The following is a 63,974-nucleotide window of genomic DNA, read 5'->3' as shown; positions in this document are numbered from 1 at the left end:
TGGATAATAGCACCTAAAAGCAAGAGGAGCGGTTTGTTGGAGGAGGTCATCGAGAGGACATGACCATTGGTTGGTTCTGGGTATATAGAGGCTTCTCACTCCCTACCCTGTCCTTGGAATGTATACTCTGCCTACCATTTCCAAAGTGGGAACCATTTTGAAAGACACAGCCCTGAGAGAACAATGCATTATTGAGTCTATCTGGATGGTACATGTACCTGAACCTAGTTAAAGCCTCTATATAAACTTAAGATTCTAGTGGGCCAGTGTAAAGATCTACTTTTCTTAAAGCTGCCCAAGTCAAGCCTCTTATTTCCCTCACTTATTAACCCTGCTAAAGCCTGCCTCTTTCTGTCTGCTTTCCATATGGGGGCTGGCTTCAAATTTCATTCTGGGAATACCTGAGGTTGCAAACCAACAACTTGCTAGCCAGCCAAGAGACTGAAAGATGGGTCTTGGGAGTTGTTCATGACCTTTTTGTGGGGAGGGATGAGACATAGGTCAGATGTTTGTGGACCAGTGCATGAGTACAGGGATGTTCCCTAAATGGTGACTGGTCTGGTACTTTTGTTTGAGGAACTGTGCAGAGTGCAGTGCAGCAGAGAAGAGAAATGCACAGCTGTGTAGTTGTCTGGCTTCTACTGTGGGCTGGCCATTAGTACCCAACTAGAGGCTGAAACTTGTGTTATAAAGTTGGAAGAAGAGCTGAGGTTAGAGAAAGATGGGCAGGTTTCCACTACTCTGCTGGCTTTGAGGGCTGGAAGACAGGATGCAAGAGCAGGATAATTAGTTGGAGATCCTAGCATTCTTCTTTACAAACTAGGAGATGACAAGCTGCAATGGAGTAAGGTCCAAGTGTTTATGACAAAGCCTGATTGGGACACAAAGAGGTGGAATACCTGGGAAAGTGAGGAAAATGAGGAGGACGATTTTATGGTGATTAGCAGCGAAATGAATGAAACACCTGGTGCTGTTTGATCCTTAATACACAGGAAAGCAAAAGCAGAACAACAGCAATCCCAGCCAGTGGGGCAGCCCACAGTTCAGGAAACATTCATGATGGGAGAATATACTCCCCCTGAGCTTATTGGTGTAGCTGCTAAGTTTAGGAAAAGACCAGGGAAACTATCCTGGCATGGTTACTGCAACTATGGGATATGGTGGGTGATGGCATTTCTCTGACCAGGTAGGGGACAGAGAAAATGAGCAACAACAACACACACACAGTCTTCCAGCAGTTCTGGCCTGGTGCTCAGGGGTTTAAAGTTACTCATTCCCTTATAGATTGGATTATTCTAGCCTACAGGGAGGCTTGGCCCAATGAAAGGGAATCTCCCTAGGCATGTGGGATCCTGGTGATCTATAGATCTATGGAGGAGTTACAACAAATTTGTAAGGAGTTGGGAATGAGACAGGCTGTTTTTGACCAGTTTTTAAAAGCTCTGATTAGGTGACATTCACTGCAGGAACTAAAAACAGGATAACTCAGTCCACCCTTAGCACCTGGTATGGGATACTGATATCCATGCAGAGTCCAGTCATAAGACAAGACATTTTGATGATGTTGGACAATCTATTGCTGATCTGGAGAAAACTGACAAATCCTGGGAACAGGTACAGTTTATGGGAAAGACCCAAGACAGAGAGGGAACTCAGAAAGCAAAAAGACTATCCCAATATAACCATAGTGAGTCTAACAAAAATAACCCAGAAACAAATGTGGTTTGATCTCACTGCTGCTAGGACCACACCTGAAAAGAGACTGGAAACCTCAGGAAACATCATACTGTGCCTTAAAACCTGGACACCAGTTAAGACCTGTCCCCTACCATCTTTGAAGCCCTGTCCACTCTAGTAGAGGCCTCAAGAATATTGTCATATTCAGGGTTGATGCATCCTTTTCTCCAGGTATAGGAAGCAGGGCAAGACTGCCTCCAGGTCAGAGCCATTGGAGGCAATTGGAGACCTCATGTTGAGCTTACAATCGCTCCCCAGAAATAAACAAAAAGTGATGGCTCTAGTTATAGTGGAGCTAAATGTATTTTGTTACATGGTAACCTTCAGGAGTTTTCTGCCCCACCTCAGCATCCTTGATGGATACAGAGGACAAATCATTATGGTCAAGAAGGTCTCCTGGACAGCAACATGCAGAAGGATGAAATTAGACCACTTTCTTACACCATTCACAAAAACAAATTCAAAATGGATAAAGGACCTGAATGTGAGACAGGAAACCATCAAAACCCTAGAGGAGAAAGCAGGAAAAAAACCTCTCTGGCCTCAGCTGCAGCAATTTCTTACTTGACACATCCCCAAAGGAAAGGGAGTTAAAAGCAAAAATGAACTATTGGGATTTCATAAGATAAAAAGCTCTGCACAACAAAGGAAACAATCAACAAAACTAAAAGGCAACCAACGGAATGAGAAAAGATATTTGCAAATGACATATCGGACAAAGGGCTAGTATCCAAAATCTATAAACAACTCACCAAACTCCCCACCCAAAAAACAAATAACCCAGTGAAGAAATGGGCAGAAAACATGAATAGACACTTCTCTAAAGAAGACATCCAGATGGCCAAAAGGCACATGAAAAGGTGCTCAACGTCACTCCTCATCAGGGAAATACAAATCAAAACCACACTCAGATACCATCTCACGCCAGTCAGAGTGGCTAAAATGAACAAATCGGGAGAATACGATACTGGCGAAGATGTGGACAAATGGGAACTGTTTCCACTCTGGAAAACAGTGTGGAGGTTCCTCAGAAAATTAAACATAGATCTACCCTATGACCCAGCAATAGCACTGCTAGGAATTTACCCAAGGGATACAGGCTTGCTGATGCATAGGGGACACTTGTACCCCAATGTTCATAACAGTACTTTCAACAATAGCCAAATTATGGAAAGAGCCTAAATGTCCATCAACTGATGAATGGATAAAGACATTGTGGTTTATATACACAATGGAATACTGCGTGGCCATGAGAAAGAATGAAATATGGTCTTTTGTAGCAACGTTGATGGAACTGGCGAGTGTTATGCTAAGTGAAACAAGTCATACAGAGAAAGACAGATACCATATGTCTTCACTCTTATGTGGATCCTGAGAAACTTAACCGAAGACCATGGGAGAGGTGAATGAAAAAAAAAAAAAAAGAGAGAGAGGGAAGGAGCCAAACCATAAGAGACTCCTAAAAACTGAGAACAAACTGAGGGTTGATGGGGGTAGGAGGGAGGGGTGGGTGCGTGATGGGTATTGAGGAGGGCACCTGTTGGGATGAGCACTGGGTGTTGTATGGAAACCAATTTGACAATAATTTCATATATTGAAAAAAAAGAAAAGAAAAGAAAAGAAAAAAAAAGAAAAGAATAAAATAAAATAAAGGAAATAAAATAAAATTTAAAAATTTAAAAATTTTTATAAAAATAAAAAAGAATTTGCTCTTTCCATATCCAAGAAAGAAAGAAGAGAAAGAAAAAAGAAAACAATTTAAGCAAAAACAGAAATAAAGAAAATGAATAAATGAACCAGAAAACAGAATTTACAAACCATAAGAGACTCTTAAATACAGAAAACAAACTGAGGGTTGATGGGGGGGTGGGGGAGAGGGAAAGTGGGTGACAGGCATTGAGGAGGTCACTTGTTGGGATGAGCACTGGGTATTGTATGGAAACCAATTTCACAATAAATTTTATTAAAAAAAAAAAACAGAATGAGACCTGAATGAAGTTACATCCAATTTCCCCTAGGACTGAAACTTTGAAGCACACTATAGTTCTTAGACTAAGCAGGTGGGAGGGATTTGTGCTGGTTTTCTGAGGATGTGCTCAGAGGGTGAAGTTGGGAAGGACTTGGTGTAACAGCTCCATCTTCCACTTGGTGGCACTGCTTAGCTACTGTGGTGCATCTGTGTGTGCTAGTACACATGTGGGTGCACATGTGCCCACATGCGCTCAGGGTGAAATTTGATTCACTCAGGCCCCTAGTCTCTGGTACAGGAACTTTGTGCTCTCACTGCTCTGTGATCAAGCACCCCTCGCTTGTCTCAGACCGCCACCCACTCCCCACATCTACCTTCTCCATGTCCAAGCTGTCTCCCTGCCAAGTGGCACCTCCCTCCAGACTTTTATCTCAGATGGGGCTGTGTTTCAAAACCCCACAATTTAGAGCCACCCGCATCTTAGACCCGTGCTGATTCTCTGGGGGAGGGTCTTGTGGAGCAATGGCCAGGTGCCAGCTTGTCCCAGAAAATATTTGCATGATCGTGCAGTGGCAGAGGTTCAGAGTTCATGGCAAATCGCAACACACAGCTGGCACCAAGTTTTGCCACACTCTGACGTCTTTGTCCCAATATCAGCAAACGTGGTCGTTCTCAGGAGTCCGCCAGGATCTTTGCCCAAGGGGAGGATGTATGGCCTCTATCAAATGCACTCTAATCACTTCCCATGTGGCACTTGGACCCCTCAGACTACACTGCCTGCTCCTGGGGATTCAACCTATTTCCTTACCAGAGCACTGCCAGGCACTAAGCTCTGAACCTGAAGACTCTGCACTCCACTGCCTATAGAACAATAATAGATAATAGAACAAAACCTGGTGGTATTGAAACCCTCTCCTATATCCCCATCACTGGATACTTCTTGTCCAGTCCCCTGCAAGTGCTTTCACTCTTACTTTCTCACTTTCTCTCCAGGTACTATTGGGTGGAGTGATGTTCTTGCACGATCCTGATACACTGCATTCCCCCTCTTTCTCTTTCTGTCTCATCCTCTCTCTGAAAAAACAGCTCCCTACCCTCCGCATCTTTGTGGCATTTCTCTCCCCCAACTCACCCTTCACACCACATACCTGTCAAGTTCTGTGACTCAAATTATGCAAGATTGTTGTGTTAATCCTCGGATAAGTTTCCTAAGTGTTCAAAATGGTTTGATGCTGATCCAGCCATGTTTCAGGGACAAGACAAACTCAGAGTCCCCATACAACTCCTCCATCTTCACTCCCTCCTCTGTACACAAACTCTTAAATCATGGCAGGTGGGTGTGGAGATATACTTGTCCTGTGGCTGCCAAAACAATCTCTTGCTTATTAACCCTGCCACCTACCAGTCTGGAGCAGCCTACCTCTTTCTTCAGTCTCTCCTGACCCTCTGTTGTGCACAGGGGCAATTTTGAGAGTTCATCCTGGCGATTCCCAAGTTTGAAAACCCATGCAGTTTCTCCTCTCATCTTTATTATTAGGGAAATAAATCTTTTCCGTAGATCCTCAGATTCCCCCTTAGGTCCTGTGGACCTTGATTCAAGTAAGTTCCATCCCTAGGTTACATGAGTGCTGAGAGAGTAGTCACCTGCCTTTTAGAAGCCTAATAACAGAAGTAATTGTGCTAGCCAGGAAGAAATAGCAGGACTGATGGCTATTGAATAGGCTACCCTGAGCTTTTGGCAAATGTTATGCCTGAAGAATAAGGTAAGGCCAAAATCCCTTTACCAAGGAACAGCTTGGACATTGTATAGTCTCAGAAGTATATGGTGGAATATAAATGACTAAATCATGTGTGGCAGAATAAAGACACCACTTTATACTTGGATTAAATCAATGATGTTGAAAGTCTGAATCAGCCCTAGGCTCTTTGCAGTGCATATATGAGGGAGATGTGCTTGATGGATTTTTGTTTATTGCTGAAAACCCAAGTAACAGAAAATGAGGTTTGGTTGTTTGTTTGCAATTAATGCTCACCCTGTGAGTGGCAGAAAACTGGGTGGGATCGCTGCTGATGGAGCATTTCCCTAAAGAGGTTGGTCTACATATACTTTATTTGTTGCGGATGGTGCAGTTTGTAACAATATACCTTTTAACCTTGATTAAGTGCTGAAGGAGAGAGAGAAAATTTTAAATCTGACAAAATCATGGCCTCTTGGTGTTCATCTTTGCAGTGCTGTATGGAAATATACGTTAGTAGGAGACTCCTTTCACACTAAAGTAATGTTAGGGAGAAATACAGTCCTTTGAATTTTTTTTTTAATGTTTATTTATTTTTGAGACAGAGAGAGACAGAGCATGAATGGGGGAGGGGCAGAGAGAGAGGGAGACACAGAATGTGAAGCAGACTCCAGGCTCTGAGCTGTCAGCACAGAGCCCGACGCGGGGCTCGAACTCACAGACCGTGAGATCATGACCTGAGCTGAAGTCGGACACTCAACCGACGGAGCCACCCAGGCGCCCCCAGTCCCATGAATTTTTATTTTTATTTTAAATTGTGGTAAAGTACACATAAGATGAAATGTGTCATCTTAATCATTTTTACGTGTATAGTTCAGTAGTATCAAGCACATTCCCATTTTTGTGCAACCATTCCTCCCATCCTTCTCCAGAACTCTTTTTGTCTTGCAAAACTGAACCTCTATATCCATCAGACAATGACTCCCTATTCCCATCAACTCCCAGCTCTTAGTAACCACCATCTTACTTTGTGTCGCTATAAATTTGACTATTTTAGGTACCTCACCTAAGTGGAATCAAAGAGTGTTTGTCTTTCTGTACCTGGCTTATTTCACTTAGCATAGCGTCCTCAAGTTTCATCCACATTATAGCATATGTCAGAATTTCTTTCTTTTTCAGGCTGAATAAGCACTATTTCATTAGCATTTTATTTATCCATTGATGGACACTTGGATTGCTTCTATCCTTTGGCTATTGTGAATAATATCTCTATGAACATGAGTGTACAAATATCTCTTCAAGATTCTGCTTTCAGTACCTTCTGGGTACATAGCAGAAGTAGAATTCCTATGTCATATGGCAATTCTATTTTTAATTATTTGAGGAACCACCAAACCGCTTTCCATAGAAGCCACACCACTTTACATTTTCATTAATAGTGCCCATGGGCTGTAACTTTTCCATATCCTTCCCCAAACTTGTTATTTTATATTTTAAAAAAGACAATGTTCATCCTAATGGTTGTGAGGTGGTTTTTCATTGTGGCTTTGATTTGCATTTCCCTAATGATTAGTGATGCTGAACATCTTTTCATGTGTTTGTTAGCCATCTGTATATCTTTGGAATATATATAATATAATATAATATAATATAATATAATATAATATAATATATATATTATAGCCATCTGTATATCTTTGGAATATATATTATATTATATATAAATTATATAATATAATATAAAATTTAATATATTTAAACATATTTAAATTTATTAAATATATAATATATATTTATATATTATAAATACTAAATATATTTAAATATATTTATATTATATATTATATTAAATATATACATTATAAATATATTATATATGTATATTTATTTAATGTCTTTTGCCCATTAAAAAATTGTGGTTATTGCTGTTGAGCTGTAAGAGTTCTTTAGATATTCTGGATATTAACCTCTTATCAGATATATGATTTGCAAATATTTTCTCCTATTCCATCTTTTCACTCTGTTGATGGTGTCCTTCAATGCACAGAATTAATTTTGATGAAGTTCAATTTATCTATTTTTTTTGTTGTGGTTGTTGTCTGTTCTTTTGGTGTCATATCCATGAAATGATTGCCAAATCCAATGTAATGAATTTTTCAGGAATCCAGCTTCTCCTATTTTCAAAGGGTGTTGTAGGTTAACTAACTCACTTAGGTCTTTGAGCCATTTGAGTTATTTTTTGTACATGTTTGAGGCATTTTGAGCTAATTATAAAGGTACACAATAATTGTCTCCTCGGCATTGCATCTGGGCACATGTTTGTTTATTAAATAAAATATTTTTTCTTCTTAAGGCTAGCTAAAGAAATATTCTTGAGTAGGGTTAGTTTGTAAAGCAATAGACAGACAAAATTTGAGTATATAATACAATCCAAGGATGATAGTATGTCAGAAGGGGAAAAGACCTTGCACCATGGTCTTCATTTATTCCAGCCAATCTTTGGCTCTGAGAGCACACTCCCCATCAAGTTCACCCCTTTTAAGGCCACTCAGGCAATGGTAAGGGGCCAGCTTCAAGCTTTCAGATGTGGGTATCCAGTTTTGCCACCTTGTGCCTCTTTTTAATCCTCTCTCTTCCATCCTCAGGCAACCACTGATCTTATTTCTGTTACTATATGTTAGTTTGCATTTTAAAAAGATTTTCTATACATCATATCACATAGAATTTGTTATTTTTCATTAGGCTTCTTTCACTCAAGATAATTACCTTTATTTATTTGTTTATTTATTTATATTCAAGTCAGTTAACGTACAGTGTAGTATTGGTTTTAGGAGTAAAACCCAGTGATTCGTCGCTCATATAACACCTAGTGCTCATCCCAACAACTTCCCTCCTTAATGCTGTCACCCATTTAGCAGATACCCCCCTCCCCGCCTTCTCTCCAGCAACCCTGAGTTTGTTCCCTGTATTTAAGAGTCTCTTATGGTTTGCCTCCTTCTCTGTTTCATCTTATTTTTTCTTCCTTCCCTTAGGTTGATCTGTTTTGTTTCTTAAATTCCACATATGAGTGAAATCACATGGTATTTGTCTTTCTCTGACTGACTTACTTTGCTTAGCACAATACACTCTAGTTCCATCCACGTTGTTGCAAAAGGCAAGATTTTATTTTGAGATTCGTCCATATTGTTGTTGGTATCAATACTTCTTTCCTTTTTATTGCTGAGTAGTATTCCATTGTAATCATATGGGATTTAAAAATTAACGCGGTTTAAAGCATTTTATCAGAGTCAGAAGATAACTTGTAGGTCCAGTTTTAAAATTTCAAGTAGTTTTTTCAAGCTTCCATCTTAGCAATATATTGTTCCACATATTAAAGAGACTAAACCTGTCCCGCTAGGACCAAAGTAGCACAATTTTAAATATTAAGGACAGGCTTTGGGAATTTCTTAAGACCAAATTGTGTTACAAACTTTCCCCCAGACTTTAAGATGTTCTTTACTCATCAAAGAAAGACAAAGAAACAAGTGATGCATTGTTAGACATATTTTAACACACATCCAAATGGTGCAGCACAGCATAGAATCTTTGATCAAATGCAATCCAAGACAGGGCTAGGAGTCCATTTGCTACTATCCTTGAATCTCAGCACCCAAACTTCTCTCTTTGGAATTCTCATTGACTTAAAGCCTAAGAAAATTCTGAAAGTGATCTGAGAGACTTCTCCATAACTTAGGGTTTACATTTTATCTGAAAATATAGAAATATACACAGCTGTCAACACATGCTACTATCCTGTTGACTTATAATTTTCATCAGGAGTTTCTTGTTTAATCAAATAAAAAGTAGGGACCAACCCCCCCCCCCCCCCCCCCACACACACACACATACTCACTAAATGTGGAAATTAAGCTGTGTGGACCTGTGGTCATGATTTCCATTACTGAGGCAGGCAGAAGTCATTCTGGTGAAAGATGGGAAACACATCATCCTTCACACTGATTTGAAAAAATTATTAAATGTGTTGCTTAATTTTTTTTTAAGTGCAGCTATAATGGTTCTGAGCATCCCAATCCCAATGAAGTTTGTGTGTGATGTTTTCCCACAAATGAGCAATTCTTCAACACCAACTGTGTGCCCTACAATTCAACTCAATTTGACACTATCTACCTGGAGATTCCACAGATTAAGGATTCAGTCCTACAAGACTGCCCTCTACTGCCATTTCAGATGCCAACTGTAGGTCCGGTTTGTCATTTGTGCTTCTGACCAACAGACTATAGACTGGAGGTTTCAGCAACCCGCCCCCATTGGGTTAATTTGTTAGAGCAGATCACAAAACTCATAAAAACATTTTACTTTCCAGGTAACCAATTTATTATAAAAGATATAAAGAAGAATAGTGAGACAGGAGAAATACACGTGGTAAGGTTTGGGAAAAGGTGAGAGCTTCTGTGCCACCTCCAACTTCATCACTCTCCCTAAATTTCTGTGTGTTTACCAACCAGAAGCTCTCCAAACCCATCCCTTTGGGTTTTTCTGGAGGCATCGTTACATAGGCATGATCAAATCATTGGCTGTTGGTGATTGGTTTAACCCTAGCCCCTCTTCCTTCCCGGGATGTTGTTATTTCAGGGTGGACCTGAAGGTTCCGAACACATTGTTGTACCTACTGGCAACTAGCCCCTACCCTTAGGTGATTTTCAAAGTCACCTCAGCAATGTAACAGAAGATACCTTTATCACTGCACAGTGAAAGTGTTGTAAAACTGGCCAAACAGCACAAACTTGTCAAACCCCCTGACCGGTAAAATGGGTTCCCTGATCACCATGAAGTTTTAGAGGGGTTCCCCAGGTAGGAATAATCTTTTCTAACAGAATTTTAGCCACGGAAGAGATGCAAGCCTATCCACGAAGGAAAAGATTTGGTCCAGTGAGAAAACATACAAACTACGAGATGGAGAAGTTGTATGAAATCCATCCATATGAACAGCTTTTCCTGGATTATACTTTGGACAAGTGGGACAAGTAAGGTAGGCCCTTCTTATGGTCTTATTAACTGTTCTCCACCAATATGGGTCCACGAATGCTGTCATTTTGTCAGTACACCAATGGCTTAATGCATGTTACAATTACAAGTATTGAGAATTTTAGAATTACTGGAATGACCAGATTGTTATTTGGCCGAAACCAGAGTTCTCTTTCTCTCTTTTTATCAAACCAATAATTAATAAATTTCCAATATTGCTTCTCCTTTTCTGTGGTCATGTTTCCCCAATTTTTTTCTGGTCAATTTTCCCAAAACTTATCATTTGGGAGAACATCCCTTTGGAACATGACAGAGATTTGGCTATTGGTCTCATTATAAGCAGCATTTTTGGTACATATATCAGTGAGGTGGCTTCTGTTGGCATCTATGGAGTTGAGTCTGGAATACCCCAGAACCTTAATAACAGCTAGAGCCACATGCAAAAGTATGACATCTAATAAATGTTGTACATAGGAGCCATTTTAAATCTTATCCCCATTGGGGGTAAGGAAACCTCATTGTTTCTATAATATTTGAAAATCATGAGCTACTCCAGAGGCATACTGACTATCAGTATAAATATTTGTGGTTTTATCCTTGGCTAAAGTATAAGCTTGAGTAAGGGTGTATAATTCAGCTGTAATAGCCAAAGGTAAAAGTGCTGCAATGACTGCAATGACTTCAAAGAGAGTTGCAATAGCATACCCAGGACAATATTTACCATTTTTATCCTTTAAATAAGAACCATCAGGAAACTATGAACAACGTGTATTGGTTAGAGGAGTTATCTGTAAATTTTCATTGGGATTGAAAAGGTAACCTGCCGGTATTAAGCAGTTGTGAGGAGTTTCTTCTGGATCAAATGCAGTCCTTGTTTTGAGATCCAATTCCCTAAGTATCTAACCTGAGACTGAGTAAACTGTAATCTTTCTTTGCAGACTTTGTGTCCTTTAAGGCCAAGAACTTTTCTGTGAAGAGGTTTGAGGAAGGGGAAGGGAGAAGCAAATCATCTGTATACCGTAATAAATTAGAGCCTGTAGAAGACTTTATATCATCTAAATCAGCTTTTAAGATTTGTAAAGGTGGGAAGGACTCTCTGTGAATCCCCAGGGCATTATTGTCCAGGTGTATTTCTGTTCTTTCCTGTAAAAGACAAAAAATATATTGGTTATCTTTATCAACTGGAATACTAAAAATGCACTGCATAAAACAATTATAGTGAAGAGTTTGCTCTCAGTGGGAATGGATGTTAGCACATGGGGGTTATGAACTTTAGGGTACTGGGGGATAACTGTGGTTATTTGTATTTATTGCTCAGAGGTCTTGGAGAAACCTCCATCCGTGGCCATTGGGTTTTCTCACAGGGAAAACAGAGGTGTTGCAGGGACCATTGGAAGGGGTAATTAGACCCTGAGCTTTGTAATCTTTTATAATGGGCTTGATGCCTTGAAGGACTTCTTTATAAGGTATTGATTATTATGGGAGGAGGCTTTAAAGGATCTATTTACATCCTGATGGGAGATGCAGTGTAGATTCTGCCCATATAAGTTGAGGATTTTCTTGCATAAAGAGGATGGTATCAGATCTAATAAGAATAAATAATCAGTGTCCGCAGACTCAGCAATAGTGCTGTCAGAGACAGAACAAACAAAAGATGTCGAATGGTCATTTAATTCCCCTAGTTGGCTACTTTGGTTACAACTGTCAAGTTCTGGAATGATTTCCCCCTTTTGGGAGAGATTTTGCTATGATACTTTTCTAAGAAATCTTGGTCCGATAAATGAATAAGGGCATAAGAACAAAGGAGAAAAAGGATGGGTGTCTCTCAAGGGACCTAGATAAAAGAAAATATGCTCAGAGGCAGGAAACTATTGAAGCTTATTAGACACCCCCAGTATTTGAGCTGTTTTAGTGCTCCAAGACAGGGACTGCTTTATATCAGGGGTGTTAAGCGCTGAGAGTGTAGGTCTGATATCAATAAGGACAGAGAGAGATTAATTACCAATCTGAAAAGTGTTTTTTCTGAGCTGATTAAGAAGAAGGATTGGGAAGAGCCCTTGTAGTTCCCTGGACCATGTCACTGGCAATTCAGAGGGCTTTGGAAAGACTGACCAGAGGGCTGAGGATGCATGGAACATTTAAATTTGTAACAATCTCTCTCTTTTTTTTAAATTCAATAATAGCAGAAAGCCTATTTGGTTTCGTTCAAGGGTCTTCATTTTCTGGAGTTGAACATTGAGAATTTTAGCAATCTTTCTTCTAGTTGACTCATGTAGGGCGTGAGTTGCCTTGCCATATTAAGTATATTTGGAGTGGGTTACTTCCCATTCCATTCTGCTCCTCTTTAACTAAAAGAGAAAAGCTTAACCCTCTGATAAACATAGAGTTAAATGCTACCTAGGTGGATTCAACATCTAAAAGAAGATCAGAATTTTGCTTAAAGACAATTTGGAGTTGATTGTAATAATCATTAACACATTCATCCAGCTTTGGTGTGCAAGCCTGAATTTTGTTCTAATCAACAGGCTTAGGAAAAGTTATTGTTTTTTTTAATATGAAATTTATTGTCAAATTGGTTTCCATACAACACCCAGTGCTCGTCCCAACAGGTGCCCTCGCCAACACCCACTACCCACCCTCCCCAACCTCCCACCCCCCATCAACCCTCAGTTTGTTCCCAGTTTTTAAAAGTCTCTTATGTTTGGATCCTTCCCTCTCCAACCTTTCTTTTTTTGTTGATCCTTCCCCTCCCTCATGGTCTTCTGGTAAGTTTCTCAGGATCCACATGAGAGTGAAAACATATGGTATCTGTCTTTCTCTGTAGGACTTATTTCACTTAGCATAACACTCTCCAGTTCCATCCACGTTGCTACAAAGGGCCCTATTTCATTCTTTCTCATTGCCACGTAGTATTCCATTGTGTATATAAACCATAATTTCTTTATCCATTCATCGGTTGATGGACATTTAGGCTCTTTCCATAATTTGGCTATTGTTGAAAGTGCTGCTATAAACATTGAGGTACAAGTGCTCCTATGCATCAGCACTCCTGTATCCCTTGGGTAAATTCCTAGCAGTGCGAATGCTGGGTCATAGGGTAGATCTATTTTTAATTTTTTTTATTTTTTTAAATGTTTTATTTATTTTTGAGACAGAGAGAGACAGAGCATGAACGGGGGAGTGGCAGAGAGAGGGGGAGACACAGAATCGGAAGCAGGCTCCAGGCTCTGAGACATCAGCCCAGAGCCCGACTCGGGGCTCGAACTCACGGACCGCGAGATCGTGACCTGAGCTGAAGTCGGACACTCAACTGACTGAGCCACCCAGGCGCCCCTCTATTTTTAATTTTTTGAGGAACCTCCACACTGTTTCCCAGAATGGCTGCACCCGTTTGCATTCCCACCAACAGTGCAAGAGGGTTCCCATTTGTCCACATCCTCTCCAGCATCTATAGTCTCCTGATTTGTTCATTTTAGCCACTCTGACTGGCGTGAGATGGTATCTGAGTGTGGTTTTGATTTGTATTTCCCTGATGAGGAGCGACATTGAGCATCTTTTCATGTGCCTATTGGCCATCTGGATATCTTCTTTAGAGAAGTGTCTATTCATCTTTTCTGCCCATTTCTTCACTGGATTATTTGTTTTTTGGGTGGAGAGTTTGGTGAGCTCTTTAGAGATTTTGGATACTAACCCTTTGTCTGATATGTCATTTGCAAATATCTTTTCCCATTCCGTTGGTTGCCTTTTAGTTTTGTTGATTGTTTCCTTTGCTGTGCAGAAGCTTTTTATCTTCATGAGGTCCCAATAGTTCATTTTTTCTTTTAATTCCCTTGCCTTTGGGGATGTGTCGAGTAAGAGATTGCTACGGCTGAGGTCAGAGAGGTCTTTTCCTGTTTTTTCCTCTAAGGTTTTGATGGTTTCCTGTCTCACATTCAGGTCCTTTATCCATTTTGAGTTTATTTTTGTGAATGGTGTGAGAAAGTGGTCTAGTTTCAATCTTCTGCATGTTGCTGTCCAGTTCTCCCAGCACCATTTGTTAAAGACACTGTCTTTTTTCCGTTGGATGTTCTTTCCTGCTTTGCTAAAGATTAGTTGGCCATACGTTTGTGGGTCTAGTTCTGGGGTTTCTATTCTATTCCATTGGTCTATGTGTCTGTTTTTGCGCCAATACCATGCTGTCTTGATCATTACAGCTTTGTAGTAGAGGCTAAAGTCTGGGATTGTGATGCCTCCTGCTTTGGTCTTCTTCAGAATTACCTTGGCTACTCGGGGTGTTTTGTGGTTCCATATGAATTTTAGGATTGCTTGTTCTAGTTTCGAGAAGAATGCTGGTGCAATTTTGATTGGGATTGCATTGAATGTGTAGATAGCTTTGGGTAGTATTGACATTTTAACAATATTTATTCTTCCAATCCATGAGCATGAATGTTTTTCCATTTCTTTGTGTCTTCTTCAATTTCCTTCATAAGCTTTCTATAGTTTTCAGCATACAGATCTTTTACATCTTTGGTTAGATTTATTCCTAGGTATTTTATGCTTCTTGGTGCAGTTGTGAATGGGATGTTTCTTTATTTGTCTTTCTGTTGCTTCATTATTAGTGTATAAGAATGTAACTGATTCTGTGCATTGATTTTGTATCCTGCGACTTGGCTGAATTCATGTATCAGTTCTAGTAGACTTTTTATGGCATCTGTCAGGTTTTCCATGTATACTATCATGTCATCTGCCAAAAGTGAAAGCTTGACTTCATCCTTGCCCATTTTGATGACTTTGTTTTCCTTTTGTTGTCTGATTGCTGATGCTAGCACTCCCAACACTGTGTTAAACAGCAGCGGTGAGAGTGGACATCCCTGTCATGTTCCTGATCTCATGGGGAAAGCTCTCAGTTTTTCCCCATTGAAGATGATATTAGCTGTGGGCTTTTCATAAATGGCTTTTATGATGTTTACGTAAGTTCCTTCTATCCCGACTTTCTCAAGGGTTTTTATTAAGAAAGGATGCTGGGGGCGCCTGGGTGGCACAGTCGGTTAAGCGTCTGACTTCAGCCAGGTCACGATCTCGCGGTCCGTGAGTTCGAGCCCCGCGTCGGGCTCTGGGCTGATGGCTCAGAGCCTGGAGCCTGTTTCTGATTCTGTGTCTCCCTCTCTCTCTGCCCCTCCCCCGTTCATGCTCTGTCTCTCTCTGTCCCAAAAATAAATAAACGTTGAAAAAAAAATTTAAAAAAAAAAGAAAGGATGCTGAATTTTGTCAAATGCTTTTTCTGCATCGATTGACAGGATCATATTGTTCTTATCTTATCAAAGTAATGCTGGCTTCATAGAATGAGTCTCCTAGTTTTCCTTCCCTTTCTATTTTTTTGGAACAGCTTGAGAAGGATAGGTATTATCTCTTCTTTAAATGTGTGGTAGAATTCCCCAGGGAAGCCATCTGGTCCTGAACTCTTATTTGTTGGGAGATTTTTGATAACTGATTCAATTTCTTCGCTGGTTATGGGTCTGTTCAAGTTTTCTATTTCTTCCTGTTTGAGTTTTGAAAGTGTGTGTGTGCTTAGGAATTTGTCCATTTCTTCCAGGTTTTCCAATTGTTGGCATATAATTTTTCTTTTTTTTTTTTTTCATTCCTTAATTTTTTTCTTTTTTCTTTTTCTTTTTTTTTTCAACATATGAAGTTTATTGTCAAATTGGTTTCCATACAACACCCAGTGCTCATCCCAACAGGTGCCCTCCTCAATACCCATTACCCACCCTCCCCTCCCTCCCACCCCCCATCAACCCTCAGTTTGTTCTCAGTTTTTAAGAGTCTCTTATGCTTTGGCTCTCTTCCACTCTAACCTCTTTTTTTTTCCCCTTCCCCTCCCCCATGGGTTTCTGTTAAGTTTCTCAGGATCCACATAAGAGTGAAACTGGCATATAATTTTTCATAGTATTCCCTGATAATTGCTTGTATTTCTGAGGGATTGGTTGTAATAATTCCATTTCCATTCGTTATTTTATCTATTTGGGACATCTCCCTTTCCTTTTTGAGAAGCCTGGCTAGAGATTTATCAATTTTGTTTATTTTTTCAAAAACCAACTCTTGGTTTCATTGATCTGCTCTATAGTTTTTTTAGATTCTGTATTGTTTATTTCTGCTCTGATCTTTATTATTTCTCTTTTTCTGCTGGTTTTGGGGTGTCTTTGCTGTTCTGCTTCTAGTTCCTTTAGGTGTGCTGTTACATTTTGTATTTGGGATTTTTCTTGTTTCTGGAGATAGGCCTTGATTGCAATGCATTTTCCTCTCCGGACTGCCTTCGCTGCATCCCAAAGCGTTTGGAATGTTGTGTTTTCATTTTCATTTGTTTCCATATATTTTTTAGTGTCTTCTCTAATTGTCTGGTTGACCCATTTCTTCTTTAGTAGGGTGTTCTTTAACGTCCATGGTTTGGAGATTTTCCAGACTTTTTCCTGTGGTTGATTTCAAGTTTCATAGCATTGTGGTCTGAAAGTGTGCATGGTATGATCTCAATTCTTGTATACTCAAGGGGGGCTGTTTTGTGACCCAGTATGTGATCTCTCTTGGAGAATGTTCCATGTGCACTCGAGAAGAAAGTATATTCTGTTGCTTTGGGATGCAGAGTTCTAAATATATCTGTCAAGTCCATCTGATCCAATGTATCATTCAGGGCCCTTGTTTCCTTATTGAACCTGTGTCTAGATGATCTGTGCATTGTTGTAAGGGGAGTATTAAAGTCCCCTGCAATTACCACATATCAATAAGTTTGCTTATGTTTGTGATTGTTTTATATATTTGGGGGCTCCTGTATTTGGCGCATAGACATTTATAATTGTTAGCTCTTCCTGATGGATAGACACTGTAATTATTATCTAATGCCTTTCTTTATCTCTTGTTAAAGCCTTTAATTTAATTCTAGTTTGTCTGATATGAGTATGTCTACTCTAGCTTTCTTTTGACTTCCAGTAGCATGAATGAAAGTTCTCCATCCCCTCACTTTCAATCTGAAGTTGTCCTCAGGTCTAAAATGAGTGTCTTATATACAGCAAATAGATGGGTCTTGTTTTTTTTATCCATTCTGATACGCTGTCTTTTGTTTGGAGCATTTAGTCCATTTACATTCAGTGTTATTATTGAAAGATATGGGTTTAGAGTCATTGTGATGTCTGTAGATTTCATGCTTGTAGTGATATCCATGGTACTTTGTGGTCCTTGCAACATTTCACTCAGAATCTCCCTTAGGATTTCTTGTAGGGCTGGTTTAGTGGTGAATTTCTTCAGTTTTTGTTTGGGAAGACCTCTATCTCTCCTTCTATCCTGAATGACAGACTTGCTGGATAAAGGATTCTTGGCTGAATATTTTTTCTGTTCATCACATTGAAGATTTCCTACCATTTATTTCTGGCCTGCCACGTTTCAGCAGGTAGGTCTGCTACTATTCTCATGTGTCTACCTTTGTAAGTTATAGCCTATTTAGCACTAGCTGCTTTCAGAATTTTCTCTTTATCCTTGTATTTTGCCAGTTTCACTCTGATATATCATCAGAAAATGGATTCAAGTTTTGTCTGAAGGGAGTTCTCTGTGCCTCTTGGATTTCAATGCCTTTTTCCTTCCCCAGATCAGGGAAGTTCCCAGCTATGATTTGTTCAAGTACACCTTCAGCCCCTTTCTCTCTCTCTCTTCCTCTTTTGGAATTTATTATACAGATATTGTTCCATTTCAATGCATCACTTAGTTTTCTAATTTTGACCTCATAGTCCTGAATTTTTTTTATCTCTCTTTTTCTCAGCTTCCTCTTTTTCCATAATTTTATCTTCTAATTCTCCTATTCTCTCCTCTGCCTCTTTAATCCGAACTGAGGTCGCCTCCATTTTATTTTGCACCTCATTTATAGCATTTTTAATCTCTCATGACTATTTCTTAGTCCCTTGATCTCTGTAGCAATAGATTCTCTGCAGTCTATATATTTTTTTCAAGCCCAGCCATTAATTTTATGACTATTATTCTAAATTCTTGGTTCCTTACATTGCTTAAATCGTTTTTGATCAATTCGTTAGCTGTCACTACTTCCTGGAGTTTCTTTTGAGGAGAATTCTTCTGTTTTGTCATTTTGGATAGTCCCTGGGGTGGCATTGAACTACAGGGCATTTCCCCTGTGCTGTGTGGAGTTAACCTGTGTTGGTAGGCGGGGCCACAGTCAGACTCGACATCTGTCCCCAGCCCACTGCTGGGGCCACAGTCAGACTGGTGTGTACCTTATCTTCTCCTCTCCCAGCGGCCAGACTCACTGTGGAGTGGCATGGCTCCTGTCTGGGCTACTTGCACACTGCCAGGCTTTTGGTGCTGCTTTGATGGGATCTGGCATATTAGCTTGGGTGGATCCACAAGGTGCACAGGGGCAGAAGGGGCAGGCTTAGCTCACTTTGCTATCTGTGGTCCCCTGCAGGATGGGTCCCACAGCACTGGGAGGGAAGCAGACTTGTCAGAGCGATGGATCCACAGAAGCACATTGTTGGGTGCTTGTGCAGTGCAAGCAAGTTCAGTGATGGGAACTGGTTCCCTTTGGGATTTTGGCTGGGGAATGGGAGAGGGAGATGGTGCCTGTCAGCACCTTTGTTCCCCACAGAGCTGAGCTGTCTTCCAGGGCTCTACAACTCTCCCTCCCGGTGTCCTCTCACCTTCCCGCCCTCTGAACAGAGCTGACTTTTAACATTCTAGATGTTAAGTCCCGCTGGCTGTCAGAACTCACAGAGGCCAGCCCCTCCCCTTTTGCAAGCCAGACTTCAGGGGCTCTGCCTTCCCAGGTGGGCTGCCCCTCCACCACCCTAGCTCCCTCATGCCAGTCCATGTAGCATGCACTGCCTCTCTCCCTCCCTCATCTCTTCCATGAGCCTCTTGTCTACCCTTGGCTCCAGAGAGTCCGTTCTGCTAGTCTTCTGGCAGTTTTTTGAGTTATTTAGGCAGATGTGGGTGGAATCTAAGTTATCAGCAGGATGAGGTGAGCCCAGTGTTCTCCTATGCCACCATCTTCTGAACCTCCCTTATACCAGCCTTATAGTTTTTTGATTCTCTGTTTGGTCTTCTTTCTCCCTTTTCATTTTTCTCTTTTTATGGGACCACTGACCAGTGGGATAGAGCAGCCAAAATGAAACAACAGAGTGCATGCAAGATACAACAAAAACCCTATCTGAAGTGCCAGACCCTGGAGAGTATATGGCCCCCTTTTAAAATAGCAGTACTCTCAGTTGCAGGAAACATAACAAGCTTTTAAAACATGCAAAAGACAGAAATTTAGTCAAAATGACAAAACAGAGAAATTCTCCCCAAAAGAAAATTCGGGAAGAAATCACAGCCAGAAAATTTCTCAAAGAGATATAAACAATATATACGAACAAGAATTTAGAATGACAGCCATAAGACTAATAGCTGGACTAGAAAAAAGCATAGAAGAATCTCTTGCTGCAGAGATAAAAAAAAAAAAACAAGAATTAGTCACCATGAATTTTAAAATGCTATAATTGAGATGCAAAATAAAATAAATACAGTGATGGCAAGGGTGGAACAAGCAGAGGAGACAGTAGTTGAAATAGAATATAAAGTAATGGAAAATAATGAAGCTGAAATAAAAGGACAGGAAATTACTAGATCATGAGGGGAGAACTAGAGAATTAAGTCATTCCATGAAATGGAACAATATCTATATCATAGGAGTTCCAGAAGAAGAGCAATGGAAAGGGACAGGTTTATTTGAACAAATTATAGCTGAGAACTTCCCTAATCTGGGGAAGAAAACAGGCATCCAAGTCCAAGAGGCACAGAGAACTCCCTGTAAAAGCAACAAAAAACAGGTCAACACGATGACATATCATAGCAAAACTAGAAAAACACAAAGATAAAGAGAGAATTCTGAAAGTAGCTAGGGCCAAATGATTCTTAAACTACAAGGGTAGACATATATGGTTAGTAGCAGACCTGTCCACTGAAACTTGGCAAGCCATAAGAGAGTAGTAGGAAATATTCAATGTGAAGAATAGGAAAAATTTGCAGCCAAGAATCCTTTATCCAGTAAGGCTATCGTTCAGAATAGAAGGAGAGATAAAGAGTTTTCCAGACAAACAAAAACTGAAGGAATTCATCACCAGTAAACCAGCCCTACAAGAGATCCTGAGGCGGACTCTGTGAGTGGAAAGGAGCAAAAACTACAAAGGACCAGAGACATCACAACAAACATGAAATCTACAAATAACACAATGCCACTAAATTCATACCTTTCAGTAATTATTCTGAATGTAAATGGACTAAATGTCCCAATCAAAAGACATAGGGTATCACAATGGATTAAAAAAAAACCATATCTATCTATATGATGCCTACAAAAGACTCACTTTAGACCAGAGGACACCTGCAGACTGACAGTGAGGGGATAGAGAACCATCTATCACACTAACAGACATCAAAAGAAAGCCGGAGTAGCCACGCTTATATCAGACAAACTAGATTTTAAAGCAAAGACTGTACCAAGAGATGAAAAAGGGCATTGTATCATGGCATTATGTCATAATTAATAAATATATCCATCAAGAAGAGCTAAAAATTGTAAATATTTATGCCTCCACATGAAACACCCAAATATATAAATCAATTAATCACATACATAAGCAAATTTTTGGATAATAATACCGTAATTGTAGGAGACTTTAATACTCCACTTACAACAACGGATAGATAATCCAGGCAGAAAATCAATAAGGAAATAACAACTCTGAATGACACATTGGACCAGATCACATTTTGGATAGATCACATTTTGGGTCACAAAACAATCCTCAACAGGTACAAAAAGACCAAGATCATACCATGCACATTTTCAGATCACAACGCAATGAAACTTGAAGTCAAGCACACAAAAAATTTGGAAATCCCCCAAATACATGGAGGTTAAAGAACATCCTACTAAAGAATTAATGAGTTAACCAGGAAATTAAAGAAGAAGTTTAAAAATACATGGAAGCCAGTGAAAATGAAAACATGACAGTCCAAACCCTTTGGGATACAGCAAAGGCAGTCCTAAGAAGAAAATACATTGCAATTCAAGCCTGTCTCAAGAAGCAAGAAAGGTCCCAAATACACAACCTAACCTTACACCTAAAGGAGGTAGAAGAGCAGCAGCAAATAAAGCCTAAAGCCAGTAGAAGTAGGGAAATAATAAAGATTAGAGCAGAAATAAATGATATAGAAACAAACAAAAACAGTAGAACAGATCAATGAAACTAAGAGCTGGTTCTCTGGAAGAATTAATAAAATTGATAACCCCGTAAAAAGAGTTATTAAGAAAAAAAGAGAAAGGATTCAAATGGATAAAATCACAAATGAAAAAGAGAGATCACAACCAACACCACAGAAATACAATACAAATTGGGCCATCTGGGAGAAATGAAAAAATTCCTAGGAACTCACAGACTACAAACAAACATAAAGAGATAGAAAATTTAAAGAGATCTATAACCAACAAAGAAATTGAATCAGTTATCAAGAATCCCCCAACAAACAAGAGTTCTAGGCAAATGGCTTCCCAGGGGATTTCTGCCAGACATTTAAAGAAGAGTTAATACCTATTCTTCTCAAACTCTTAAAAAAAAAAAAAGAAAGAAAGAAATGGAAAGAAAGCTTGCAAACTCATTCTACAAAGCCAGCATTACCTTGATTCCAAAACCAGACAAAGACTGCACTAAAAAGGAGAATTACAGGCCAATATCCCTGAAGAAACTGGATGCAAAAATTCTCAACAAGATACTAGCAAATTGAGGACATTAAAAGAATTATCCACCATGACCAAGTGGGATTTATTCCTGGGCTGCAGGGCTGGTTCAATATTAGCATATCAATCAGTGTGATACACCATATTTATAAAAGAAAGGACAAGAACCATATGACTCTGTCAATAGATGCAGAAAAAGCATTTGACAAATTACAGTATCCTTTCTTGATAAAAATGTTCAAGAAAGTAGGGATGGAAGAAACATACCTTAACATCATAAAAGTAATATATGAAAGGTCCACAGCTAATATCATCCTCAATGGGGTAAAACTGAGATCTTTTCCCCTAAGATCAGAAATGCAACAGGGACGTCCATTCTTTCCACTGTTGTTCAACATAGTATTGGAAGTCCTAGCCTCAGCATACAACAAAAAGAAATAAAAGGCATCCAAATTAGCAAAGAAGTAAAACTTCCACTCTGTGTAGGTGACATTATACCTGGAAAACTTGAAAGACTCTACCAAGAAACTGCTAGATTTGATGCATGAATTCAGCAAAGTCCTAGGATATAAAATCAATGTAGAAAAATCAGTTGCATTTCTATAAACCAAAAATTAAGCAACAGAAAATGATATCAAGGAATCGATCCCATTCACAATTGCTCCCAAATCCATAATACCTAGGAATACACCTAACTAAAGAGGTAAAAGATCTGTATGCTGAAAACTTTAGAAAGCTTATGAGAGAAATTGAAGAAGCACAAAGAAATGGAAAAAAACGTTCCATGCTCATGGATTGGAAAAACAAATATTGTTAAAATGTTGACACTTACCCAAAGCAATATACATATTCAATAAATCCCTATCAAAATAACACCAGCATTCTTCACAGAGTTAGAACAAACAATCTTAAAATTTATATGGAAGCATAAATAGCCAAAGTAATGTTAAAAAAAAAAAAAAAGCTGGAGGCATCACAATCCCAGACTTTAACCTGTATTACAAAGTTATAATCATCAAGACAGTATGGTATTGGCCCCAAAACAGACACACATATCAATGGAGCAGAATCAAGAACCCAAAAGTGGACCCACTAATACATGGCCAACTAATCTTCGATAAAGCATGAAAGAATATCCAATGGAAAAAAGTCTCTTTAGTAAATGGTGCTGGGAGAACTGGAAATAAACATGCAGAAGAATTAAATTGGACCACTTTCTTATACCATACACAAAAATAAATTCAAAATGATGAAAGACCTAAATGTGACACAGGAAACCATCAAAATCCTACAGGGGATAATAGACAACAACCTCTTTGACCTAGGCTGCAGCAACTTCATATTTGACATGTCTCCAGAGGCAAGGGAAATAAAAGCAAAAATGAACTATTGGGAACTTATAAAGATAAAAATCTTCTGCACAGCAAAGGAAACAATCAACAAAACTAAAAGGTAACCAACGGAATGGGAGCAGATATTTGCAAATGACATATTGAATAAAGGGTTAATTTCAAAAATCTATAAAGAAATTACCAAACCCAACATCCCCCCCAAAAAACAAATAACCAGTGAAGAAATGGGCAGAGCACATGAATAGACACTTTTCCAAAGAAGACTTCCAGATGGGAAACAGACACATGAAAAGATGCTCAACACCACTCATCACCAGGGAAATACAAATCAAAACCACAATGAGATACCACCTCACACTTGTCAGAATGGCTAAAATTAACAACTCAGGAACCAATAGATGTTGGCGAGGATGTGGAGAAAGAGGAACATTTTTTGCACTGTAGTGGGAATGCAAACTTGTGTAACCACTCTGTAAAATTATGTAGGTTACTAGGAACTTAAAGGACTTTAAACAATGCTGATTCAAAGGGGCAGATGTATCCCAATGTTTATAGCAGCACTATCAACAATAGTTAAATTATGTAAAGAGCCCAAATGTCCATCAACTGATGAGTGGATGAAGAAGATGTGGTATATATATGGTGAAAAATAATTCTTGACATTTGCAACAACATGATGGAACTGGAGGGTCTTATGCTAAGTGAAATAAGTCAGTCAGAGAAAGACAGCTATCATATGATTTCAGTCATACTTGGAATTTGAGAAATTCAATGGATGAGCATAGGGGAAGGGAAGGAAAATTAAGATAAAAAAAGAAAGGGAGGCAAATCATAAGAGACTGTTAAATACAGAGAACAAACTGAAGGTTGCTGGCTTGGGGGTGGATGGATGTGGGTTAAATGGGTGATGGGCATTAAAGAGGACACTTTTTAGGATGAGCACTAGGTGTCATATATAAGAGATGAATCACTGGGTTCTACTCCTGAAGCCAAGACTACACTGTATGTTAACTAACTTGAATTAAAAAAAATATCCCGAGTGCCATGTATTAATGAATATTCTACCTGCTAATAAGTCTCACACAAAATGGTGAGATACAGGGAACTCTATACTTTCTGAGTGTTTTGTGAGTTTATCAAAGTTATTTTTCAAAATATTTATTTGAGTTCCAAAATAAAGTTCACTCTGAGGAAAGCAGGCTTTTCTATGGACTCATCTGATTAACAAGGCATGAGATCCTAGAGGACATGAGGTCTGTCTGAGGCCTGTTAGAAAACCGAATGGAAGTCATCCAGCAGTCATTAATGAAATGGAGTCAATGTGTGCAGAAGCCCTTATAATCAAAGGCCTGTTTCCCTGCAGCAGCTTCTCATTACCAGAGAAGGAGGAAAGTACCCCAGATCCTTTCAGAACTCTTGGTCTTTGGGGCACAATACAAAATGTGTGAGAGAAGTGGGAGGAAAATCCCCAGGATTAATTTATTTTAAAAAAATAACAGAAAAATACTCAACATGCCAAAGCCTTGTGAAGAAAATGAAGGAAAACCACAGAACATGCCAAAGCCTGTGACAGATCACTCTTCAGAAGATGTACCACAGGAGGTGGAAGGAAATCCTCACATTTCCAAAGAAGGTTCAAGCCAGGAAGCCTAAGGAAACATTAGAGGAGGGCTGACCCACCTGACTAGGGTTTTTTGTTTGTTTGTTTTGGTTTTTCAATTTTGCATTATTTGTTCAAATTTTTATTTAAATTTTGCTTAGTTCACACATAGTCTTTGTTCGCAGGAGTAGAATTTAGTGATTCATTACTTACATATAACACCCAGTACTCAACATGACAAGTGCCCTCCTTAATATGCATCATGCATTTAGCCCTACCCAAGTCACCTCCCTCCACCAACCCTCAGTTTGTTCTCTGCTAGAGTCTCTTATGATTTGTTTCCCTCTCTCTTTTTTCTTTCCCCTTATGTCCATCTGTTTTGTTTCTTAAATTCTACATATGAGTGAAATCATTATGGTATTTTCTTTCTCTAACTGATTTATTGTGCTTAGCATAATACACTTTAGCTCCATCCATGTTGTTGCAAATGGCAAGATTTTATTCCTTTTGATGACTAATATTCCATTATACACCTTCTTTGCTATTTATCAGTCGATGGACATTTGGGCTCTTTCTATAGTTTGGTTATTGTTGATAATGATGCTATAAACATCAGGGTGCATGTAACCCTTCATCTGTATTTTTGCAGCCCTTAGGTAACTTTCTAGTAGTGCAATTGCTGGGTCACAGGGTAGTTCTATTTTTAGCTTGTTGAGGAATCTCCATACTGTTTTCCAGAATGGCTGCATCAGTTTGCATTCCCACCAACAGCACAAGAGGGTTCCCTTTCTCCAAATCTTCACCAATATCTATTTGTTCCTGAGTTGTTAATTTTAGTCATTCTGACAGGTGTGAGGTGGTGTCTCATCATGGTTTTGATTTGTATTTCCCTGATGTTGAATGATGTTGAGCATCTTCTCATGTTTCTGTTAGCCATCTGGATGTCTTCTATTCATGTCTTCTGCCCATTTATTAACTGGGTTATTTGCTTTTAGGTGTTGAGTTTAATAAGTTCTTTATAGATTTTGGATACTAACACTTTTCAGATATGTTGTTTGAAAGTATCTTCTCCCATTCCATAGGCTGCTATAGTTTGTTGATTGTTTCCTTCACTGTGCAAAAGCATTTTATCTTGATGAAATCCCAATAATTTTTGCTTTTGTTTCCCTTGCCTTCGACGACGTGTATAGTAAGAAGTTGCTATGGCTGAGGTCAGAGAAGTTGGCCTGGCCATGGGTTTAATCAATTTTTTTTAATGTTTATTCATTTTTGAGAGACAGAGAGAGACAGAACATGAGCAGGGAAGGGGCAGAGAGAGGGAGACACAGAATCTGAAACAGACTCCAGGCTCTGAGCCATCAGCACAGAGCCCAACGCGGGGCTCGAACTCACGGACTATGAGATCATGACCTGAGCTGAAGCCGGACGCTCAACCGACTGAGCCACCCAGGTGCCCCTGGCCATGGGTTTAAAGAGGACATGCCTGTGAAGCATTTGGAGCCTGAAGAAATGATAAGAGGAGTAGATGAGGTGGAAATTCTTAGGGAAGAGATAGGAAGAGAAGAACAAGAAACAAGTTTGTGGTGATGCATTGGAAGCAAAGGCATTCATAGAGCCATCCTTATTCTGTATGCTTTAGGCTTGAATTCTGTTCTTGACTGATATTAAATTCTGGCCTCTTCTTTCTTACTGCCAGCATTTTCTGATGTATCTTTGACTCCCTTGTACTTTTAATCATCTGATGGAATTTTGTAAAAGAACAAAGTTTCCTTGTTACCAACATCTCACTGGACTTTGTATTTTGACCCATTCTCCAGGTCTGTTTTTCAATTGGAAAGCTTCACATATATGCATGAAAATATATTCATTCTCTTTTGTGAAGTAAAACATAACAGGTTACAAAGCAGTATGTTTAGTATCAGCTCACATTTGCAGGATTAAATGCTAAATTGTGTGTGAATGCATATGTATATACATACATATATATATCCAAAAAATTTTTAAGTTATATACAATATTAACCATGCTGTCATCTATACCATCCAGATAGTCTCAACAACACATTGCTCTTTTGAGGCTTCTACTGTGGAAATGGTGGGTAATGTACATGCCAAGTACAGGGGAGAGAGTAAGGAGCGTCCCATTGCCCAGGTCCAGCTCAAGAGTCAATTGGTGGCCACAACCTGTCAGTGACCTCCTCCAACATTCTACCCCTTGTGACTGGCTATTAGAATGTTACACACACCTCTCTGCTGCAATGTGCCCTGACTGGTCAGCAATGAGTTTCACTAGGATAGCGGCGACTCCTTTAGCAGCTATTTGCATGCACTGCAGGCAGATACCACAGTAGCAGTAGAGGCACGTGCAAGAGAAAACACAGATGAAGATATTCCTAAATATCTTGATTCCTAAAATATGTAACCTTGATGAATGATTCCTAAAATAAGTAACCTTTTTTTCCACCAGGAGCCCCATAATCCAAACCATTTATTTATTAAGTCCCCTAGTTTTGGGGTCAGATCATTCAGGGCATTCACTTGTGTCCTCATGGGATTTAATAAAGATGATACATTAACAGACTCATCAGATATGAACACACAACACTCTTTTTGGGTTATAGCACAGGTTGTCTCCTTGTGAGATAGCAATAATATACAAAGTGATCCTACTTTGGAGGACATCTTTTCTCATTAGAGATATTTCAGTATTCAGTAAATACAGGCTTTGTCAGCTATAATTTAAGTCTTGGTGGATGAATTTAGTAAGGGCTTCTGTGTGTGCTATTATGTCCTCCAGACCAATTAAGAGAACAAAGACAGCAGCCAAATGATCTTATCACTGCAAAACACCTTTCCCATCGGGCCTTGAGGAGAGGGGGGATAGCAATTTTTGTTACTGTGGGGTAAACTCTCCAACTCTCCCATGCCCAAGGAAAACCCAGGATGCAGTGTCCCAATCACCCAGGTGGAAGCCATGGCCAAAGATTTGTCCACACAACCACTGGGTCCCATTCAGGGTTACCCAACAAATATCTGGGCAACTCAACCAATCAGTCCCAAACCAGTCATTATCCTTTAAAGTGATGGAATGACTACACAGTTCCAGTGATATCTATCCCATGGCCAACTCCCAAGACCCATTTTTCAGTCTCCTGGCTAGCTAGAAAGTTGTTGGTTTGCACTTCAGGAATTCCCAGGATGAAATTTGAAACCAGTCCCAATATTGAAGGCAGACAGAGCCTGAATAAAGAGTCAGGCCACTCCAGATTGATAGGTAGCAGAGTTAATAAGCAAGGGAAATATGAGGCTTGTCTTGGGCAGCTGCAAGAATAGTAGATCTTTGCACATGCCCACCAGAATCTTAAGTTTATACAGAGGACTTAACTAGATTGAGGCACATGTACCACCCAGATAGACTCAGTACATATTGCTTTCTAAGGCTGTGTCCTTGAAAGTGGCTCCCACAGTGGGAATGGTGGGCAGAGTATATATTCCAAGGACAGGGCAGGGGATTAGAAGACTCGAATTACCTGGGTCAACCAATGGTCACCTCCTTTCAATGACCTTCTCCACCAAAGTGCTCTTCTTGCCTTTGGGCACTATTATCCAAGGACAAAATGCCTGTAGCTATGGCAGCCATCTTGCAATGATGAGGGGGATGGTCTAAGACAAAAGCATCACAAGATAGCCGCATCTTAATGTCATTATTGAGTGACTGAATTAATGACTATATCTGGACCCCTTGTGAGAAGGCTTTTTATATACCCTTATGTATTTTGATGTTCCCTGTTACTTACAGCCAAAACCAACTTTCCAGTATAGATATTAACCTCATTGCTGCTTTAAAGGCTTCTTGGAAATTGTGTGACTATTACATACTTTTGATATAAGAGCAACTTTAATTTATGCTACTGTAGTTTTGTTGTCTTCTCTGTATTTAATGATAAAATTGTTGCTTTGGGATGTTTTGAGAAACATGCTTCAGTTGTTCTGAGAAACCTTTGTTGCCTTATCTGAGAGGTCATTATATCATGTGAGAAAATGACACAAAAGCTTTGATAACTTCATGCCATCATTTGACAAAGTTTCATAATGGATAATGGCCTAGGAGAAAATAGATATGTAACCCAATAAAATCCAATTTCAATGGTATAATATTTTCTAGATATATTTTAATTTTGGGCTCAGAATAACTCATCTCACCATTCATATCCCTTTACTAAATGTGCACTGGAATCTCATTCAATATTGATTTTGATGATACTATCCTAAGCAATTTACTTTTTTTAAATCACAACTTTTATGTTTCAGTGAAAAAATTTTGAGCCATTGACCCATTTTTGTGATTTGGAGATACAGCATAACACAAGAGCACCTGTGAAAAATGCAAATAAAATTAATATAAGTAATAATATGCAAATATGCAAACAGGTGAAAATAACACCTGTTGCCTTCATTTTAGGCAAGAACCCACTGCAGTCCTTAGAGCCCATGGACAACCTTTAGGAACACAATTATTAAGGATATAGCAGTATTTCTTTTTTTTTTTTAATTTTTTTTTCAACGTTTATTTATTTTTGGGACAGAGAGAGACAGAGCATGAACGGGGGAGGGGCAGAGAGAGAGGGAGACACAGAATCGGAAACAGGCTCCAGGCTCCGAGCCATCAGCCCAGAGCCTGACGCGGGGCTCGAACTCCGGGACCGCGAGATCGTGACCTGGCTGAAGTCGGACGCTTAACCGACTGTGCCACCCAGGCGCCCCTATAGCAGTATTTCTATGAAAGTCACCAGTTTCAAATGTGTGAAATGTATGGGTTCAAAACTGTTCCTTGCTGTTTTGTTTTTTTTTTCTAAAACTTAGCACTTAGGAGACCACCAGACACCACTGTGATTCATGGGACACATTTTGAGAAACAACATTCTCAAGCTTGATTTTCATATACTCTAATCTTAAGGCCCACTCATAGTTATTGCATAGTATTTGGTCCTTCTGGAAATTCCAAAGGGATTTTGGGCCCTATAATGGTGAATGCAGGAGATATTTTTGGTTGGCAGTAAAGGGTCATTTTCCAGCTTCCCCTAAAATCACTCATCAACTGTCTCACCCTTCTGTAGTTTTAATTCAAACATCCAAATGGCCCAAACTTGTGGGAGGTGGCAGCAGCAGTGGGATCCCTCTAGGGCATGGAATGGCCTGCTATGTGTTAACTCACAACTCAATCCTGGGCACTGGTTTGGGCTTTATGCTAAGATGGGTGGCATAAGAGTAAGAATGCTTATTTGGGGCGGCAGATCTCTGATATAGGGCTTCAAAGTGCCTTCTAATCACTAGCCATATGCAAATAATGACCCCTTCATTACATCCTAGGATTTGTAAGAAATATCTGTGTATTAGTCCACTTTAATGACCTTTCCAACTGAGCCCCTTCTCCTTGCCCCCACCACAGCCCCATCATCTTCCTATCGGTGACAGACTGGAGAATAGAGTGAGTAGATTAAGAAGTCAGGTAACCCTAACATAGGGACATTAATAACCTCCATTGTATTTAACTTTCTTGTCCTGGCCCCAGGCTTCACAGCAGGCCAGCATCCACCATGATTAGTGGACACTATAGGCATCACTATATAGGACTCCCATCCCTACAGTTTTAGACCTTTGACCTAGTAACCAAAAAATGTACATGCATTGTTTTGTGCAATGTGTTAAATTGTTAATGCAAACATTTAAAATACACAATTTTTAGGATAATGCTTTAGCATTTCTTCGTTCACTATATTTGGAACCTCAAAAAATGGAAGTATCCTGGGCATCTTGATCTCTTGAGAGATGCTGGAGCTAGCTGAGCCAAAGTGACATTGGGGCAATACCCCTGCTGGGGTACTACTTCTCCCTCCCAGCTAGCAATGCTGACAAAGGCTGGAAGCCATGTTTACAAATTCCAATGTGTAGACATTTTATTCCCAATTCAGTTTCAAAATCTGGACTGAGATTCCTGAGACAAAGAGCTGATATTGATAGTATTTTACTAGGAATTAGGACAATAGTGAGGCACAGAGCAACTCATGACGTGTGTATCAAAGCCCACCTTCTGGAAATGGAGCTGGATTCCTAATATCGATTGGAGAGTTCAATTGCCATTCTATGAAAATTAAGGATCCACCAAAGATAGATGAGGATTGTGGATTGTTTAGTACTGTACTTTAGAAAGATCATTGGTGGCTAGTGAAGAAAGAGAGACTGGAGCCTGAGGCTATTGTTCATGTATTTCTAGGTAAAAATCAAAATCAAGCCCACCCAGGGGCAATGGTGAAGATCCTGTTCTGGGTTTTCCAGTTGCAGCCTTGACAAAACAAATAGCCCTTCCCAGGCAAGCACTTTGGGTGAACACAATGCATCTCCCAAAGGGAGAAAGCAACCTGATCCTGGCCTCCCTCACACGGAGCATTTCTCTCCCTGCTGGCCTAACTTAGGTTAGAGTAAGAGGGCCAAGAAACCTCTCACAGGAGAACAGGTCCAAGGGAGAATAGGAGGTAGTTTATTATTGGGCAACTTGATGGTCTGAGGTCCCATTTTCTGAGATAGTCTGTCCATTTGCTTCCTCTATCATTTCCTTATACTGACGTTTGAAGAAGCCAACCTGTGGAGAGGAAGGAAAAGGGAATTAGGAAATCCGGTGGAAGAGAGGAAATGAGACAACTGGGGAGGGAGAGGGATCACCATTGGAAGAGCCCCTACTATGTTCCAGCACTGCACTAGCAACGTTAGACATGCTATGTCATTTAGCCTTTACCAAAATTCTGTGAGTGGGGTGCAATCACCTTCAGAATGAGAAATCAAGACCCAGCATGGGCCAGGCACTGCCTATAGTCATGGAAGGAATCAGCGCTGGTATCCACACCAAATCCAGGTCTTTGCTTTTATGTTACAATTTGCTATGAAGGGAAACATGTAGTGAAGAAGAGGAGAGTGGAAAAGACAGGGAGAGCAATTAACAGCGTCCTGAGAATCAGATAGGAAGGCACATTCATAGGGACTAATGAGGACTGGTGATGTCATACGTGGGAAGGGATCTCTCACACGCAGCGACCTAGCAAGAATGTGCACGTAGGCCAGGGGAGGTCTGCAAACCCTGGTACTGGTTGTGTGTTGTGATTTACCATAAACTCTGATCTGCTGTGTGGTCAGGCAACTGTCTTCTGCAACAAGCCAGCACCAGCCACAAAACATGAAGACCCTCCATCCCTCCATGGGCATCCATGAGGAGACACTCCATGGGATCAGGTCATCCAAGGAACTGCGGGGCTGGGGGGGGGGGGGCGGGCGTCTGTGAAGTGGAAGGTTTTGAAACACAGTTGTGCCTGAGTTAAATCACAGAGTGCTACACCGTTTGGCAGGCAGACAGCTCAGGCACAGACAGGGTGAAGGCTCAGGCACAGACAGGGTGATAGAAACCAGGGACACAGGCAGTGTCACTGCACATCTGTGAGGGCTTGCTGAGGAGGAGTGGCATGCATTTCCCACTCCAAAGAAGAGAGAACAGGGCCAAACCATTTTCTTGTGACACCCATCAGATTGAAACACTTCAGTGACTGAACCCATCAAATTGAACCACTCAGTGAGCCACCAAGTGGAGAATGGAGCCACTACACCAAGCCCGGTGACACTGTGCCCTGCAGGCATATCTCCATTACAGCAATTGTACCAGAGAATCAGAGAGGCAGGCCCCACTCCCAGAGGACCAGCACAAATCCCTTCACACACTAAGTCTATGAATCATTGAGGCCTGCAAAGTTTCAGCTCTAAGGGAAAAAGTGCCTAGTGCCCCATAGGGGCCTTTCTTTCTTTCTTTCTTTCTTTCTTTCTTCTTTTGTCCTTTCTTTTTGTTCTTTTATTTTTGTCTTTATTTTTGTTAGATACAGAAAGAGCAATTTTTATTATTTCATTTTAAAAATTTCTATCATTTTTAAATTATATGTATATATTTTTCTTTTCTTTTTCTTTTCTTTCCTTCTACATTTTTCTACCAAGCTTCTTGTAAAAGGCAGACCAAAACACACCTAGGATCTAGCTTCCTTTATGTATTTTATTTTATTTATTTAATTTCTTTTCTTTCTCCAATTTTTTAAAAATTTATTTGGTTGTATTTTGATTTTTCTTTCTTTCTTTCTCTCCAAAATCACAAGATGGAGGAATTCATCCCAAAAGAAAGAACAGGAAGAAATGACAGTCAGAGATATTTAGTCAATACAGATATAAGTAAGATGTCTGAACTATAATTTAAAACAATTAAGGGTGTTGGCTGTGCCTGAAAAAAGTATAGGAGACACTAAAGAATCCCTTACTGCAGAGATAAAAGAACTAAAATCTACTTGGGCCAAAGTTTAAAATGGTATAAACTGAGATGCAATCCCAAATCGAAGCTATAAAAACAAAGATGGGTGAAGTAGAGGAGGAAATCAGTGATATAGAAGATAAAATTATGGAAAATAATGAAAATGAAAAGATGAAGGAAAGAAAGGTCATGGATGACAATGACAGACTTAGGGAACTAGATCGCTTATTAAAATGTAGTAACATCTATGTCTTGGGAGTCCCAGAAGATGAAGAGAAAGAAAACAGGGCAGAAGGTTTATCAGAACAAATTATAGCTGAAAAACTTCTTAATCTAGGGAAAGACACAGATATCAAAATCCAAGAAGCACAGAGAACTCCCATTAAATTCAACAAAAGCGGGTCATCACCAAGGCATGTCATAGTCAAATTTACAAAATACACAGATAAGGAAAGAATCCTGAAAGCAGAAAGGAGGGAAAAGTCCTTAATCTACAAGGAAGGCAGGAATCTATTAGGTTCGCATCACATCTGTCCACAGAAACATGGCAGGCCAGAAAAGAGTGGCAGGAAATGTGCCAGGAAATATTCAACATGCTGAATGCAAAAAATATTCAGCCAAGAGGATCCTCATCCAGCAAGGCTGTCATTCAGTATAGGAGGAGAAATAAGGACTTTCCAAACAAACAAAAACTAAAGGAGCTCATGACCATTAAACCAGCCTGGCAGAAAATTTTAAGGGAGACTCTGAGTGAAGAGGAAAAACAGAAAGACCAAACAACAGACTACAATGGACCAGAGAACATCACCAGAAACACCACTGTATAGTCAACAAAATGGCACAAATTCATATCTTTCAATAATTACTCTGAATGTAAATAGACTAAGTGCTCCAATCAAAACACATAAAGTGTCAGAATAGAATTTTTTTAAAAAAAAAGGTATATCTATATCCTGCCTACAAAAGACTCATTTTAGACCTAAAGTCACTGGCAGATCGAAGATAAAAGGATGGAAAACTATCTATCATGCTAATGGATGTAAAAAAAAAAAACACGCTGGGGTACCTATATTTCTATCAGACACATCAGACTTTAAAACAAAGAGTGTAACAAGAGATAAAGAAGGGCATTAGATCATAATTAAGGCATCTATCCATCAGGAAGATCTAACAATAGTAAATACTTAGGGCCCAAATTGGAAGCACCCAAATACATAATTCAATTAATAACAAACATAAAGAAATTCATTGATAATAATACAATAAGAGTAGAGGACTTTAACACCCCCAAGGAAACAATGACTTTGAATGACACACTGGACCGGATGAACTTAATAGATATATTCAGGATATTTCATCCTAAAGCAGCAGAATACACATTCTTCTCAAGTGCACATGGAACATTCTCCAGAATAGATCACATACTGGGTCACAAATCAGCCCTCAACAAGTACAAAAAAATTGAGATAATATTATGTATATTTTCAGATCACAATGCTATGAAACTTGAAATCAAGCACACAAAAAATTTTGAAAACCCTCAAATACATGAAGGTTAAAGAACATCCTAACTAAAGAATTAATGAGTTAACCAGGAAATTAAAGAAGAAATTTAAAAATACATGGAAGCCAGTGAAAATGAAAACACAATGCAGAAAAGGCAGTCTTAAGAGGAAAATATATTGCATTTCAGGCCTGTCTCAAGAAGCAAGAAAGGCCCCAAATACACAACCTAACTTTACACCTAAAAGAGGCAGAAAAGCAACAGTAGAAGCCAGTAGAAGTACTGAAATAATAAAGATTAGAGCAGAAGTAAATGATATAGAAACAAACAAACAAAAACAGTAGAACAGATCAATGAAACTAAGAGCTGGTTCTCCGGAAGAATGAATAAAATTGATAACCCCCTAAAAAGAGTTATTAAGAAAAAAAGAGAAAGGATTCAAATGGATAAAATCACAAATGAAAAAGAGAGATCACAACCAACACCACAGAAATACAACAATTATAAAAGAATACTGTTAAAAATTATATGCCAGCAAACTGGACCATCTGGAAGAAATGGGAAAATTCCTAGGAACTCACAAACTACAAAAACTTAAAGAGAATGATACATAAAATTTAAGGAGATCCATAACCAGCAAAGAAATTGAATCAGTTATCAAAAATCTCCTCAAAAAACAAGAGTCCTGGGCCAATGGTTTCCCAGGGGATTTCTACCAGACATTTAAAGAAGAGTCAAACAGAAGAGATGAACATAAGGGAAAGGAAGCAAAAATAATATAAAAACAGGGAGGGGGACAAAACATAAGAGACTCTTAAATATGGAGAACAAACAGAGGGTTACTGGAGGGGTTGTGGGAGGGGGGATGGGCTAAATGGGTAAGGGGCATTAAGGAATCTACTCCTGAAATCATCGACTATATGAACTATAGTGAAACTATATGAAAGATATTGAAGAGGACACAAACAAAAGGAAAAGCCCGTATGCTCATGAATTAGAAGAAAAAAAACATTGTGAAAATGTCTGTACTACCCTAAGCAATCTACACATTTAATGCAATCCTTATCAAAATACCACCAAGACACATGTTGTGATGAGCACTGGGTGTTGTATATAAGTAATGAATCATTGGATTCCACTCCTGAAACTAATATTGACTGTATGTTAACTAACTAAAATTTAAATTAAAAATGAATTTAAAAAGTAAGTAAGTAAATAAATAAATACCACCAGCATTTTTTGCAGAGCTAGAACAATCTTAAAATTTGTATGCAACCACCAAAGACCCTGAATAGCCAAAGCAATCCTGATAAAGCAAAACAAAACTGGAGGCATCATGATTCCAGATTTCATGCTATACTGCAAGTCTGTAGTCATCAAGACAGTGTGGGTACAAAAATAGACACATAGGTCAATGGAACAAAATATAAAACCAAGAAATGGACCCACAACTATATGGTTTACTCATCTTCAACAAAGCAAGAAAGAATATTCAATGGAAAAAAGACAGTGTCTTCAACAACGGGTGTTTGGAAAACTGGGGAGTGACATGCAAAACAATGAAATTGCACCTCTATTCTATGCCATACACAATAACAAATTCAAAATGGATGAAAGACCTAAATGTGAAACAGGAGACCATCAAAATCCTAGAAGAGAACAAAGGCAGCAACCTCTTTCACTTTGGCTGTAGCAACTTATTACTACACACGTTGCTAAAGGCAAGGGAAACAAAGCAAACCTGAATTACTGGGACTTAATCAAGATAAAAAGTTTCTGCACAGTGAAGGAAATAAGAACGAAACTAAAAGGCACCCTGTGGATTGGGAGAAGATATCTGCAAACAACATATCTGATAAAGAATTTATAAAACTCAATAGCCAAAAAACACACAACCCTATTAAGAAATGTGCAGAAGACATGAATAAATACCTCCAAAGAACACATCCAGATTGCTAACATGAATATGTTCAATATCACTCATCATCAAAGAAATACAAATCAAAACCACAATGAGATACCACCTCACATCTGTCAGAATGGCTAATATTAGCGACACAAGAAACAACAGGTGTTGGCAAGGATTGGGAGAAAGGGGACCTCTTGCACTGTTGGAGGGAATGCAAAGTGGACAACAATATGGAGGTTCCTCAAAAAACTAAAAATAGAACTACCCTAGATCCACAAATGCCCTATTAAATATTCACCCAAAGATAAAAAAAGACAGATTCGAAAGGGTACATGCACTGCATGTTTATAGCAGCATTATCAACCAAAGACAAACTATGGAGAGAGAACAAATTTCCATTGAACTGATGAATGGATAATGATGTAGTGTGTGTGTATGTGTGTGTGTGTGTGTGTGTGTGTGTGTGTGTTTATATATATATATATATATATATATATATATATATGATGGAATATTACTCAGCCATCAAAAAGAATGAAATCTTGCTATTTGCAATGATGTGGATGAGCTAGAATGTATTATGCTAAGTGAAATAAGTCGATCAGAGAAAGACAAATACCATATGAAATCACTCATATGGGGATTTTAAGAAAGAAAACTGATTAACATATGGCAAGAGGGGAAAGAAGAGAGAGGGAAACAAACCACAAGAGACTCTAAGTGATATAGAACAAACTGCAGGTTGATGGAGGGAGGTGGGTGGGAGTGGGCTAGATGGGTGATGGGTATTAAGGAAGGCACATGTTGTTATGAACCGTGGGTGTTGTATGTAAGTTATGAAATACCGAATTCTACTCCTAAAACCAATATTGCACTGGATGTGAATTAGATTTAAAAAATTAATAAAAATTTTGATAATAACAAAAAATAAAGAATGTGTACCTATATCCAAGGTGAGCTCTTCCCCACAATGCGGAAAGAATGGGATCAAAAACTGGTGGTATCAAAAGCAGGATGAAAACACTCACCTTGTAGAGGATGGCTGTGATGAGAGCCAGCAGGAGCAGTCCTCCCAAAGAGCTGCCCATAATAATGGGGATGGAGTTGTAGACCTCATACTTCTCTAGTACCATCTCCATCTAGAGTGGAGGTGACCTCATCAGAAAGTATCAGAACTCTTGCTGTCCCAGACTCTTCCCAGGTTTCCCAACCTTTAGCTCTCTCCCCTCCTTCCTTTACTCCAAGGGGTGACATACAGAAAAACTCATGGGCATAGGGACAACCCTCCTGCTGAGAGACCTTCATCCTTCCTCCCTCGGGCTTGTGAGTCTCCCACAAGGCACCACAGATTTTGCATTAGGAGCCCTCTTACCAGCCTGGCCACTGCCTACCACACAGTCACTACCTGAGCACTCAAGAATGCCTCTTGTCCTGGAAGCTGGGAATACATGGACCTGTTGAACGTGATTTCAGCCACACTTACAACCAATACCTTCTTCTGCAATGTCTACAAAACAGAGGGGGCACAGATGAGGAACTAGCACTGGGAAAGGCACAGAGTTCAAGAAATGTCCTGGCTGGAGGATGGACACAGACGTCATCTGGTGGCACCTGAATCCTGGGGGGAAGGGGGGGGGCTCTCCTGTTGGGCCTACACACCTGGCTGACCCAGTCAAAGCTGAGGTTGCCCTTCAGGATGAATTCAACTTCCTCCTGGATGCCAAAGGAGGGCAGGTCACAGCGGAACCTCAGGCAATCAGCAATGGAGCAGTTCTAGGGACAGGAGAGGAATGAAGTTGAGGAGGGTCTTAATTTAGGCAAGAACGACAGCAGAAAATAAACTCTGTCAGGCTTGGGGTCGAGAACAGATGAACAATTATAGGACATATGTATACATCTGCAACCCAGCAAGTGCATTTCCCTATATACCCCAATATGCAGCTGGTCCTGCAATGGGAATCCAGGGTCTTTCTCACCAGTACAAGACTCCCTGGAATCTGGGTCAGGAATTCAGGATGCTGGGGAGGTTCCCTCTCTGACACACAGGGGAGACTCTAGTGAGAGAGAGAAAATAGCCACAAAATGACCGACATTTCACTGGTAAGACGGTGTGGGGCACTGTGGGGTCAGACTCCGGAGCATTAGGAAAGGCAAGCAGGCACCTGTGAAGGGGCCACAACAGCCACATCCCACACAGCCACACCATTCAGCAGGATAGGAACCCAGAAATGAATGCTGATGGCCAGATCTCGCTGACTCAGGTTATTCACCTGCAGAAAATTGAGACACAACGTTATTGTGGTCCTAGAGCATCCCCAATCCTACTCCTTTCCTGGATCTAGCCCTCAGGTACACTGCCTGTCTCTTTTCCACAAGCTCCAAACATTAGCAGCACCATGGGAGGGAAGATATGGACGCTCCCTGGCTTCTCACACGATAACGATGCTCAGCTTCTTTCTTGCCCTTCTCACCAGAAGTTGAAAAGTTGAAGTACTTGGTAGATTCTTCCTGCCTGGAGAGAGAGGGCTTGTTGGTGAGAAACAGCTACGGAGCCATCCTCACTTTTGCCCCAGTCATCTTCCAAAGGCTCTGTGGGCCCAGAAGAATGCCCAGAAATATAATTACAGTCCCCACATGCCTCTGCAGACTCAGCTTCAGCCCTTCTCCCATGACTTTTGCCCCAGTCACCCAGAACTGCTAGGTTGCCCTCTGATACCCTGGCTCTTTCAAGTTCCCATAACTTTGTTCAAGTTCTTTCTTTTGCTTGGAATGTAATTACCACTCCCCTTCTGGAAAATGTCACTTAAAGGCCCAACTTAAACATTACTTATTATAACATTTAAACACTTTCCCACGAGAAGAAGGCATTCACATGGCTTTCTCCTCTAGTAGGTATGTGGTTGGCCTTAGGTAATGCTTGCAGAGGCCACTGCCAGAACAAAAAAGCCTAAGGGGACTCAAGGGAATCTTGGTTGGATCACTCAGGAAAAAATGCAGTGCAAGCCCCTCCAGATGGAAAGAATAAAATAAATGTGGCTATCCTGAGGCAGCTAAGTAAATGTGAAAAAGGATGGTGCATGAACACAAGACCCTGGAGCGGACATAAATGTCCCAGGCTGCAGGTGGGTTTCCATCCATCTATCCATGCATCCATGGCCTTCTTCAGTAAACATTTACCCTGTGACTGGCTGTGTGCTTGACTCTGGAGATACAACAGTTAACAAGCCATAATCCCTGTCTTTCCAGGGTTATCATCTAAGGTCTCAGTGGAATCAAGCAAACAAGCAACGGGACCTGCACATTTCACCAGCAGATAGTGTACAGAAGCCAGGCCAGCCATACAGAAACTCTACGCCCCCCCCCCCCCCAGTTTTCCCACAGATGTGACTGTCAGTTTGATGATTAAGAACACAGGTTTTGGAGCCAAGCCATCTGGGTTCACATTTCAGTCTACCACTTCCTACCCAACTAATTTAAGGCAAGCTACTAAACCTCTCTGGAGCCCTGTAGTTTCTTCCTCTTTAGAATGAGGATGCTAATAATAGTGCCTGTAATAGAGTTGTGAGGCAGTTTGCAGCAATGACATAAATGTTAGAATTTATTTTTTCCCTCAGTGTGTTTGCCCTCCTCTATGCTCCTGATCCCAAATGTTTCTCTCTGTGCTTCAGTTTTTTCACCTTAAAACTTCAGTTCTAACTCTCTTTTCAAATTTGAGTAAATCACTCAGTTTCCCCAATCCTTGGAGAGGCACAATAGTATATGGGCATGAGCACAAGCTCTGGAGCCAGACCATCTGAGTGATTCGTGGTGCTATCACTTCCCAGCTGACTGACAGGGGCAAGTTATTTAACCTCTTGATTTCTTTGTTGCTAAAAAAGGGTGGTTAACAATAAGTATGTCATAAGAGTTATTCGAAGGATTAAAGGAATGTAGATACGTGTCAAGTACATTTAAAATGCCTGTCATATCATAAGTATATATAACTGGAAGCTCTTAAATTATAAGTTTCACTGTTCTCCCATGGTTAGAAGGGGAAATTAGGACACGGAGTTTGGAAGGGCAATGACACACTGTTTGATCAGCACCCCCAACCCAGTTCCCCTAAAATTTCATGTGTCAGCTGCAGCAGCAACAGCAGCAGCAGCAGCAACAACAACAGTAGCAAACTCTGTCCCATGGCAATATTATAAGCTTCTGACCAACTCACTAAACCTCTGGAGTTTGGTGAGGTATTCAGGGCTCTTTGCTCTGCTTCCAGCCTGACCTGCCCCTGCTCCTCCATCCACCTTGAAAACTGAGAGCAACAGCCCTGCACTTGCCTCTCCTGTGGCCTGCTGCAGCCTTGGCCTCTTAGAGACTTTCCCAGCAGTTTCTCACACCTCTTCTCTCCTTCTGGTTTTGTGAAAACCTGACCTTTTATTTCCTCTGTGTGGTGACAAACCATATTCCCCACTTCAGAGTGCTAAAAAAGCCTCAATCTTAACCTAGTTAGTTTCACCTCTGCACATTCATATCTAGCACCAAAACCAGAATTGGCTTCATGTTAAAGGAAGCTTCCATCTTAGAGAAAGAGAGAGGAGTGCACAATGGTGGCAAATGTGCATCCAAATAGTAGGCCAATTCATCAGAGAAGAAGCAAGAACTGTATGGTAGATGGTATTATAGATAAATGTACGGCTGGTCACAAGTATTTCCATGTGAGGAATCAGAGGGGATAGTTTAGATACCCATCCTTTCAAGAGCAGGCTGGGCAACCATGGGAGGTACTAGGTTTAGAGGAAGGTCAGAGGTCAAGGGAGGGCAGGTATTAAATACCTGCTGATCACCATGTAGACAGCATATTTCACAGGGAGCTCCAGCTGGGAGGTGGTCTTGCTGGATGTAGGCTTATTATTCTCACTGGAGAGAGAGGTGGGGGGAGCCCAGTTGGGAAGGAATCCAAGAGAGAAATCTCTGACTGGGGCATGAGATGGAAGAGTGAGGGATACACCTGGACTCACCTGCTTACATTGGCCCTCAGAAACAACTTGTCTCCTAGGGTGGCCTTGTAGGAGACATCAAATGTGATTAGGAAGGTGCCCTGAGAGGAAAAGAATGAAAGAATGGGGATAAGGAAAGTCATGGGGGAGTGAGGGAAGAAAACGGGTAAGGACAAAGGAGCAGAGTGATGAGGATTTGGGGGGAAGCATTCACCTTAGTGCCCTCGTGGAAGATGGGATGGTTGATGCTACAGTTGCTGCTCCTCAGGCTCTCATTCCCTGTGGGCGCTGCCTCACATTCCAGTCGCAGTGGGCGCTGGTGTGGTTGCTTCCAGAGGAGGAAAAGAAATTCAAATATGTTACCCATGTGCATATGTGGGCTAGATATATAACAGTGGGGCATTGCAGAACAGTAGGGAAAAGGACAGACTTTTCAAAAAATGGTCTTAGGAAAATCGGCCTATTCAAAACAAAATAAAACAAACAAAAGAGCAAAACACATTGGATCCCTACCTCACTCCATACATTAAAATAGTCCAGCTAGATAAAAATTCTTAATGTGAAAAGGCACAATTATAAAGCTTTTAAAAGATAATACAGGGGATTATCTTCATAACCTTGGAGTAGGGAAGCATTTCAGACAAGATCCACACATTAAAAAAAAAAAAAAGACAAAGGAAAATATTTGATAAAATTCAACCACAATCAAATTAAGACATTTGGCTCATCAAGAGACACTATACAGAGACTGAAAAGACTGGGAACAGGACTGTAAAATATACTTAATACATATAACTGGAAAAGTATTAGTAACAAGAATATTAAAGAGCTCTTCACAACTAGAAAACTATGGACAACTCAGTAGAAGAATAAGGAAAAGACTTGGACAAGCACTTCCTAAAAGAAGAAATCAAAATGACCAGGAAATGATTACAATTTGCTCAACTTCATTAAATAAATGTAAATTAAAACTTCAAGGAGGTATCAACAGGTAGACAAAGATTTTAAAGTCTGACAATGCCAAGTGTTGGAGTGGATGGAAAGCCACAGGTGATGGAAGTGCAAATAGGTGGAAATGGTTTGACTTTACTTATTATAATTGAAAATATGCATACTCAATGATTCAGAAATTCCATAACTGACATACATCTTCCAGATATTATGCATATGTGTACCAAGATACATGCTCAAGAATAGTCATGGCCAACATCAGAGAACAACGCAAATGACCATCAATTGTGAAATGGGTAAATAAGTTGTGGTACAGTCATACAAAGGGATTCCAAATAGCAATAAAAGTGTTTTACAGCCACAAGGAACAACATGGATGAATTTCACAAACATATGTTGAAGAAATGAATAAATATACAAGAGAACATGTAACATGTTTCCATTCATATAAATTTCAAATATTGGCAAAAACTCACTGGTTTTATCTAAGAAACGGCAATCACTATTCTTACTGTGATCATCAGTTCCTAATATACTTTAGTGATTACCTTCGGGGAGAGAGTGAGGTTATAAGGAAAGGCACAGGGAGGACATCTGGGGGTGCCAGCAGTGTATTATTTCTTGACCTGATGCTAATTACATAGACATTTCATTAATATTATTCATTATACATAAGCTTTATGCACTTCTCACTCTATCTCCCTTCCTCCCTCCCTCCATCCCTCTCTGACTCTGGAACTCTGTGTGTGTGTGTGTGTGTGTGTGTGTGTGTGTGTGTTTATATTTCACCAGAGAAGAATTAAAAGAAAACTACTATAACCCAGAGCAGGGAAGAGATCCCAGCAACTGGAGCCCAAGGGAGCTATTTACCTGGGTTCCTAACACTCGTCGATAGGACAGCCCTGCTGGATAGTAGAAGTTGATCACAGTTCTATAGGAATCCTCACCTTCATTCCACAGAGTCACTGTCACATTAAGCTCCAAGGAGCTCCCTACCACCAGGGTCTGCAGGCTGGAGGAGGAAGGACAAAACTGAAAAAGAGGCTCCATTGGAAATGAGTTGGAATTGGATAGGGGGGAGGGGTGGGACTGTGGGAACTCATGAACTATTGGCTGAGAACACTCCGATCAAAATTTCTTTGTTAGAAGGAGAGCCAAAGGGAAACAAAAGTACATCTCATCCTATGAGGATGGGAGACCCAAAAGCTTAAGTGTCTAGAAATGAAAGCAGATAGAGCTCACCCTGAGGAGATGAGACTGACACTCAGGTCTCCTTCACAGAGGTGATCTTGTCCACAGTTCTTCTCAAAGGGGAGCTGCAGCAAAACAGAATATCTCTTCCCATCCATGTCTCAACCTTTCTTCACTCCCCTCATTAGGAGAACTCCTCCTAATAATGAGTAATACTCATTATTGAGTATTACTGAACACCCACTCTGCACCCAACAGTGTTCTAGACACTGACAAGAAGTGGGGCAGTAGGGAAGGGGCAGTTAGAATATAAAAGAATGATAAGAACTTTGGCTTCAAGGGGCACAGAATTTAGTTGAGGAGTTAAATCCAACTCACATTGGAACAATTATTCAACACTGTTAAGTAACAATAGGGGTGGGTAGGGAGTTAGAAAAACTGGAAACTACAGGTGAATTAGACATGGTTCTTGTACTGATGGAACCCACAATTCTAAAGGACCCACAAAAGTAGATGCAGATTGCTATGATTCCAGTCATGTAACGTTGGTATCACCATGAAGTAATAGGAAGCCAGAGAAGTGATAGATGCTGAATGTGGTTTCCAAAAGAGTGGAAGATAACACTGGAGCTTTGGGGACTAGAGAAGATCTTTGGGGTGGAGAGAAGGAAATGTTTTCCAAGTAGGAGATACCACATGGAAAAAGGAACAGAAGTAGGAATGAGAAAAGTTGGGAAGGATTTGAAAAATGAGAACAAGAGAGTTTATATTGAGATAAAGTGGGCACCAGCTGGGACACGTTGTAAGGGTCTTAGCTAGGCGGGGCCTTGGTAACTGGGTGGAGGCAATTTGGACTTGATGTGGTTGGGAACCAAAATAGGTTTTGAAGCACACAGAGATACAGTGAAAATCAGTACATCCCTGGGATTTCGTCAGAAGACTCACAGAAGCAGTGAAGAGGTCCTGTGAGCCCACAGCCAGCACAGGGCGAAGGTTCTGAGATGAGGGGATGGGCTCCCCAGCCAGGGAGAAGTTGAAGTGTAGGATGATGGGACTCAACACGTCCTCCACACAGTCCTGAGGGAGAATAGGCTTTCAAAGCCCCACTATCCTTCTCCTTACTTTCCACCACTGGCCCTTCTCAACTGCATCCATTTCGTGCTGTCCAGTCAGAATTCTGTGCAAGCTGTTCAGCCAGGTACTCTGGCCTCAACTTTCCTCTCTCAGGTCCCACTCTCCCCACCCTTTCCACCTCACCCGACAGGCAGCAGAGATGCCAGAGATTATCCTTGGGCTCCTTCTCCCCCCACCTTTCCCAGAACCCAAAGTCCTTACTGGTAAAAGCAGCTTAATGGTTTCACAGTAATCCCCCAGCCCCAGGGTTTTTCTTCGAGACAAAGTCCTGTTCTTGGTCTCATCAAAAATGGCACGAGAAATCAGGCGGCTTGGGTCTAATGCCAGATCATACCTGACAGAGCTTTGGACATCACCTGGAGCAGAATGGGAAACAGAAGACGAAAAGTCAAAGAGAACCTCTGAAGTTCTATGTTTTTTTTTTTTTATTCGTGCAATAAATATTTGCTGCGCACTTTCTATGGGTCATGAGATGTAACAGGTGCTGGGGATATAGGTAGAGAAGGAGATAGAGAAATATAGCCCCAAGCTCACAGTCTAGGAAAAGAGATGAGCATGTAGGACTTAATGTCACACCATGATCAACTCAACAGTGGGATCCTCAGTTGTACCAAGGAGGGCTTGCTGGACGTCAGAGGTGCCTCCCTGGGTGGGCCTTGTCTGATCTCTGACCTGGAGGATGAGCAGGGGTTGGTGAAGAATGGGGAAGAGAAAATCCCAGACCATGAGAACGGCGGCTAAGACCAGAAGGGAGAGAGAGGATGGCACATTTACAAAAAGGGAGAGTGGGATGAGGTGAGTTTGGAAGGGCAGAGAGGAGCAAAGCCAGCAAGGACATTGTAGGGAAGGATTTTGGTCTCTCTAAATGCAAGAAGAAAGTGGTTGAAGGGTGTTAAGCAGGAAAGTAAGGAAACTAGATTTGCATTTTAGGAACAATCCCTATAGTTTCTCTATGGAGATAGGGTGGGAGCTGCAAAAAACAGACATGGGAACAGCTCAAAGTATAGGTAGGAAAGGTAGGAGGTGGCTGGGGCCAGTGGGGAGAAATGGGCAGATGTATCCTGGAGATAGAACCTATGGCCTGGGTGTGGGGAGAGGGGGAGAAAAGGGACCCAGGTTTCCAACACTGGCAGCTGGGTGGATGTGGAGGTGGTATTTGGATTCCTGGACCCATTCTCTCCTGACGATAGGGTGGGAACCTTTATGGGGTAAGGGGCTAGATTCACTAGGAAGAAACTCACCTAACTGGTCCAGTGAAATTTTGTGGATAGTGAGACAGACTGTGGCATTTCCAGCTTCCAGAGTGGTGGGCACCTCTTCCCAGCACTGGTACACAGCCTTTGCCACCTCCGAGGGCATGAATCTCATAGTCACCCCCACATTCAGCACTGGCTGACTCCTGAGGGTGCAAAGAGGGGCTGAGGACCTGACTCTGACCTTGGGGAGGAGAACAAGGGAGGGGGCAGCTTTTGAACTGGACACACAGAGGGAAAGGGTGGGATGTGGGGAGTTATCACCTGAGCAGCAGCACCTGTCCCCGGGCCCCCACAGCCAGGTCCACTAGTCCATCCTGGGTGAGGTCCTGACCCCCACTCAGCGACTGTCCGAAATACTGGAGTGTGGGAGAGAGCTGGGAGCTTGCAATCCGCTGGCCAAAGAGGGAAAGGAGAAGTGGAAGTCAAGGGAGGGTCATTTGAAAGGTTTGAGAATAAAGATTTGGAAAGGAGAATACAGTGAATGAAAGTAGAACTGAATGGAAAAATTGAAAAGGAGAAATGAAGGGGTAGGAATGGAAAGCAAGTGTAGTGAGACCCCAGGGAACTCAGACAGAGAGAGGCAAGCTCCTTTGGTCCAATTCATGTGAGGGTACAGGCTAATGACAAAATTAAAGCATAACAATAGAAATATAATAGGTTAATTTACTCATCACGTGTATCTTCCTTCATAAATATTTGATGAACAGAGTACTTAGTACTCCATTGAGTCATCTTTACAAGAAGGCTATGGAGTTTATCATTTAATGTTTCATAGAGGGGAACTGAGGCTCACAGAGGTTAAATCAGTCACTGCCTAAGGCAACACAGCTGACATGACTGGCCAGGCATTTGACCAGGGCCTGCAATCTCTTACCCACTAAACTGCCCACAACAGATTGGAGTCTGTTTGGAGCCAAAGGACAAAAGAGAGATAATTTGCACTTAGCTGGGCCTGGTGAAATTCATGGCAATAAACCCCTAAAAGGAGAATAGCTACTACTAAGGTCCATGACAAGAGGCACAGGGCCATCAGGCACATCTAAGACATGGGAAAGGAGGTGGAACTGGAAGAGGCTTCAGAGAGGGGCCTCACCTGGCTGTGGGAGGGCCTGATGCCCAGTTCTGAGGTTCCATGAAATAGGTAGACAGCACCCCGGTTTTCTTGCTCTCCTGGGGCACCGATGGCGACGTCTGTCAGTTTGTCCCCATTCGCATCCCCCAGAACTGTCAAGGCTGCCCCAAAGCGGCCCCAGGGGTGGCCCTGCTCCCCACAGAGAATGACCTCACACTGCCACCTAGCCTTCTGCAGAACAAAACCAGTGTCATGCCCCAACCCAGACAACCCCTCCACCCCACTCCCAGGCCCCACCCAGCCCAGGTCTCATCAGACACTCACCCCCTGGGGCAAGTGGCACACGGACACCTGGCCCCCCCACGCCGGCTTGTAGTAGTGTGGAGCCCCAATGAGGACAAGGTCAGAGCTACCATCTCTATCCACATCCACAGTACAGAGGGAGGCCCCAAAGTAGGAGCCAATCTGGAGGGCAGAGCGTGAAGTCACCCTGCCTGCCTGCCCCCTGCCACCAGAACCTTACCCCGTGGTCCCCCAAACCCCTTCATCTCCTCCCTCTCCATCCTTGGACACCCTGCCACCCTCATGGTCCACTCTGGATTCCTCTACACCCAACCTGGGTCCCTGCAACTTCAGCCTTTGGCTTCCATTGTCCGGACTCCCGGGTGAAGAGGACAACCTTCCCAGTATGCTGATGGCGGGGAGCCCCCAGGATCAGGCTCTTCACCCCCTTCCAAAAGGCCAGCTCGGTGGAGTAACCTGGGGGGGGGGCAGGCCTCAGCACAAAATCTTCCTCCCCATCCCTTAAGCTCCTGCCCTTTCCAGGCAGCTCATCTCCTCCCGCCTGTGCCCCCAACCACAGCTTTTTCTCACCCAGGTAAGAGTCCCTCATGTCCACGTTCTCTTGAGACACACTGATGAAAGTGGGGCTCATATTTTGGGGGTATAGGAAGGCACCTCCAGACCAGCTGAAGCTCCCCACAGCCCCCAGAACTGGTCCATCCTGGGAGGAAAGGATTCCAGGGCTAAGCAGTTTTGAGTCAAAACAAGGCAGCCTATTCCAAAGCAATGCCTGCTACCAACTCCACTCATTATTTGGAATTCTCTTTTCCTTCCCCAGTCCTGTCCAGCAGCTTCAATCCCTGACTCCTAATGTCTCTCTCAGTCCATCCCCAGTGCCGCTGCTCCAGTAAGTCCCAGCTCTTCTCACCCACTGCCCTTTCTGCCTCCTACTGTGTTCTTCTCTGCTCCACCCTCCTCAGTGTTAGGTTTCCTCAGACCAAATATATAGCCATCACCCAGCTGGCAACCCAAGATGGCTCCCTGTCACCAAGACCCTGAGGATGGTATCTCAGGTCCTCCCCAGACAAACCTGTGGAGTTGCTCTATGCTTTGAACACACCAAGTGTTTGACCTGGACACCTCTCCTCTCTTTCTGAGACGCAACTCCTCTCTTGGGAAGAGTCATCCTCAAAGCCACCTTCTCTGTGAGGTCTTCCTTGGCTCCCTCGGGGAGTGATAGGTGTTTCCTACTCTGCATACCTTGCTTATTGCCTTTCTAAACTTTTGACTATAGATAATTTAGAACATATACAAAAGTAGAAAGAAATGCACAATGAACTCATAAGTACCCAGGTTCAATGATCAATTCATTACCAACCTCGATTCATTTCTATGTCCCTCCAACTCACCCCCAAAACTCTTTTGAAGAAAATCCCTCTGGATATTTTTAACACACATCTACTTTCACATAAGTCATGCTATTTTGTCATTTCTTTGGTCTGCATGATCTGGCCTTTCCCATCTCCCCACCCACTCCTTCCCTGCTGCCCCTCACTCACCCTGCTCCAGCTATGCTGTCCCTTTTATCTCTCTAGTGCAGTAACCTTGTTCATGCTTCAGGACCTTTGCACTTGCCTTTTCCTCTCCCTGGAGCAATCTCTCCCCAGATTTTCCCACACCTATCCCTTTCTCATCATTCACCCTCGGTTGTTATTCCTCAGGCCTCCTCTGATCATCTCTCTTGCTCTCTTCTAACACTGAGCATAATCTGAAGATCTTTTGTTTGTGTTTATTGTCTCCTCCCACTGTATATGTGCTCTGTGTGAGAGCAGGAACCTTGGCTATCCTGTTCTCTGCCGTGCTCCTAGCACCTACATACACTGCCTATATGTCTCTCTCTAAACGGACAGTGACCTTGAGGACAGGATCTCCTTCTTATTTACTTCTGGGTCCCAGGACCCAGCACAGGGCTGGCCCAGGATTGGTGCCTGAGACCTGTTTATCAAGCATATGCTCCACCTACCATGGTGAGCACTGAACTGAAGCCTTCTTGTGACATCTCATGCTGGAAGGAGCTACTTGTCCTCGACTGGGTTCCTGTGGGAAAACAGGCCACTTAGGCTCTGGGGACCATGAGACCACAAGGGCTTAGAAGGAGAAGAATGAGTCTGGGTCTCAGGTTCTGGGGCACAATTTTGGGTGACATGTGAATAGGGATGGACCCTCAGAACTGTAGGGAACAATCGGGTTGGGAACCTTTGGATTCCAAGACCCAGGCTCGCCCTGTATTTACCCTCCACTGCAAAGATCTTCTCCTGCAGCTGCTTCTGGATGCTGCTGAGTGCTGCAAAGTTGTCCACCTTGAACACGTGATCCTGAGAGGGCACTGAGCCAATGGTGTTCAGCTCCTCCCTGGCAGTGGGTTCCTGGAAAGCATCTCCCACCTGTGGCAGAGAGGCAGCTGAGGAGGAGCCCACCAGCCTTTCTGCATGAGTGAGATGCAGTCTCAGTCTGAGAGAGCCACGAGGAAGAGGACGTACCCCAATGGCATAGCGAATGATGCCAGCTTTCTCTGCCAGGGGCATGACATCACTGTATTCCAGGGGGTCTTTGTATTTCTGCCCATCTGTGATGACAATGAGAATCTTCTTGGCACTTTCACGGGCACCATTCCTACTATGAAACAGTTCTTTCCTGTCAAGGAAGAAAGGGAGTTGGCTCTCCTGAGATGAAACTGATTTTGAAAAGAAATCATTTGCAGCTCTAGAAGGTCATCTGGGGAGACTTTGGTGTTCTGGTACCCTTTGACTTTACCAGGAAAAATGTTAAGAAAATGCCTCAGCTACGGGTGCCTCGGTGGCTCAGTTTGTTTGGTGTCAGACTTTGGCTGAGGTCATGATCTCACATCTCATGAGTTGGAGCCCCACATGGAACTCTGCACTAACAGCCTAGAGCCTGCTTGGATTCTCTGTCTCCTTCTCTCTGCCCCTCCCCCAATCTCTTTCTTTCTCTCTCAAAAATAAATGAAAACTTAAAGAAAATAAATAGTCTCAGCCCTTTCTGAAAGCCATACAATGATTATTAAGAACAATAATAAATGTACTCCTATGTCTTGTTCTAAAAATCCTGCCATTTATGGAACCTCATTTCCAGGAGACAGTGTGGTTCAGAGTAGGAGCTTTGGATTCAGACACTTGGTCAATTGCTTTACCTCCCTGAACCTCTGCTTGTCTTCGTGGAATATGAGAATAAGAATTGTGCCATAGTTCATCTTCAATGTTGGCCCCAGTGTGCCACATTGATTCCCTTCCCATATTGAATCTGACCTGTGACTTGTTTTAATCAGTAGCATGAAATGGAAATGACACTATTCTAGTTATGGGCTTAAAAAGCCTTGGTAGCTCTTGCACTTTGGGGAACAAAGTTGGTAGGGGAATGCCTTGTTCAGTGTTTCTCCAGCACCACCCCTAGAGTGGTACCCTGGGGTGCACAAGTCAAAGATCCCAGACATTCACCCAGTTCTTTCCCAGAAGAACCACATCTTCTGTTCTGGCCCCACCACCTAAGCCATTTCTTCATGGTCTGCCTAGCACCCAATGCTGGACAGGCACATGGTAAGCACCCAGTTAATGCAGAGAACTCACATAAATGAGGATGTGGGGGTAGAGGGATGTGAGTGAGGAGACAGGCAGAACACACTTGGCAACAATTCCTGACTCTCTGCCAGGGATGTCAAAAAGGGGTGCACCATTTTCTGGATAAAACTCTAACCACTTGTCCAGCACTTCATGTTCAGAAGCACCTCATGCATCAGATCTCATGTAATCCTTACAACCAAGATGTACGTTTTTCCTCATTTGACAGTTTACTGAGACTTAGATTCAGTAACTTCCAGTGTTGCCCAGGTTATCAGCAGGGAGCCAGAATGAGAACTCTGATTGAACCAAAGCTTATGTCTCTGCTGCCCCAGGTGGAGTCAGAATCTAGCCAATCCAAGGCCGGCAGAGAGGAAACACACTACAGAAGAATCCCACACTATATCGGGGGGAACACTCCAGGGAGGACAGCCCCTCCACTCCCCTTTAGAGCCCCTTTCTCCAGAACTTCCTAGAGCTGTGCAGACCAGCATGAGGAAGTGGTGTGGCAGTGTGTCCAAATGAGGCAGAAGGGAGAACTTACACTACTTTCAGGATGCCTGTGGCTGTAAAAGTCAGGCCTTTTAGTTGTCTGATGGGATCCACGAGACTCTGAGGGCTTGAGCTTCTCTGGAATTTAGTGAAGGTGAAGTGGATCTCCAGATGGTTGGAGTACTGCATGAGTGAGAACTGCAAAGACCAAGAGACCCTGGGTCTCAGGAGTTATTTTTAAATTAACTTTTATTTTGGAATAATTTTGGATTTACAATTTCCATGTGTTTTTTGAGGCTAAAACCCAGGAGGAAATTGGCCCAAAAAGAAAACTAGGAAATCAAAACCAAATAATGCTTCTTTCATACTTTGGAAATACTGCAATATTTGTTAAAATAAGATTTTTTTAAAACTTTCATAACATATGAAATAAACTTGTAGGCTATATTTCCTCACTTCTCAAGAATTCATACACACATGTACACTAATTAGTGAGAAATAAAATAAGAGAAATCATGAGTTGCATGGAAAACACAACAAAGAAATCATTAAGTATTTGGCCAAGGTATCTTCAGTCTAATTTCATAGCAAAACTATTTTTGCAATCCTTTCAATGCTTTTTAACAGTAAAAAAAACATATTTCCTGGGCCATATAAAGACATATTAAATGTCACAGGGGAATTTCCTCAGGTAAGGGCACAAATCAGCCCTGCACTGAGACCTTAGCCTTATCATGGCATAGGTCCACTGAGCCCACCCCCAGCAATGCCAGGCCTCCTCCTAGGTTGGCCTTTCCCAAAGGCAGCCACTACCACCCGCCCAGCACTCCCCAGGTCTCAGGGACCCAATCTTCACCAGTGTGTTGGTGCCCTCAAACTGTCCCATCACAGCTATGACAAAGTCCTTCATCTGCTTAAAGTCCCTTTGGTCAATACTTCCAGAGCCATCAATCAGGAAGACAATGTCCATCTCTTGACTTGGACACTCTGTAGAGAAGGAGGAAGGAATCAGAGATGCTAGTGTGGGGCCCAGCCATCTCCCAGGACCCAGAAACCTTTTCTGCTCCACAGACTTACAGTGTCATTCCTGGATTAGGAATCAATTCCCACCAAGTTTCCAGCACCCTCCACTGCCCAAAATTTAAGAAACCAACCAACCAAAGAGAGAGAGAGAGAGAGAGAGAGAGAAACACAAAGAGAGAGGCAAACAAGAAACAGACTTTTAACTATAGAGGACAAACTCTTGGTTACCAGGAGGGAGGTGAGTGGTGGATGGGTGAAATAAGTGATGGGGATTAAGGAGCACACTTGTCATGATGAGCACCAGGTGATACATGGAATTGTTGACTCACTATTTTGTACATCTGAAACTAATATAACACTGTGTGCTAACTATACTGTAATTAAAATTAAAACTTTATTTTAAAAAGCATTCTAACCACAAAAGAAAAATCTGTTGCCCAAGCCCCTTCCCCCTCATCAGGGTCCCTATTGCTTCCCACCTTCCACAAGGCCTAGAACATGGAGGAGGAAGGAAAGGACAGAGACAAGGTGGGCTCCTCATTCGCTTAGTCAACAAATATTTATTGAATACACACTCTAGGAATGTTGTAGAGCACAGGGGAAAGCAATTTATGAAAGTGATTCAGAGTGTGTATTCTGAGCATGCCTGGGCCCAAATCCCAGCTCTTGCATCTACTAGTGGTCAATTCAAGCAAGTTATGTAACTTCACTGGGCTTCAGCTTTCCCCATCTGTAACATGGAGATAATAATAGTGCCTAACACATGGACTAGGATAAAAAGTAATATGTGTATAAAATGCTTAAGATTGGGCCTGGCCCCCCATAAAGGTTAGCTCCTATCACCATCATCACCATGTGCCAGGCATTGTTTCAGGCCCAAAAACACACCTGCATGGATGCTAAGTTGTGCCACCAAGACACACCCCCTATCAGGATGGAGGTGCTTATTATCAGCTGCAGGTAGTTGGCTGTTGATGGCTCCCAGCTGATAACTAAGCATCAGGAGTTGCCCACAGTTACACCTCCTGCTCCTGGGGGCAACCTGCATGCAGTCATGTTCCAAGCTTCTCTGAGTTGGCTGAAGCCTCTGTTCTGATCCATCACAGTCCACCCTCTTTCTCTAATGAGTCCTGCTTCCTTCATGCTCTCAGAAGTATTGCTGCTGAGAATATTCCCAAATGAGACACAGAGTTCATTTCTCAGGAAATCTGGTCTAAGTCCATAGTTTTAGAAAAGATACCATCCCTGCCTTCATGGAGCCCACACAGGGTAAAGACACACCTTATACCCATGAACAAATAAGACATTTCAGACCAACCCCAAACTCACATAAAGTGTGTGGCTTGTGTAAAGGACACAGTTGGTGCCTACACCAGTGCCTCACATCCTGTGTTGCTCTCAGTGTGGTAAGAGATCAGGCCACCACAGACAGCAATGAGGCATGATGCTGAACTGTGGCAGCTGGCCTCCTGCCACTGAAACAAAAATACTTTCTCCTCACTCCCCACACCTCCCCCATCTCGCCTATTCAACAAGCTGGTGCTTCACCCATGCTGAAAAGAAATGGAAGATCACTTTCCTCTCTGCTTCCTTGACCAGAAAATTCAGCCCTCCACATGGCTGGCCAAGAAGCCCTAAGGTGCTCCCCTTCTCACCTGTTATCTCCCAACAGCTGGGTAGCTGAAGTTCCCTGTCCCCACATCTTTCACTTGTGTGCACTTGTTAGCTGGACCACAAAACCACCCACCATATCCTCTCTCAGGCCAGCCCAGTGGCAAGTTCCCTCACAATATCACTTATGTTCTTTGTTCCTTTTATTATATCCACTGGGCTCCCAACAGCAGGCACCAGGCTATAGCTGAGCACTGCCTGAGAAAAGACAGGTTAACATCAGGAAAGGTTGGTTTCATCTCTGAGCTTTGTTACTTCCAAACAGTGGGAACTCAGCTCTCTAAGACTCAGTTTTCTTGCTTGTGAGACAGGGATCATCCTGTCTACCAACCAGAAACTATGAGGATGCAATAAAAATGCACATCACACATCCAGCACTGTCTGGCACGCAGTCCCTTCATCCTCTACTCAAACTTGCCTTGCTTACACCAGGCTTATGTGCCTAAGTTCCATTTTCAACAAGCATCCCATCTCATGAGCCATGGAGACATCTAGAATAAAGGCTGAAATGCCACATCCTCTATTTTGACTGCACAGACATCCAAGGCAGTTCATGGCACCCCCAAGACTCCTGGACACCCCTCCTCCACTCTCTCTGTCCCCTCTGTAGACTCTGCTCTCACAGTTTGATTGAGAGGTGTTTCTGCTGCTATTTCACCTTTGCCTAAAATCCCACCATGCCTGGTATCATGGTTTCTCTAGTCCAAAGCATTGCTCTCAGTCAGCACCTCGAGTGCCCCTGGCTCTCACTTGGAGCCCAGTATCTCTTCTGATGCCACAGAGAAAAGAGTTTACCTGTATCTTCCTCCTAGTCTAAGCACATGGTTCTAGCTAGCTAGAATATCAGTCATAACAGTAGTCACATATTATGTGCCAGGCAGAGGTCTAAGTGTATATATATATATATATATGTATATATATATATAATCTTTTAATCCTCATAACCACCTTGATTATTAAGACCCAGTTGACCAAAGAGGAAATGAAAACCAGGGAATTAGGTCACTTGCCCAAGGACACAGAAGACAGACTTATTCAGAATGCCTCTCAGAGAGATGATGTTCAGTGTCCCTGGCATCACTCTCTGTGGAAGACATCAGCAACAAAATGTGCATCACATTTTCCATGGCCCTAACATTTGCTCCCTTTAGAAACTCATCAGTGAGTGATCAGGAATGGCCTCATACTTGGATCCCTGGATCTATCATCCTCACCACATTTTCGACCATCCAAGGCCTTTCCTTTGAAAGCCCAAGAAGCATCTCTGCACCTGTTGGCAACTGTGAGGTCCTCATGCCTCCTTTTCCCCTCGGCCAGCTTAGAGAACCTGTTGTAAGCTGCCCTTCTTACGAGGCCAGACCATGTTCCCAGACCTTCTTGGGCTCACTGAGGCCTCTGGGAAGAGGCCATGAGCACAGGAAGCCAAGACCATAGTCTCAGGCTCTGCCCACTCCTCTGTGCCAGTATGTGTATAAAACAGAAATGCTGTCTCTAAAGGGACCTACTTGGCAGGGCAGCAGGCACTGTCCGAATGGTCTGCAGGTGGGAGCCCAACAGGAAGCAAAAGCCTTCTGCATACATATTCTCCCCACAGGCTCTGTGCATGGTTGGGCCGCAGGCCTAGAGGCAGAGACCTGTGTGAGCAAAGGGGCCCCAGAATTCTCCATATTCTTCTCCCCCAGCCCAAGCCTCCTCTGGCCCCTGATCCTGCCCTTGTGACCCTTCTATGACCCAGAGAAACTCACCAGCAGCCAGGAGCGATTGGTGGAGGCTGCCAGGGACAGGCCCAGGGACATGTTCACGGCCTCTGGTGGCGCTGAGGGCAGATACACATGATCATACTCATGGGCACACCCTCATTTGGGGGAGAATCAGGACTAGAGGCCAAGGAGAGACATTCTTGTACAGGAGGATTGAGGGCCCCAATTCCCAGGTGGAGTCACTCACTGTGCAATGATATAGGTTGACATAGGCCAGTGGCAGCTGCACAGTCATACAACCGTCCTGTCCGGTTGACCGCCACCACCTCCAGGGGGGCTCCCACCACGAGTCTGGAGGCACAAGCATGACATATAGTTGTATGAGGGGTAAGGACACAGGGCGCTTCAGGTGAGGAAGTATCCCCATGTAACAAGGAAGTGAGAGTTTGAGAGGGAAGCTCTTGGCATTTGCCACTCATGAGGCTATTCAAAAAGGAGAGCTTCAGTTTAACCCACATGTGCTGAAGGACTATGCTGGACTTTTTGTTTGTGTATGTGTGAGGATACATAAATAAATTTGTATTTATATATACAAATGGTTTGAGTGCTGTTTTTTAACATTAACCAAAAATAAATATATTCAAAAGAAAAACATTTTCCAGCCATGAGTAAGTGCATTTTGTTTCTGGGGTACCATCATTCTGAGCCACCCAAGAAATAGATCACCTCAAGTTACATGGAAAAAAAGAACTTTTTTATATTAAATATAACTTATTGTCAAATTGGTTTCCATACAACACCCAGTGCTCAATCCAACAGGTACCCTGGAAAAAAATTAAAGGTTATTTATTTTTGAAAGAGAGAGAGCATGAATGAGCTGGGGAGGGGCAGAGGGGAGGGGAGACAGAATCCCAAGCATGTTCCGTGCTGTCAGCACAAAGCTGAATGTGTGGCTCTAAGCCACAAACTGTGAGATCATCTCCTTAGCCAAACTCGGATGCTTAGCTGACTGAGTCAGCCAGGCACCCCTACATGGAAAAATTTTAAGCCATAAGGTATCAAAACAAAAAGATTATTCTGTAATTAATTGGATAATTTAAATATAACATAAGCAATTTGAGTTGGACAACTTAAAGCAAAAGCATCAGACTCCATATCAATATCTACAGTCATATAAGTGCAAAAATTTATTTATAAAACCTTTTTGAGGAGAGAATTTTTTAATTTTTAAAAAATGTTATCTCTGCCAACAATCTCTCCACTCAGATGAGAAAACTAGACAAATATTTGTGTGTTTTTAACTAATTAGCCAGGCAAACCACATTAGGTTAACATTTAAATCTTCCTTCTAGAAAGCTATTCCTTTATGGAAAGCTGAGATCCTTGTGGGTCTAACACTTGCTGATGAAAACCTAAATAGATGGTTAGAGATGTAGCAGTTTGGGACCTGCTGGCATAAATGGATGAGCAAACTTTTCATCTACATGTTTTTCTTTACCCTATCTGTTCCTGATTCATAGGCTTGGTCTTTTCAGCGTTTGGGTTGTGTTTCAACAGACAACAGGAAAAACAATAGCTTTGTAGCAATCAGCATGTCATCCAGTCTATATATTTACTTTTTTGTAAATACTGGTGAACAGCAGTCAATCAATAGTTTATAGATGTGTGTGTGCATGTGTGTGTGTGTGTGTGTGTGTGTGTGTGTGTGTAACTGATGGTGATGGAAGTGGGACAGTGGCTATCTTTGAATTTGTTGGATTTTGAGTGATCAGAAAAGGCCTAAGGGAATCCAGGGGAGTGGACCTGAGGATGTTCTGTACCTGGATCCAGGCGGCAGCTACCTGGGTATACACATATGAAAAATTTATTGAGTTGGACCTTCCAAGATTGGGCACTTCAGTTTTTGCCCTGTATATTTCAAAATAAACAAACAAACCAAAAAAAAAAAAACCCATAACTCTGACATCTGGCATTTTCTTCCATGCCCCAGCCTGCCAGCTGGGTGAGGAAGGGGGATGGATGTGCTTTTAGAACTCAGTGACCTCAATATGCTACTTCTTGGCCAATTAAATCTTCTTGTATTCTCAGGCTCATTGCCAACTTGACCTCCTCTGTGAAGCCTTCCTAGAATTCCCTCCTGGGTTTGATCTCTTCCTTCTTATGCCTCCAGATTTCCGTTATACTTGCATCACATTGGGACTTTAACAACTTGGGTCCCTGCTGCTGGGACCTGAGAATGTGAGTTTCTGGAAGCAGGGTGAGGTACATCATTGACAGTCCCAGTGTGAAATAAAAATGTGGGCCTTTTGTTCTGGGAGAAAAAAAGGTTTTTTCCCTTTTTTTCCTCCCCATGATCCTCCTCTTTACCTGTCCTGTCTTTACCTGTTTGCTATTTAGTGTTGAATTCCCCAAGGCACAGGGATTTTCCCAGGGCCAGTGCAAACCCCACAGACTGGGCAAACTGTGCACAGCCAACCTTGACCTTGCCTAACTCATACCAGGGGCTGAGGGCAGGAGGGGTCACTGGATAGGTGTGGGGAAGCAGGAAGCAGGAAGCTAAGAACCACTCCACAGAAGGCTAGACTGCATGTGAGCCAAAGCTCCAAGCCTCCAGCACATCTCCACTTCCCCATCAATCTTAAATACCACACACAAATGCTAAGATCAATTCTTAATAATTTCAAGAAGAAGACTGCAAAACATTATTACAAGTGCAAGGGTAACTGTACTGGTCACTTACACTGGTCACATGCCACAAAGCGAGACCTGTCTGGAGGAGATTCAAGATCTCCCTCCTGAAGGAGTGTCTTGTCCAGAGTTTGTGGCCCTTCCTGGGACCGTGAATAGTTGGCAGTAGTGGTGTCAGTGGTGTCAGACTTTGCCCATGCTGCCCTTCCTCCAGATACCTCCTAACCCATGTTCATCCATTTGCCTGAAGGCTGAAGGGGTGAGGGTGGGGAGAGTGGGCAGGGCTTACCTCGATCTGCCAAACTGGGCCACACTCTGTCCAAAGCTAACTCCATCCTCTTGAAAGACCATGGGCTCCTCCACATCCAAGTTGAACCCATAATAAGAAGCAATGACTGAGGAATATGGAGAGGGAAGTGAGGGTGGGAGGAACAGTCAGAGAAGCCTCATCTCCTCTGGATACCTGACTTTTGGGATCTTGATGCCCACCCCAGTCCAGCTCATCTTCCCAGGAGAAGGGTGTTCTTTTTGTTTCCTGATTTGCCATCTGTGTGGCTCCTGTCTCTCCCTTCCTCAACAATAATCAAACCACAATACAAAGGGCAACAATCCAGAGAAATGCCCCCTCAAGGATATTTCAAAGGACATGTACAACCTGAAATTGAGCCTGTCACCTCATGGTATGTTAGCTCAAGAATGTCCCTTATGATAATACAATTCATTTCCTAAACTGAGACCTTCTGAGAATGAAAGGGACACCACTAATAATTACATCATGGTCCACCCTAAGGTCCAGATGGGGAAACAGACTTAGAATTTTTTGATTAATTATTTATTCTTATGTGTTTCCCATGCCCCCCTTCCTTGGTGCTAGGCTCTAAGACAACAAGGACTGCAACCATCTTGTGTTGGTGCCTGAGGCAGTGCCTGGCCCTTAACAGGTGACTAATTACTATTTGTTGGCTGACCCAGAACTGCACAGGAAGTCCCTGGTATAGCCAGGATTCCAACCCACTCTCCTGATCCTTCACATTCTCCTCTCTGGTGACTAAGCTCAAAAACCTCAGTGGAAGGCCCCCTACATTTCAAGGGCTTTTCCCACAACTCTCACTCCTAGACAGCAGGTTTCTTCTCCATTTCTACTAGAATTCCCAGCTGTCTCTGGATTGAGGAGTCAACTCCAACCCCAAAGTAGGGAAGCTCTAAGAATATAAAGCCTTAGGCCAGGATGTGACAGGCAAGGTCCAAACAACTGAATCTTGGGGTTCTGGGAAAAGGCCAGATGTTGAAGGTGCCATAATCCTACCATGGCCACATGCAAGGGAGCTTCACATCCCAAATCTCCTCAAAGGATGATTCTATTTCTGAGTCTGAAAAAAGAACCTATGACCAGACAAGTAGGATGATGCCAAAAGTCTCAGACTGAAATGTCTCAGAGGCCAAGAGGGTGACATCAGTGAGTGAAGTGGGTGGTGTGAGTACCAGGGAATTATGGGCACTTAGAGCATGTGGCCCTTTTAAAGGAGGTAAGCATTACCAGGGTCTAGAATTCAGAGCTCCAGACCTTCCCATTTCTCAAGAGAAGCTGAAAGTCTGGATTTTTGTGTGGAATCTGATTTTTGACTGACACACAAATGATTTCAAATGACACAGAAATGTGATCTTGTTACAGGTTCAATTTCTGGACTATTCTCTTGGCAGTCGTGGAACAACCTACCTGAAATCAAAACCAAGGACCAAGGATGAGATATCCAAAGTTTCCCCTCCCTAGTGACTTCTATGGCTTTCCCCCCTGGGGCTCTGAGGCTGACTCCTGTCAACCATACCACCACACACACACACACACACACACACACACACACACACACACCAGGGGCCTGACAGAAGGTGGGGAGAAGCCTTGGGGAATGTGGAGAAGTAGCTTATTCTCCACCCAAACTTAGCCTATGAGTCCATCTTATCTCATCTTTGCTCAGGTTATGACCCTCCCCTGATTCCAAGCCATTCCTCTTTCCACACCAGAATCTAGACACTAAGGCACTCCCTTGCCTCACCTCCTCCACAGAGCTATATGAGCTGACCACCAGCCCCAGAATGCCCTATCAGACAGAGATGCCCCCGCCCAGACCTCTTCCAGCTCTGAGGTCCCACTTACCACCTAAGAGGAGCATAATTCCAAAAGCCATCATTGAGCAGCGTATTGAAGGAGGCGTGAAGAGCCGAGCAGTAGAGCACTGAAGGATGCTCAGTGTCCTCGGGGAGAATTAAAATAATGACTCAGGCCTTCAAGTGACAGAAGGAGGGGCATAGTGAGGAAGTCTTTGGTTAATCATAGAACAGAGGCAGGGACAGGAGGCCAAAGACACCCTTGGAGAAAATCGCCCATACTCTCCCACCGCCACCACCTCTAGAGATCTGGCTTCCTTGTCCAGGGCTTGGCTTTCCCAGAAGTCCACCCTCCCCCATCCCTTGAGACCCAGTTGATACCCAGGGAAATCTGGGACCCCCCTGGGGCCCAGAAACCAAAGTGCATATGACTGAAAGGGGGTGAAACAGATGGCTACAGAGCCCCCACTTCACGGATGTGAGTCTGGAGAAAGGCAGACCTCCACCTCAGATAGCAGTGTTGGGGGTGTAGCAGGAGTTACAGTGTTGTTTATAAAACCAGACTCCATCGAGAGGAAAATCTGGTAAATGGGCTTAGTAGCCATAAAACTGGTAAATGGGCTTAGTAGCCATAAAAGGGCTTACCAGTCAACAATAAAAGAAAAGAGACTACAGATAGGTGTAAGAACATGGATGAATCTCAACTTTGTCATAAGTAATAGAAATCAGACACCAGACTGCAAAATGTTGATTCGTTTCACATGAACAGGCAAAACTAATCTGTTAAGGATAGATATAGAACAGTGATTGCCTCAGTTTTGAGGTGGAGAGGGAACTTCTGACATTTGTTAAATTTAACATTCAACTCTTGATATTTTAATATTTAATACTTTAATATTTTAACATTTTTAAATGTGGAAAAGATAGATAAATGTGTGGTTGTTATTTATTCTCTGTAATATTCTTTGTGTTTTGAATATTCTATAATTAAGCATATATGAATGTTTCTCAAAAACATGAAAAAAAGGTACTGAGTATAGTACCAGGAATAGAATTAGAAGGGTAAAATATATGACAAAATCCCTAACTATGGCATGTTATTTTAAGTATATATGTGACAGTTAAAATACTAAAAATGTAGTTTACATGTCAACTATAGACAATATAAAATCATCTCTAAACAAAAATTTTAGGTCAATTTACTTGCGTTGATATTTAATATACAGAAAAAATTAAGTAGATGGTGGGAAGGGCACTGATGCAGGGAATGGGGCCAAAGATTATGTATGATTGCTGGCTTTGAGGCTGATTTACCTACTTCCTGCAAAGAATGTCAAGGACAGTTGAGCAACAAGCTTCTCCCTCTTGTGCTAAGGTGTCTGTAGCAAATGGCACCCTCTCATCAGTTCTGTGAACCTGTGAACTTCTCTCTGTGTTTGGAACCACAAAATAATTTTTGGTGGTCTTCCTTAACACAAAATGTAAAGATATCTTCGTGTCCTCCATCTATAGCACACCTCATCTTTTAGACACAATCTCAAATGAATTAACATTTCATACATAATCTTTAATTTGGGACTTCCTTTCCCAAGCAAAGCTTGAGGGTAACTAATATTTCGCTGATTTCAGCAACTGTAAAGATTTCCAATTTTGCTCAATTTTATTATCACTTGTCTCAGCAAAAGTTTTTCTGTTTAGTTTCCACTCATTAAAAAACAACAACAATAATAAGGGCATATTGCAAAAAGATATTCAAATACTTATGAAAACCACACAGTGCCACAAAAGTATCTTTCTCCTAGGCCTGTTAATGAGTTTTCCTTCAACAGTTACTGTAGGTTGATGTTCCTCAACTCTAGTATCTTCAGGGCACTTAATAGGGGTTCCACACTTAGCAGAACCACCAACTCTTTGTAAAACTTTTAAAGCTTTTGGTATGATAATTTATAATAAACATATATTTGGTCTTTGTCTTCTCTGGCACAGAGCTCCTAAAATTCTTAGAATTCCTAAGTTATAAGAACAATATAAGTGTCTCATGTTACAAGGGGACCTTGGGGAAGCAACTAAAAATGGGAACTGGTCACAGTGCCTGAGTGGCTCAGTTAGTTGAATGTCTAACATCAGCTCCGTCATGATCTCATGGTTCATGAGTACAAACCCCATATTGGGCTCACTGCTGTCAACGCAGAGCCCGCTTCAGATCCTCTGTACCCCCTCTATCTCTGCCCCTGCCCCACTCAGTCTCTCTCTCTCAAAAATGAATAGATATTTATTTTAAAAATGTGACTGGCTGCCAGTAGAGCCAATCATGGGATTAGAGGTTTGGAAGTTTCAGTCCCACCTCCCCAATTTCCTGGGAGGAGAGAGGGGCTGGAGATTGGGTTCAATCATCAATGCGCAATGAATGATTTAATTAATCACACCTATGTACTGAAGCCTTCATAAAAATCCAAAAGCACGGAATTCTGGTAGGCAAAAACATGGAGATTTGGGGAGAATGCCATGATTAGAGAGGACATGAATGCTTCATGCCCTTTCCCTATACCTTGCCCTAGGCATCTCTTCCATCTCACTGTATGTGAGTTATATCCTTTTATAATAAATCTGTAATTTGGTAAGTAAAATGTTTTGCCGAGTTCTGTGAGCTACTCTAGGAAATTAAACCCAAGAAAGGGGTCGTTGGGAGCTCCAACGTATCAGAAATGGGTGAGAAGCACATGTGTTGTATATTGGTTTAATATGATTTCAAACCCCCTTGTTTATAACCAAGACAAAATAAAATTGCTTTTAGAAGTGAAGTTGTTTTCATCATCAAAGGCAAGGGAAACAAAAGCAAACATGAACTATTGATACTTCAAGATAAAAAGCTTCTGCAC

General features: G+C 41.9%; 1 protein-coding gene, 1 long non-coding RNA gene and 1 pseudogene across 5 annotated transcripts; 2 read left to right on the top strand and 1 right to left on the bottom strand.

Annotated features, from left to right (window-relative positions):
- The first annotated feature begins 9,383 nt into the window (after positions 1 to 9,383).
- Positions 9,384 to 11,511, top strand: LOC123382586. The gene is made up of 2 exons (XR_006591169.1): positions 9,384 to 10,471; positions 11,406 to 11,511. It is a non-coding gene; the product is annotated as an uncharacterized LOC123382586 (long non-coding RNA).
- Positions 11,512 to 25,080: 13,569 nt separating this feature from the next.
- Positions 25,081 to 26,826, top strand: LOC101082114 (annotated as a pseudogene).
- A 4,350-nt stretch (positions 26,827 to 31,176) lies between these two features.
- LOC101087216 (integrin alpha-D-like) lies at positions 31,177 to 61,307 on the bottom strand. 4 transcript variants are annotated; one of them, XM_023246717.2, is made up of 30 exons: positions 61,145 to 61,300; positions 59,279 to 59,384; positions 56,549 to 56,652; positions 56,347 to 56,417; positions 56,107 to 56,221; positions 52,764 to 52,894; positions 51,960 to 52,105; positions 50,321 to 50,474; positions 50,074 to 50,224; positions 49,804 to 49,877; positions 48,372 to 48,501; positions 48,115 to 48,257; positions 47,823 to 47,963; positions 47,520 to 47,729; positions 46,688 to 46,818; positions 46,412 to 46,569; positions 45,372 to 45,526; positions 44,982 to 45,113; positions 44,088 to 44,161; positions 43,716 to 43,857; positions 42,109 to 42,222; positions 41,916 to 41,995; positions 41,731 to 41,814; positions 39,349 to 39,427; positions 39,078 to 39,185; positions 38,892 to 38,969; positions 38,575 to 38,688; positions 38,321 to 38,422; positions 37,944 to 38,054; positions 31,177 to 31,807 (listed from the first exon to the last, which is right to left on the bottom strand). In XM_023246717.2, exons 1-30 carry the CDS (start codon positions 61,176 to 61,178, stop codon positions 31,709 to 31,711), a joined length of 3,471 nt encoding a protein of 1,156 aa, XP_023102485.1. In that variant the 5' UTR covers positions 61,179 to 61,300; the 3' UTR covers positions 31,177 to 31,708. The 4 variants fall into 4 exon arrangements, with proteins under 4 accessions (XP_023102485.1, XP_044903768.1, XP_044903767.1 ...); XM_045047833.1 differs by lacking the exon at positions 47,520 to 47,729 and having other exon boundaries at positions 61,145 to 61,304; XM_045047832.1 differs by lacking the exon at positions 41,731 to 41,814.
- Positions 61,308 to 63,974: the final 2,667 nt, after the last annotated feature.

This window comes from Felis catus, chromosome E3 (assembly GCF_018350175.1).
Source record: "Felis catus isolate Fca126 chromosome E3, F.catus_Fca126_mat1.0, whole genome shotgun sequence".
NCBI lineage: Eukaryota > Metazoa > Chordata > Mammalia > Carnivora > Felidae > Felis > Felis catus.
The sequence above is the reverse complement of the archived record's forward strand: the minus strand, read 5'-3'. Positions and strand labels throughout refer to the sequence as shown.

Coding starts and splice junctions, on each gene's coding strand:
- LOC101087216 (XM_023246717.2), bottom strand. CDS start 61,178: ATGATGGCTTTTGGAATTATGCTCCTCTTAGGTG. Junction 48,502..49,803: donor TCAGTTCAGTGCTCACCATG/GTAGGTGGAGCA, acceptor CTTTCCTCCCAG/GATGGACCAGTTCTGGGGGC. Junction 41,996..42,108: donor TCTTCCACGAGGGCACTAAG/GTGAATGCTTCC, acceptor TTTTCCTCTCAG/GGCACCTTCCTAATCACATT.